The sequence below is a fragment of the Bidens hawaiensis genome, unplaced genomic scaffold (genome assembly GCF_021521415.1).
Source record: "Bidens hawaiensis isolate Kalapana, Puna unplaced genomic scaffold, B.hawaiensis_p1.1 tig00016560_1, whole genome shotgun sequence".
In the NCBI taxonomy this organism is placed as follows: Eukaryota; Viridiplantae; Streptophyta; class Magnoliopsida; order Asterales; family Asteraceae; genus Bidens; species Bidens hawaiensis.
The window spans coordinates 9,609-81,697 of record NW_027492517.1 but is presented as its reverse complement, the minus strand read 5'-3'; the positions used below and the strand labels follow the sequence as shown (position 1 = coordinate 81,697).

Here is a 72,089-nt window from a genome sequence, read left to right as displayed (position 1 = left end):
GTGAAAGATTATATTCTTTTTTCCTTTTTCATCAAATAAACAATATTCAAACATAGATTATGCCCTTTAATACGAATAACAAACATTCACGCGGTCCATGATCTTAACATTTATAAAAACCTCTCATATGTTAGCACCTTCACTCAACATATATAATATTTCCTCTAAACAAAACCGTCCATTGAAGCTGAAAACTAAGATTCAAATCCCAATGGCAAAAGAAGCCCCGCATCAGAAGTTCGAATAGCTTGAAAACTTATATTATCTTAACGTCAAGAAGATATCATCACTAGCAAACTCAAAACCTAAAAGCAAAATAGGTCATATGTTTAATTCTAACCTAAATACACGCAAACACGCAAGAAAAAACCAAACGGATCAGTAATAAATGATCAAGTTGATTACGAAAGAGTATATATACGTGAAAGATATGTTCTCTTATTTTCCTTTTTCTTCAAAGAAACAGTATTCAAACATAGATTATGCCCTTAAATACAAACAAAGAACATTCACATGGTCCATAAGCATAAAAAACTACACCTCATAGACATTATGAAACCTCTTATTGTAACATTAACAAAAACCTCTCATGTGTTAACAATTTCACTCAACTTATAAGAACAAACAACAAACATATAACCTTTCCTCTAAACAAAATCCTCCAAATATCCAATTGAGCCATTCAAAAATAAAACTAAAAAAATAAAAAATAAAAATCTTCCAAATGAAGCTGAAAACTAGGATTCAAATCCCAATGTTAATAATAGTGAGAAAACTTGAATTTAACAACAAAAACATATCATTACTAGCAAACTCAAAACCCTAGAAAACCAACTTAGGTCATACATGTTTGATTATAAGTTTCTAACCTAGATACACTCATCCGCACAATAAACCGTCAACATTATCATTGATTGCTACATGATTCAACAAATAATGTATAAGATAAATGTAACAAATTATGTATAATATTGTAATTCACTGAGATTCAAATCCTAATGGTAATGAAGCCCCAAATCAGAGGCTTTAATTGCTTAAAAAACTTTAATTTAACCCTAGCAAACTCAACACTCTAAAAACCAAATTAAGCCATAAATGTGTGATTGTAACCTAAATTAAACTCATACCCACAACAACACATCAACATTACCATCGATCTCCACACGAATTAACAAATTATATATATAGAAAACGTATATAACTGAAATCTAATGAATTGAAGGATGAAATCGAATATAATATGGATATGGGTTTTACCCGGATCTTAGCGAGAACGCCTTTCTTTTCTAGGGTTCGAGTGACAAGGGTCTTCAGGTCCATCATTTCTCTGGTGTAATCGTCCATCTTGTTGTTGTTGTTGTGTCCTCAAAGAAAATTGATTTTTAGGGTTCTGATGATGAACAAATTTCTGACTGTTTGATTTGTGATTTGAGTGTGTAAATTGTAAATGGTAAATCGTGACCCGACACTTGAAACGGGTCGGGTATATGGTTCAAACCTCAAAGGGCTGGTTGAAAATTTTCAAATTTGAAATGGGTAAAAGTAAACAAGTATTTGATCATTTCGATACGCGCTGCGTACATGTTTACACATGATAAAACCTGTTAATAAGAGACTATGTTTAATCATTTTTTAGTAACTGTGGTTTCGTCCCTGTGGCTCGTCCAAATATACATATTTAGTCCAACGGTTTCAAATTTGCGGTTTTCGTCCATGTAGTTTCATTTCACTTGCAATTAAACTCACTTCATTAACCCTGTTAAGTCTGGTCATTAAAACCGTCAACGTGCCCCTCACGTGAGGGGCAATTTTGTCCTTTTTTTCCAAATACACCATAGCCCCTCACATGAGGGGGGCTTGCGAATTACAACTAAGGTTTATTTGGGGAGAAAATGGACAAAAATGCCCCTCACGTGTGGGGACACATTGACGGGTAAACAATCAAACTTAACGAGGTTAATGAATTCGGGTTTAATTGCAAGTGAAATGAAACCACAATGACGAAAACCTCAAATTTGAAACTATTCAACTAAACCATATATTTGACCAACCACAGGGACGAAAATCACAGTTTACTCATCATTTTTTTTCTTGATACATAAAACATATAACTGTCACGTTAAAGCATTATAGCCAAATGTTAAAAAGTCGTTTCATGTTTGATAATTGTGTTAATCACGTCGTTCATAACTTGTTAACACAATAGGACACGAACTGTCAGACGTAGTAACGAGAAGTCGATCGGTATCAGTTTGATTTGATACGGTACAATCATTTGTTATGACTATGTGTGTAGCATGTCTAAATTAGCATTTTAAAAATACTATATCTACAAATATATACTTTCTAAAAAATGGTAATTTTACCCATGCGTTGAAAATAAATGAAAACTTTATGTGGGAAAAGTAAATTTATCGATTTCAAGTTGTTTAAAATTTCACGATTTTGATCAAGTTTAATATGTATATGGACTTTAATGTAAAAAAAATGTTTATGGGAGTTTTCTGAATTAAAATCAGAGCATATGCTAGTTTTTTTACAATATAATACTATTGTTATCATGTTTGAAGTTAAGAAATAAGGTTCTGAAACATGCAAACATTCATAAGGTATATGAAACTTTGACACATGGTTATCTTTTGTAATTGTGTCAACTTAAAAATGTTCTATTTTAACTAAACTCAATAGTTTTAAGTTGAATGTTTTGATGTCTTTGATGAACATTGTAACATTCATAAGGTATATGAAAGTTTGACGCACGGTTGTTTTGAAAATAAAATTTGGACCTAATTTCCGTATTTAAATTTAATGTCGAGTATTTTAAAACATGAGTGTTACATGAATGACCAAAGTACTAAAAGAAGACGAATATGGGGACAAGATTGCTATATATAAGTTTATAAAGCATTTGATGATTTGATCCAATTGTTTGTTAATGATGATATTGTTTCGCCTCCCTTTATTCTTCACCCACACAAAACACAGTACTTTTATTTCTTCCACAAGTCCGGCTATGTCGATCCGGCCCCCACCATGAACCAATAAATTTATCCTTTTCCACAGGCATCAAGTTGCAACTAAGCACACCGCATAGACTGCCTTTACTTTCTCCGAGGACATGGGTACAAATTTGTGGAGATCCAAAACATCCCGAAAGGAAAACAAAAGCGGAGGAGGAGCCTTACACCATTGGGCAACGACACTCCACATCGCTTGGGCCTTGCTACACGAAAAAAACAAGTGTTCCGCGGACTCCTACAACTCATTACAAATCGGACATAAACGGGTGCTCACAGAAATTCCCCTTCTTTCTAGAGCATCAAAAGTTGGTAAACGGCCTAAGACCGCTCTCCATGCCATAGTGCCCACCTTTTTTGGTAAATATTTACTCCATTCAAACACGAAACCCGGGTCATTATTAGAACGGGCCGAAATTAGTTTTTTAATGGACCGGGCCGAAAAATCCTCACAATCTCCCCCGAACCACACCACTCTATCTACACCATTTTCCAAATGAACTTGGAGGCATATTTGGAGCAACTGCCTCGGCTCCAACACATCCGCTTCGCAGGTCGGCGGCCTAGACCAATTCCAATTCCCACAAATGAAACCATTAGTCATGAACAACCTATCGGCCACAACGCAAGTTTTATTCTTCTCCAAGGCGAAGAGCCTAGGAAAATGAACACATAACGTACCCGACTCCAACCACCAATCAAGCCAAAACCATGTACTTCTCCCGTCTTTAACTATGTTCCGAAAACTCTTATTTAAGTCGATACCCAACGAGAGAAAAGTAGAATTTAGGCTTACTATTTGGTTCCACGGACACGGTGCATACATCTTTGCCGGGATAGCAGACCATGATCTTGATGAACTATGAATAGCCCAAACCACCTTCCACCACAAACTACCTTTCTCGTTTTTGAACCGCCACCACCACTTAGCAAGGAGTGAGACGTTAACATCTCTAAGTCTTCGTAACCCGAGACCTCCCTCTTCACTCGGAGCAGACCATGATATTGCTGTGAGTTGTTAAAAAATATTAATGAATTTATACATATTTATATTTAATTAAACTATTAGATGGTAATTAAATTTGTTTCATTCAACCACATCCTAGAAGGTAATCCACATGCAATTTAGAGTGAATGTGACACAATATATAAACCATATTATTTTGCATATTGTATATATCCGGAATGCACTACAATAGTAATTAAACGAGCTTATATTTAAACTAGATGTTGCTATATATCCGGAATGCACTACTAAAGTAAATAGTTGACCTATTTTATATATCCAAAATGCACTACAATAATAAATATTTTTAGGCTAGATGCTGGTATAAACCCGTGTTCGTTTATTAAATGAGCTTATTTTTAGTCTCGAGCTCTCAGGCTCATCTAATCTTGGCTCGATTCAAGCTTTTACCGAGCCAATCTCGAGTAGCTCAAAAGTGGCTTGTTTTATACCAGTGTTAGAATATAACGATGGAGAAGAGGAAGAGCTTAATGCGCGCATTGGGTAATCTTTCAGTTAGTTGGAGTAAAAGTGGCGGCAGTAGGGGTGGTTTATAGAAGTCATAAGTAAGACGCTTATGGCGGGAGGTATGCATCACGTCATAGGTACCTGCATGATACAGGCGATTGATGTTATTATAGCCAAAAAAAGTGAGTATTTTAGCCAGTAACAAGTCATTTGGCTGTAGATTTTGTTAATATATGAGATGACACCGGTATGTAGCTAATGAAGAACATTGGGAAAAATATAAGATTTTTAAGTATAGTTATCGAGGTATATAAAAATGGGAAATAACATAAAAAACCAACATATTTTCTGTTTTTTCTCGTTAAAGTCCCTCAACAAATTTTTGAACGTTAAAGTCCTATACATGTTAAATTTGAACAAAAAAATGACGTAACTTATAAAAAAATATGGAACTGATTTTTTTTTTTTTTGCTTCGAGTCAGATAGATAATATATGTACATACAAACACACATTACCCATTTACTCCAGCCAAAGTCACCAAGAATTTGCCGAATAAAATAGTGTTTCTTAAGTTTACTCGAGTAATAGGCTACCAACTATCCTTATTGCAGATTTCGTATGTTTTGTATCAGTTAGAGTTTTCATTTTTTTTCTTCAATCATTAGTGTTATCAACTTAAGAATATAAATTCTACAAAACCTGCACACCGCTATTGATTTTGAATTTAACAAATGATTTGTAACAGCTAATTAATGCTTTGACTATTATTCTTACCGTAATGAATGACAATATTTTTACAATCACATACATTATCATGCATTGTTTTATTATTAATTATGTTAGTATAGTTCCATAAGCGGGAAAAAAACAGTTTCATATTGTTTATAAAAGTTATGTCGTTTCTTCGTTCAAATATAACATGTACTGGGACTTTAGCAGGCAAAATTTGTTGAGGGACTTTAACGAGAAAAACAGAAAGTATGTTGGTTTTTTATGGTATTATCCCATATAAAAAAAGCGGTAAGCTTTTAGTGACATAAAAAAATGGTAGTATCCAGTGTTCAAGTATGATTCTTGAGGTATCTTGAATGTAATAGTTAAAAAGTTGAAACTGTAACTCTTGGAAAAATAGGGACCATACTTGTCAAATTGTAGTAAGCTTCAACGGTTTAACTAACCTAGGGAAATCAGTTATGTGGGAAGAAGTTGGTTTAAGGGTTTATATGAATAAATGAACTCTTCTTTTTAAACTTATAGTGTAATTTAATATTAGGGATGTTTAACTAATCATGTATGTTGGTTGGTGGGTCTATCTCGAAACAAACCCAAACACGACGCAATCTGAAAATCATGTCACACATGTAAGGTGGTGTATACACAGGTTAACACTTGTTTAACCCGAAAATACTTTATAAATTATTCCATGTTTATAATATATTTAATTTACATATTGCTTTTAATTTTCTGAATCATATATTCTCAAACTATGCAAGTTTATTTCTAGATTCTAATATAAAGATATCCAATAGTGTAGCTTATTACATAAAACATATTTTGGATTAAAAAAAGTTATAAATAGGTTTAAACAAGTCAACCTGTGAACATTTTGGGTTAACATGAACACACTACGTTTAAGTAGACGTGTTTACAAGTTAAACTCAAAACTAGAGGTGAAATAAAACTAGGTTGGGACCGGTTTTAGGCAAACTGAACCGAGCCAATTTTGGTTTAAAACCGGTTTCACCCAAATCGACTTAAACCGCCAGTTTCAAGACCGGTTCCCCTTAAGGTCTATCAAACCGTTTTTGAAACCGAACCGGTTTGAGAAAAACCGGTTTAAAAACCGAACCGACGTAACCATACAGGCCTATCTTGCTTCTAAACTGGTTTGAGTCAAACCGGTTTTGACTATCCGTTGACCAAACCAGTTTCAGTTTATAAACCGGTTTGGTTTGGGTTTAAAACCGGTTTTATACACCTCTACTCAAAACTGATCTGAATTTGTTTGGACTAAACCCAAATCCATATAAATTTTAATAGGTAAACTATCTCTGGGCCGGATAGGGATTTGGGCTTATTCAGATGTCGGTGAAAAGCAGGGGCAGACCCACATAGGTCCGATCGGGGTCTTGGGACACCAATGTTTTTTAAAAATTACTTGGAGGCGGTATATTAAATTTTGTAAGGACCCCATAAAAATTAATACTTGAAACCCATACAATTAAGGGTGAACTGGTCTAGTGGAAAGTCTTCTGTTTTTCCTTTGAGAGGTTGTAGGTTCAAGCCTCAGTTAGTTTTTCTTATATAGTCATCATCACCATGCAACATATAATATCAACATGGGTTTTGTATATTATTTTATTATTTATCTTGTGTATGTATATTATAATTAATTATTTATTTGTGTTAGAGTTGGTTTTTCACGTTTTGGTCATTTATGTAAGACTATATATGTAGCTCACGTTTATGTTTTTCGGGTATGAATAAAAATGAATTAAGTGTATGTTACAATCTAGTTTCTAATATAAATTCTTTCTACTTACTCGTTTTCAATGACACCATATTTCCGTGTTTTATTATGTTTTTCGTCTCGACCCGACCCGAATAACTACTGACCCGAAAATTTTGTAAACCGAAAAAATTAGGACCCATTGACAAAAAAATCATGGGTCCGCCACTGGTGAAAAGGGGTAGTTTGGGAATTCTGTTAAAAAGCATGGGTAAAACCCGTAAAATTGAAAAACCAAAGGCAGAAGGTTTTGTCTGACTAATTTCTAGGGGAAGAAAACAGACCACATCTGCTAAATATCAACCATAAAATGTCCGTACCGTATCCTCTTCCAACTAAAACAAAAACTAAGTTATAAAATTATTTGTTATTGAATTATTAATAGATCTTTATATATTATATATTTCTGTATGTCCAATTATAATAATTTTCTCACGCAATATAATTATGGTTCAATAAAAAGCTACGTATACTATATTATTTTTATATAAATGATGTATACACATGTATTAAATTATATCAAACATTTTCAAATTGATTTAGCTTGTAAAAGATATCTTATTAAGTTATTATTTTCTTTTGTTACAAATTCATTACACGTGAATATATTTTAGTAACTCTTCGAAGTCAAATAAAAATAAGCTAATTTAGATTAGTAAAAAAGTATTTTAAATAAACAAAATAACCAGGTTATTTTTTATCATTTACATAAATTATTTATTAGTCTCTTTCTATTCAATCTCATGGGAATTAGTAATCTAAGGTTTTTTAGACGATTTATATGCTTACAATGACCAAATGCAGTGTGCATAGTTACTTGTATAATGTATAATGTGTATGTATTACGAAGTATAACTTAATAAATATTATTTAGTTATTTTTTAATCCCAACTCAAACATAATAATTATATGTATAACGCATTAAATAAAAATTATATAAATAAAATACTCGTTTAGGTTCATGAGAATGCTCAAGTTCGTTAAGTGACGCTCGGGTTTCGTCTGTTCTATCAAAAAACATGCCTTTATGCCCGGTTCTGACTCAAGCTTATCTAAGTTCTGTTTGATTTGAGCTTTTAGCGATCTGAGGTTAAGTATCTAATAAGTGGTGTAATGCGTTTGTACAACTAGGTAAAACTAGTAACCTCCATTTTTATTTTAAAAAAATCCTATTAATAAAATCTTAATGGTTGCTTACTCAAAATCTTAACCTCATATTTTGTTTTTGCATGTAACATGATAAGAAAAAAAAAAGTTAAAGCTTTTAAGGAAATAACAATCAATACTTACTATACATACACTAAGAATAACAATTGAAAATTGAGTAGATACGTTAACAAGTGTCCTACTCATTTATCATGAAGAACATAAAAATCCTTAGCTTCCTATGGGTGCTTTCAACATCAAAAAAGTTTAAAATAGATTGGATTAGATAGTGTAACTTCAATGTTTTAAGCTTGGAAAAAATTGTGTTTTGAGGGTTGGTTGTTGCTAATCCGCGTTTTAAATATAATACAATCATTAAAAAAGAAAGTAAAAAAAAGCAGATAGTGGTTATGTTGGTAAATATGTATGTTTGGGTTTATATATTTTTCTAATTCTTACTCTCACTCTCATATGCATACATGAAAGAGTTTTAAACGTTACACATTTTTTCGAGAACATACAAAACAAGGTAAATCATAAAACTTTTAAATATAAGAAAATGACCAACATACAATTTTCATCTTTCTAAAATGAAAAACATAAAATGTACGTATAAATTTTATTCGTTTTAAAATCTACACATGCAACTTCTAAACATAGTTTGTATTAAGTAAAAGTTTAAAGTTTTTTTTCTATATACGAACGAATCGATCAACACAACATATCATATGTGCATAGATTTGATTGCCTTTTGGGTTCGTTTTTATTATATTTACGCACACATTTCCAAATGGTTTTACGAATTATAACTTGAACAAATTGAATTATTTTATTAATTACATACAAAGATTATTAACGTCGGCAATTCTCGTACTCTCCAAGGTATCATATAATTACTACCCAAAAATGCAACAAAACATGCAAAAATAATGTTATTGTCAAGATAAAATCATAAAATAAGAATCAATTTTCAATATTTTTTATTATTCTGTTTTTTATTTGAGACTCAAAACCATTTTTATATGTTAAACTTTTATAAACTTAAGTAGTCAGTCGGTTTCATTTATATAAACTTGTTCATTAGCATGCCATACATACATAGATGGAGAATGTGACGTTGTAAACATATAGTTTTCAAAGGAACATACAAAGTTACAAACAATAAAAATATTTTCATTTTCATTTTGGTCGTTGAAGATGATACCCTAATTTAGCTTTAAAAAGAATGTAAAGCTTACAAAACCACCGCGTCTCACCATATCGCCACGACCGCCGCCTCTCACTACTTCAACGAGAACCACCATTTTATTTTGTGACTGGAAATCAATGATGGGGATTGGTTTATTCCATGAAACGAAAGAGGACTAAAAATTAACTTATTGCAATAATTTAGATAAAAAGAAAATGTGAAAAAGTTTTCTTGGAAAACAACCGTGGCGATGGTGGTCACATGGAGCTGTGCTTGTCAGCGATGTGGTGAGAGGCAAGGGTCACCGGGATGTGGTGGCTGAGAGCCCGTGGTTGCCAGCGATGCTGTGGACTTGAAGAAACCATATCTTGAAGAAGATGGTAAAGCTTGCACATATTGTTTACTAACTTGTGCATCAAGTAAAAAAAAATACATAAAATACCTCTTTCAAAGCTAGTAAATTAGACCAAAATGACAAGAAAATAAAACCATATATAAGAACAAAAATACTTAGATGAAATCAATAAAAACTAAACAAACCACACACTCTTTAAAACATTGCATCGCAACCAAGATTACTTTATGCATTTAAAACTACCGACAGTAACCTACTTGTCTAGCTCCGTATTTTCTTTAAAATATTATGTCATACTGTCAGACTGGTCGCTATGGTGAGGGGCTTCGAAGCCCCTTCACCGTAACACGCCAGCGCCACGTAAGCACCGCGGACATCGAAGTCCCAACCAAAGGCGCCCCACTATGCTGCGGGGGGCTTCGAAGCCCCTTTAACACATATATACATATGTATGTATGCGTGTTTGAGAGATAGAGAGAGAGAGGGCTCCACCATCCAAGCCTCATCCGCGCCCAGCATCACAACCACCTTCATCATCGGCGCCCCATCACCAAAGGCGCCCCTTGGTGGTGTTGAGCGCTCATCGGCGCCTGCCATGTCATATGTTGGAGCCCCATACCGACTAGTCTCATAGATCTTTTTAATCTATGATTAAATTTGAGACATTAAAAATAAAGGTGTCCATGAACGAAAGGGCCCATTCACTTTAAATTAACATACTCTAGTCTTTTCGAATGGGTCCTCCTCTCACATTACAAAATAGGTAACATATTTTGACAATTTCATTACCCAATCAAGCAACATGGTTTGGTGGACTATCGATCTTATGCAACTCACCTACAAAGAATATTGTACAAGAGTGTTTCAATGAAAGAAAGAGACAATTACAAAGTGGTTGAAGAGGTAGGTCCCAGCAGAGCCCAGTTGGACCCGCAAGACTCACCTCAAAGAGGGACGTCTGCGCAGTTGAACTCGCAAGACTCCTTAGAGGGACGTCTGCGCAAAGACCAACAGGATCCACAGGACCAACCATGCTCAGAGAGATGACGTCCTTACGCGCAGTACGCAAGCTGTTCCCGCAGGAAAAGCCTCCCAATGGTGACGTACTCCGCCTGTTCCCGCAGCTGCGGATACTAGCCATCAGGGAAGGCTACCCGCACTAACAGCAAGGCTACACGCACAAGGCACTAACTCAAATAATTCAGTAATGTCACCTGAAGAGGGAATGAGCAAGCCGGGAATACTCCCGCCCAAAGCCGGGAATTCTCCCGCCCAAATGAGCCAGTCCGTACGCTACTGGAGGACCTTTTGTACTATACCTGCCAAGGTATGGACAAAAGATCTGACCAAAGCTGCGACAGCTCACTGACAACAGTACGACGAGCAGCACGCTCTAGTACTTAATGTCACTATCAGCCGCTGCCTACTCACCAACCCTTGTCGTGGCACGTACATAGCCTGCAGTTGGTGGAAAAGGAATAGTACACAGCCGGCCATGTCACTATCAGCCGCTGCCTACCCACCAACCACCAGCACGGCACGTGCGTAGCCCACAGTTGGTAGAAAAGGAATATTATACAGCCGGCTATACCTTCTTGGACACCTACCTTCGGCTATAAATACTCCAATACCTTGGAACGGTATCATCATCTTATATCTTCATATATTATCCGATATCTGCTCTAGTCATTTCTCTTAATATACACTTATATTCAAGAGCAATCTAGTCTGATTCTCACGCCGGAGGGTGGTCACAAGGAGGTACCCCCCCTTCTCAGTGACGAGCTCACGGTGTCTGTTTTGCAGGTCATCAGAAGAACAACCATCTTTGCCGGACCTAACCCTCGTGGGAAACATCTACTTAACCCCCAGATTATCCGTAATCTGCCCCGGGGTCGATTAGTGTTTCTTCATTGGCGCCATCCGTGCATAAAAGCTAGAACTTATTCTTTTTCAGTTTTTTCAAAACTTCTGGAAAGATGGTTAACGTTACTCCGGTCCCGAGGCCAGCGAGTGACCAAGAAACCCCGGTAATCACAACCCCAGCTACTGGGAGGAACACCGGCGAGTACACAAATTTTACGAACACTACCCCGGTTACTCAAGCCGGGGCAAGTGCAGTAAATTTTACGAACACTACCCCGGTTACCCAAGCCGGGGCAAGTGTAGTAAACAATCATCCCCTGAGATTCATTGATACCCAGGTGGAAAGACAACAGACGAGGCTCCCCCGCCAAACACTTGAACAAGTTAAAGCGTGGGCGGAAGCACGTCAGAAGGAATTCCAAGCTGAGTTGGACGAACGCTTACGTTCCATCCAACAGGCTGACGAATTTGGAAGCACTCGACAACAGCTCAACATGAGCAGTGAGTGCGAGTACTCGGACGATGATCGGGAGGAATCCGACACCGACGCAAACCCTCGCCATAGGGCGAAAGGGAAGCGTAAGGAAACGGACTTCCAACCGAGAAGGAATTTCGAAGAAACCTTCAAACCAAGGAACGCGGGGGGAAACCCACGTGACTTCTCCAAAACCTTTAGACCAACTGCTGCAAATGCGGGAACGTCCAAGTTTGCAAGGGACATTGCGGAAGCAATCGCCCCGATAAGTGCCAAACAGATGTCCAACATCGGCACTTATGATGGTATATCCGACCCAGACGATCATTTGAACAGATTCATAGCGGGGGCAACCGTCAGCAACTGGACGGAACCCACGTGGTGTTATATGTTCCAGATGACGCTGGTTGGAGCAGCCAGAGCGTGGTTTGACCGTCTACCGGTCCACCACATCTACGATTGGGCGGACTTCCAGCAGAAGTTCAGCCAACACTTCAGTCAACAAAGAAAGTATACCGAAGAGCAATGGACGATCCTCAACTGCATCCGAGAGGAAGATGAGTCTTTACTAGACTTCATCAAGCGCTTCAATTCAAAGAAGCTAAGTCTGGGCACTATTAGCGAAGATCTTGTTCGCGCTGCTTTCATCCAGGGCGCGAAGGACCCAGAGCTCATCCGCACCTTAACGGGTAAAGACGGCATGCCATCCACGTGGGATGCCATCATGAAAGTAGCTAAACGCTTCGCGGAAACGGAAAAGCAACTGGGTAGAGATCTTCCCCAGAGCACAAACCTCTACACCCAGAAAACAAGAGAAAACAACGTCCTCACCGTGTAACATCCCGAAATTTCCAAAATGATATTAATTATATTACTTAATAATAGAGGGAAAGTTGACTCAGGTTCGGGAAATAAATAATAGAGTAGGAGTTGGTATGAGTCGGGCTAGTGTTGGATTAATGGAGACGGGTTAAATGAGAATGGGCCTTAGGTCCATGGGATTTCAGGGATATAAATATCCCCTAAACCCAAAAATATCTTCATTTCCTTACTTTCTACACACACACTCCAAAAACACACACACCATCTACACCGCCGCCGGGCCGAGGAGAGGAACGGGCAGATCCGAGAGAGAGAGAGAGAGCGATTAGTTGTGTTAACAAGTTAAACGAGATCCAAACAAGCTCAAAAAGGTATGATTCTTGATCTTTGAAGTTTAAAGATCCAAGCTTTTTAGTGTATAAACGACCGAAAATGGTCTGGAAGCGTAGTGGGTGATATTGAACCATAGCAAGGGTGTTAAAATCGCTCAAAATGCTGGACAGAAACCGAACAGCAGCTGATCTGGGCAACTTCGCCTGCAACTAGGCAACTTCGCCTTCAAAGCGATGAACTTCACCTGCAAGCTAAGTTCACCTGATGAACTTCGCCTGCAAGATAAGTTCGCCTGATGGCAACTTCGCTGTAAAGTTAAGTTCGCCTAACTGGTAACTTCGCCTGAGGCCAAGTTCGCCTGATGACAACTTCGCCTGAAGTTAAGTTCGCCTGATGATAACTTCGCCTGAAGCCAAGTTCGCCTAAGGTTTAACTTCGCCTGAAGCTAAGTTCGCCTGAGGTTTAACTTCGCCTAAAGCCATGTTCGCCTGAGGTTTAACTTCGCCTAAAGCTAAGTTCGCCTAAGGTTTAACTTCGCCTAAAGCCAAGTTCGATTAGGAAGTAAACTAAAAATCTAATGAAAAATGTGTTAAGACAGTTAATGGAAATAAAATTTTTCCAAGCTGACCTGGCAGCTCGACCCCAGCCAGGGGCTCTGCCCCTTGGACCCTGCTAGGGGCTGCCGCCCCTAGACCCCGCTGCCAGGGGCGCTGCCCCCGGACCCCCGTTCGTTGTGGGTAGTAGTTAAGACTGGAAAGATGATATGAGTAGTGATAGTTAATTGATACGTATACTTGTTATACAGTCAGCCGTGCACAACTGAAGAAAGGGATTACGATCAACGGTGAACGTAACCGTGTTCAGGTGAGTTTCTAGCCCCATTCCTTGTTATGTTTTCGGGGCTGTGTGCATACTCGATGTGTTGTTAATACATTTATCCTAAGTGATAAGTGTATATCATATGTGATATGTGTGATAGATATGAATGATTGTTTGTCGGTACGCGAACGATCTTCGGATATTGCGCGTACTGTCAGGTTAAAAATAAAGGTACGAATATTATATATCGAAGATGTATGAATATTTCAAAAGAATACTTTTCGGGGCGTGAACGATCTTCGGATATTGCACGTAACGACAAGGGGTATGGTTGTTAAATGAATGAGGTAAAGAATGCCTAGAGTGTTCTTCTGTTATAATGTAAGTATGTGTATATAGGTACACGAATGGCATGTGAGTTCTACGTTCGACATAGTAAGTTAGGATGGCAAATCCCTCTAGCTTCTGTCGGACATAGACTCGGCTGGTGATGGCGTAGTTAAGGACTGCGAGCCTTATACGTGAAGTAGATGATATATGTAACGTAGATAAGGACTGCGAACCTTATACGTAATGTAGATAGGCGTCAACATAGGAAAGGACTGTGAACCTTATACGTGCTGATTTTGTAGCATAGGGGAGGACTGCGAACCTGGTACGTGCTATGAATTAGGTTGCAACACAGGGAAGGACTGCGAACCTTGTACGTGTTGTGGATGTATTTCAGCATAAGAAAGGACTGTGAACCTTATACGTGCTGATTTTGTAGCATAGGGGAGGACTGCGAACCTCGTACGTGCTATGAATTAGGTTGCAACATAGGGAAGGACTGCGAACCTTGTACGTGTTGTGGATGTACTATGGTATAGGGAAGGACCGCGATCCTTGTACGTACCATAAATGGTGAACATAGGTAAGGACTGCGAACTTTGTACGTGTTCACGACCTTGAGTACAGGTATAGACGGTGAACTATGAACGTACTCTCGGTAGACTGAGGTTAGTGATTGTAGATATGTATGTATGTATGGTAGCAAGTATGTATGTAGAACAGAAGGGTAACTAGTGAAGTATGGATATGTATCTACGGATATGTATGTATGTGTATGTATTGTATGGCGTTCGATTAACTAGAACTCACTCAGCGTAGCTGACTTTTAGTATGCACGCAGGTGAGCTGATTATAGAGTTAGCATGAGGATGACACACGGCATGGATTGAACGGCTGGCATCTGAAGAAAGAAGTAAAGATGTTTTAAATATAAAGTTTTGTGTTATGGTATCAAAGAAAAGATTTAATGTTTTGTAACAAATGATTGATGTTTTATATTCCGCGAAAAGTTTTAATAAACTCTGATTTGAAGAACTGTGTTTATGAGTAAATCCGACGCTAAAGTAGGGTCACCGGGAGAGGGGCCTTACACACCGCCCGACTAAACAAAAAGAGGAAGCTAGGCATTTGGCAGTCAAGGGTAAACTGACACCTCATCCAGCTCTCGCCCTCGGTTAGGCGGAAAGGATAACATGCAGTCGTCGAACCGGAACTCCAGATGGACGTCACTCACCAAAAGCGTCACCGAGATATTCGCCACCGAGAGGCTCCCATGGCCAGAGGCTCCAATTATCCGACAGCGTCCAAACGCTGATCAAAGCAAATTCTGTGACTTCCACAGGACAAGAGGCCACACCACCGAGGAATGCTTAGACTTGAAGGACATCGTCGAAGCATTTGTCAGAGATGGGAAACTCACGCACCTCGTGGCGTAATGAACGCTGAGCAGGCTAATGCGTGTAGAACCCCAGTTGGGGAAAACACGAATGAAACTGCAGCTTCAATGTTGGAGACTACATACTGCGTAAACAACGAGATTCCGAACCAGGTGAATACCGGCTCGAAAGGCTCGATGACACCCCCATCCCAAGAACATGGAAGGGAGTTCAATTACACAGGTTGCATGCAGATCAATTCCAAACTTGTAAAGAAAAGGCCCAGAGCCACTTCTAATGGAAATGATTCTCCTTATCACATTGACGCTGATGGTCTTACATTTATACTTGTGAACTTTCCACACTGATATGCCGGTATTCACCGCATAAATAAGTGTGAAAGGAAGTCGTTGCGTGTGGATGGTGGCAAAACCCGCATAAACACAAAAAACGGCAAAAATTTCTAAGAAATAAGGACAACCTTCACGCAGGTCAGTTATAGGTAAAGTTTGGTCATCCCACTAAATGAAAGTGACGGTCCTACCCGCACAATCATGATAGAGGAAACTGAACATTAACCTACTGACAACCGCGCGTTGAAAGGTTTAACTTCTTCAAAACACTGATATGCCGGTATTCGCCGCATAAATAAGTGGGGAAGTCGTTGCGTGTGGACGGCGGCAAAACCCGCATAAACACAAAAAACGGCAAACCTTCACGCAGGTCAGTTATAGGTGAAGATTGGTCATCCCACTAAATGAAAATGACGGTCCTACCCGCACAATCATGATAGAGGAAACTGAACACTAACCTATTGACAACTGCGAGTCGAACGGTTAACTTATTCAAAACACTTGGAAAATTGTTAAGTTAAACTAAAGTATGCACGAGCGAATCATATATTGTTTATGCGGCAAAGCAAGTGCCAAATTAAGCAATAATATGCATGAGCAAGTCATATAACGTTTATAAAGCAAGTCATCCAGTGAAAGTGGCGGTCCTACCCGCACAAACATTTATATTTCATAAAAAATTCAAACATTACAAGAATGGCCAGGTATCTACCCGCCTACAGAAATATAAATCTATCCTAACGGTGGGAAGGGATCTCAAGGTTCAAACTTCAGGACCACTCCCTCCAAACCCACTTGTACCCGCACCATCAGTTGGCTGTGGCGGTTCAAGGAAAGTCTTGAGAATGGTTAGCCCATCATCAGCAGCAGCAATTTCGTTCACCTTCTCCACCACCGGATGCGGGAAGGCAGCATACTGGTTAACTGCTTGGTCATATGCAGCTTCAGTGTCCACGTCATAAAGAGGGAAGTTGGAAGGCGGAATGCCCTTCTAAACAAACCCCAGACCAAGCAAGAAACCAGCCTTTTCCCCATCCTCATGGGAAGCGTTGAGGGCTGCGCTCATGGCATCGTCGTAAGATGTGTCCGTGAAGATCCGATGCACAACCTACAAAAAGAAAAAATATATCAAACTTTTCTAAGTATAAAGAAAAGCGTAAAGACGTTATGAAGCTAAGCTTACCTACGACAACGCTTCTCGTAGAAGCCATTCCTTGGTAATCAGAGCCTCCTGGAGGGCAGCTTGAGCTTGGTTACGGGTGCGTTCGGCTTCACTTTTGTTAAGGTTGGCAAGCAACACTTCCTTAGCAGCAGCCTCTTCAACGCCCTTTAGCTTACGCTCAGTATGGTCAAGCATACCCCTCTGGTCCAAGATCTCTTGAAGCTTCTTGGCGTCTTCCATGGCCAAGGCATCATGAGCCTGCTGGAGCCTCTCTAGTTTGGCTTTAAGCTCCTCATTCTCGGCGCGCAGAGGCTCAGCAACAGCTTCAGCCTTGGTGGCCCTCTCGGTCGCGTTCCGCGCAGTTTCCTTAGCCAACCGAAGCTGTTCGTTAACAGCTTGGGCAGCCTTGGAACGGGCCTCGAGACGGGCCTGAACTTCAACCTCGAGGGCCTTGAAGGCCTTTTCCTTCTCCGCAGCAACGGCGGAAAGTCTCCTATTCTTTTCCCGGATAGCCCGCGCCTGAGCCACTTCTTGGATACGCGCCGCCTTTAACTTGTCTTTTCCACGACAAAGCAACTCGACGCGCGGCTGCATCCGGGCAAGGAGAATCCGAAGCTCATTCATCAGCCTACCCTCCTGGTAGCTAGACATGGCTTCCCCCAACGCGCCACTGGGGGCTGCGTGACGCGCCCACTCGACGCAGTCCACAGCCGTCCGAAGGGTTGTTCCCCGGCGGATGTTCCACCGTGGAACATACATCTCATTGGAATCCGAAACTGCAAAAACAAAAATCAGTTAGGAAAAGATAAAAAATATATATAATAAAAAGTCCAAAATAACCCTACGCACCTGTAGGGTCGACAACAGGCCGATAGCCGCCAAACCCATCACCCGAACCTAAAGGATATCCATCCAAGAGGTCAGGCAGATGGGAAGGAGGCAGAGATTAGCTAGAAGCCCCAACCCTGAACATACCTGCTGAACCGGCCGGGGACGAGGTAGTCGCTGGTGCCGGAGGCACGGTTGAAGCCGCCGCGGTAGAGACCATCGGAGATGAACTCACTGGAGGTGAACTCACAACCGTGGCCGCCGCTGTGGAGGAGCCCGCAGAAACAATCACCACCGGCTCAGTGAAGGATGCAGTGAATATGGCACTGACAGCCGGCGGAGAGGACGTTACAGTTGGAACAGTTGCCTCAACGGGATGAGCAACTGAACCAATGCTGCAAACAGGCGCAGCTGCCTGGGTCATCGCCTCGGGTAGGTTGACCAAACCTACCATCGTGGGTCCAGAATGCCCCTTCCCGCATCACTTTGGAATGCGGTTACATCCACGCCTGCATGAAGACAAGATATTAAAAACAATGGCGGAAAGAATTGCGGGTAAGATTAATTTACACTTACGAGTTTTCTTGAGCTTGAAGGTTCTGACAGGCGGGGACGAACCCGATGGAGTCGGCCTCTTCACGCCGGTCACCGTCGTCGTACTGGTCGGATCGGAGGTGACAGCTGTCTCAACCTCCGAGACAGTTGTCTCACCACCACCAGGGTTCCCCGCCGCCTCCTCACTTTCGGTCTCCGACTCAGACCGGTTCCCCTGATCGGCAGTGGAGGCAACCTTCGCCTTGCCCCTCACGCCGGCAGCTTTCTTCTTCCTCACGAAGAAAAGACCATCTGTGGATTCCTCATCAGAAGATGACAAAATTAGAGGAATTCTAGCAGAGGTTTGAGCATTGAGAGGGCGAGGGTTAAAGAGTCCCTTACCTGGCCGCCTGGCGCTCAGAATCTCGTGGCCCGGCGGGTAGACCTCCACAAACCGATCCGCCGTTTACTCCAGGATGGGCAAATCGTGCTCGTCAAGATCACGAGTACCCAACCGAGCGGGACCACCGCTCTCCCGCGGCTGCAGAAGAGACTGCAAGTTGTTTCTTTCTGAAAATAAAAAAGAAAGAGATGGTTAGAGCAAAAACCCTAAATCAGCAAAAAGATATGAAGCATACCGTAAGGGATAGAGTTCAAACAGTATTCGAGGACGATAGGAATCTGTGGCGCCTCTGCCCCAGCATCCTTCCATACCCGGCTCATCCCAAGCATCACCATCCCAGACTCCGCAAAGCGGTAAACCGGAGTCTGGATCTGGAAGATCGTGGCGAACCATTCCGCCTCTTGGTAATTGGAGGCGTGAAGGCTAGGGAGCGCCCTCCCGTTCTTGAACGTCATCGCAATGGGGACGACGCGAGCGGAGACATAGAAAAACTCCCGCTTCCAAGAACGAAGACTGCGCTCGGTAGCGCAGATCTTCAAACCCTTGATCCGATTGACCAAGGTATACCAGCCCTGGATGCACCTCCAAGAGTAGAAGGTCATCAGGCGGTCGACGCGGGGCTCAACGCCCAGAATATGGCACACCCATTCAAAATGGCGAACCTTTGCGATCGCCATCGGGTGCACCTCCGTTAGGTGTACACCGTGTCTCTCCAAAACACGGTACACAAACTTCGTCAATGGGAACCTGAGATTCCCATAGATGAAGAATGCAACATACACCCCTATCTTGCCCTTGGGGGCATCGTACACCGTCTGGTGAGGCTCAGGAAACTCAGGCTCGAAGGGCTCGAGCATGAACTTCCTGACGATGTACTGATAAACGTCGACGGAAAGAGCACACTGGCACTCCCCAGCAGTACTCTTATCGTCCTTGTCAGACATCGGGTTCTCGATGTACACGTCGGACTCCTCGGCAATAGCCTCAGGATCACGAATGGAAGACGTGTTTCGGAGGATGGAAAGAAGAACGATTTCAGGAGAATGCTCGACAAAAGTTAGAGTATTCGCCGGAAATCGCTTAGAAGATGAAGTGAAACTCTGAATTGAGATGCATCCTCTCCTCCCTTTATATACTCATCGCAATGAATGCGATGAATTTAATGCGGGAGAGAGAGAAACGCAGGTGCAATGAAACTATGACACGTGGAAAAAGCAAGCTGGCAACAGCTGTTGACAGGACGTGCGCCGTAAACTTCGCAACCACGTGCCCACGCGCCTGAAAAAGCGTCTGGAATGACCATATACTGTCACGTTGCCATTACTTCCTGCACGTCCTGAAACTGTCAGAAGAAACCGTCGGACGACGCAACCGTCCCTTCAACAGTTGGGACTGTTCTTATCCTTTCACCAACTCTTCGAATTTCAACAAGATTCAAAAAGATTCAAAAGTAAGGACTACACCCCCTTACCTTGGCAACCAAGTAACTATAAGACAGGTGAGGGTACAATGTCAAGGCAAAACCCTTCACATACTTAGCACCTGCAGGGAATTGAAGCCAATAATACCTTGGCAACCAAGTAACTATAAGACAGGTGCGGGTACAGTGTCAAGACAAAACCCTTCACATACTTAGCACCTGCAGGGAATTGAAGCCAAGAATACCTTGGAAGTAAAGTAACTATAAGACGAGTGCGGGTACAGTGTCAAGGCAAAACCCTTCACATACTTAGCACTCGCAGGGAATCGAAACCAAGAAGGATCTTCTGGGCCATGCTTGCGGAAACGGAAATAATATACCCGCATAGCGGGAACGTTGAGAACTAGATTGTTTGAAGCTCCAAGATGGAATTAGTTGTTTAACATAATTGATCACTATGTTTAAAACTACCAAAACCTCATGGAGAATCTACACAAGTGGTACTCAACGCTCCTGACTTGCGAGGAGGTTACAGACCTACCCGCATCATACCCAAAGATCAAGCAGAAAAGTCAGGAATTTCTGCACGTGACATTAGGACTTCCGCGGGAAGAATCCCCATGGAAAACCTTAAAACTAAACCCCTTTTCAAAACCCCTTGCTTAAGTCCAAAGGTTCACCTCACTTATTAACAATTCATGAGAAGAACATTGGACTGGGGGGGACTTGAAGAGGTAGGTCCCAGCAGAGCCTAGTTGGACCCGCAAGACTCACCTCGAAGAGGGACGTCTGCGCAGTTGAACTCGCAAGACTCCTTAGAGGGACGTCTGCGCAAAGACCAACTGGATCCGCAGGACCAACCATGCTCAGAGAGATGACGTCCTTACGCGCAGTACGCAAGCTGTTCCCGCAGGAAAAGCCTCTCAATGGTGACGTACTCCGCCTGTTCCCGCAGCTGCGGATACTAGCCATCAGGGAAGGCTACCCGCACTAACAGCAAGGCTACACGCACAAGGCACTAACTCTCAAATAATTCAGTAATGTTAACTGAAGAGGGAATGAGCAAGCCGGGAATACTCCCGCCCAAAGCCGGGAATTCTCCCGCCCAAATGAGCCAGTCCGTACGCTACTGGAGGACCTTTTGTACTATACCTGCCAAGGTATAGACAAAAGATCTGACCAAAGCTGCGACAGCTCACTGACAACAGTACGACGAGCAGCACGCTCTAGTACTTAATGTCACTATCAGCCGCTGCCTACTCACCAACCCTTGTCGTGGCACGTACATAGCCTGCAGTTGGTGGAAAAGGAATAGTACACAGCCGGCCATGTCACTATCAGCCGCTGCCTACCCACCAACCACCAGCACGGCACGTGCGTAGCCCACAGTTGGTAGAAATGAATATTATACAGCCGGCTGTACCTTCTTGGACACCTACCTTCGGCTATAAATACTCCAACACCTTGGAACGGTATCATCATCTTATATCTTCATATATTATCCGATATCTGCTCTAGTCATTTCTCTTAATATACACTTATAGTCAAGAGCAATCTAGTCTGATTCTCACGCCGGAGGGTGGTCACAAGGAGGTACCCCCCTTCTCAGTGACGAGCTCACGGTGTCTGTTTTGCAGGTCATCAGAAGAACAACCATCTTTGCCGGACCTAACCCTCGTGGGAAACATCTACTTAACCCCCAGATTATCCGTAATCTGCCCCGGGGTCGATTAGTGTTTCTTCAGTGGTGTAAATGAAATGTTTATTTAATGTATGGATGTCTATCAACACAAGTAAACAACATAGAAATTTAGATCGAAACAAGTCAAATAATGTAATGGTTTGTATAAAATACATGAGAAGTAAAAAAACCGTTAAAAAACTTAGTTCACAAGATTGTTAATTTCAAACATGTAATAGATATTCTTTTTGAAAAGTTTTCCTTTTTTAAAATAACTCAATAAGAATAGTCCATGTCTTGCTTCTAACTTCATGAAAACAATTCTAAAGCTCATATGAAAAAGATGATAATTTGAACGACATGAAAAAAACAAAAACAAAAAAGGACTTCACAAAAGAAAAAGAAAATAATAATATATGAACTCCGGTCAGGGAAATATGGTTAGCTCGTACTACTCTTAACTTCTATCATTATTGACTCCAGTCACGTAAAAAAGTTTATACGGCCATCAAAACGCCGGGTTAATCAAAAAACGAAAATATACGTTATATACATATGAAATAAAATAAAAATGCTTGTTGCTTGATACAATACCCTCTCCGCCTTGCTTGAAACTTTCTCTCTTCATAGGGGTACGCGGGCGTTTGCTTTGAAAACCAAACCGCCTAGTAATGAACCTTTTGTAACTTATAAGTTATACGTAATTGTTATGTGCTTAACTAGGGTTCATGACGTTTTAAAAGAAAACTTATTTCATTTTTGGGTAATTGACTAATAAATTTGTTTCATTGTAGTTAATGTTTGACTTTCGACTTGTTTATGTTTCGGATGATGAATTCAAATTAGTTGACATTATATATCAAATCTTTATTAATAACAAGTTGATTTAAATCTAAATTTAAAACTATTACCAACAAACACCTAAACACGATATTAGTATTATAGTACCTATATAAGTGGGGGTGCAAACGAGCCGAGCCGAGCCCGAGCTTGACCAGGCTCGAGCTCGGCTCGTTTAACTTACATAGAGCTCGAGCTCGAGCTCTATTTCCAGAGCTTGAGTTCGGCTCGTGAGTAGATTTTTCAAACTCGAGCTCGGCTCGTTTACCTTTTATAATATAAAAGTTATTTATTAAATAATATAATTATTTTTATATATTTTTTCTATTATAATTTTTTGTATAAAATAATATATATTATTTACTTATTTTTATTTATTTTTATAACATGATATATACATATATATATATATATATTAATAATTATTAACTATATATTTTAAGAAATTATATAAATGACAGGCTCGTTTAGGCTCACGAGCCGGTTCGAGCTCGATAAGTGAAGCTCGGGCTCGGGCTCGTTTATTAAACGAGCTTACTTTTAGGCTTGAGCTCGGGCTCGGGCTCGATTAAGCTCGACTCGTTCGAGATTTTTAACAAGCCGATCTCGAGTAGCTCGCGAGCAGCTCGGCTTATTTGCACCCCTGTATATGAGCCGACTATGAAAATGATATTGTTACATAATTACTATTTCTCAATAGAATAGCATGTACTTCACGTGTTTAATATCATCCTTCATCGCCATATATAATCCTACAACGGCGTCGTTTCCACCAATACTCATACTCTATTAACTTTTCATCCGTACACACACACACACACACAAGCTGTGTGTTCGCGTGTCAGATAGTTTGTTACTTTGTTATAACCGTTTCAGTTTCCCTCCATTTCTCTCTCTAGATTGAATATTAATCACACAGACAGCTTGAGCTTGATCAGTTAATCCATCAAGGATTGAAGATGATGTTAGATCTAAACGTTGTTGCAGATATTAACTGTGGTTTTGAGTCTACTAATTGCTTCAGTTCCGGTGCTTCACTTTCACTTTCCTCCAGTGTAGAAGATGAACAACCTCTAGTCTCCGATGACGTTATTTCCGTATCGAATGAGAATTTGATTACGAAGCAGTTGTTTCCGGTTGCCGGTGGTTTGGAGGTGGAGGATGAGTTGAGTTATGGATTAATTACATCACGTTCGTCGATGATATCGTTTGTTACGGCGGACTGGTTGAATCTCAAGGTACCGGAATCTGTTGCTGAGATGCAGAAGAACACGGAACCGATGCTGCCAAGGAAACTATGGAAAAACCGACGTGGACCGCCGTCTAAGAGCTCACCGTACCGCGGAGTGACGTTTTATCGTCGGACCGGCCGTTGGGAAGCACATATATGGTGTGTTGTTGTTATTATTATTATCCTTGATCTACATATTCTATTTCTAATTTAGGTAGTTATTATTTCTAATTATGCTGTTTAGTGTTAACCGTATAATGTTCATAACTAGTTGTACGGTACAACATGTCAATGCACGTTTTGCTTGATCCGGATGATAAGAACAGAACTCCGTGTTCAAAATCTCTCAGAATTTGAATTCAATATGTTGTAAGGAGAGGTGCTAACGAGCCAAGCCACTCGCAAACTACCTGAGATCAGATCGATAAAAGCTTGAAACTAGCCGAGCGTAATCATATGCATAACTAATTGGACAGTACAACATATCAATGCACGTTTCGCTTGATCCGAGTGATAAGAATTTCGTGCTGAAAACGAGCGGAGGCAAGCCGAGCCTAACTAGGCTCGAGCTTGGCTCATTTTGACTTACGAGAGCTCGAGCTTGGCTCAAACTCATTATCGAGAGCTCGAGGCGGCTCGTGAGTCGTTTTCTTCTGCTCGTGTATTATTCAACAATTTTTTGTATACGTTTTTAATTATGTTATATGTTTTAAGAAAAACCTTAAACTAGCCTAAGCCGAGCTCATGTAGTACCTTAAACGAGCCAAAGCTCGGCTCGAGCTCGGGCGTGCATTGTGAAACTAATACATATAAGTCCAGAAGACGTAAAACTTAAATATACTCAACGTTTAACTAAATGAGCTTCCCATACAAGGCTCGAGCTCGGTTTATTTGAGGCTCGAGCTAGAAAAAGATCGGCTCGTTTCATGCTCGAAAAAATAGCTCGTGAGCGATTTGGCTCGTTTGCCCCCCTAGTTCTTACTAAAATTGATATTATTATGGAATATAAATTAATAGGCTGTAAGAGTTCTCAATGATCCGAATGCTTCTTATTTTGTTTGCTGATTAGAATCTAACATCTTAGCATTTATCTGTTCAGGGATTGCGGAAAACAAGTGTACATAGGTAAGCATAGTTGATATTCCAATTCTGTTCAAGTCACAACATAAATTAGTTTCAGTTTAATGTATTAGTTAATGACTTAATGCTGGTATGATTACAGGTGGATTTGACACATCCTATGCTGCAGCAAGGTGAGTGTTCCCATTTTCCAATAAGAAATTTAGTTTGGCTACACAATATTTATCTTGGTTTAGACTTATTTGCAAATTGAATTTAGAGCATATGATCTGGCTGCAATCAAGTTTCGAGGAACTGGTGCAGATATCAATTTTGATTTGAGTTACTATGAGGAAGATATGACACAGGTGGAGACAATTTAGATGGTTTATGTTGTATGGTACTTTTAAGTTTCATGATCATTATAAGGCCTAAGTTTTTCATACTGATGTAACAGATGAAGAACTTGTCAAAAGAAGAATTTATTCAAATACTGCGTCAACCCAGTAGCGGATCCTCACGTGGGACTTCAAAATACCGAGGGGTAACCCATCACAAATGTGGTAAATGGGAGGCTCGCATGGGTCAGTTACTCGGGAAAAAGTAAGCAAAAATTACTTGTTACCTTGTTGAATTCAAAATTTTAAGACATGATTAAAATGTTCAGTTGCATGTATGTTTACCTAGGATTATTTGACAATGAAGCAGAAGCTGCAAGATTATTGGAAATATCATAATATGCAAATCACCATAAACATGCCAAGTTTCTAGTGTGTATGCTGTTAAATAACCTGCAGTTTCTTCTCTGAATACAGGGCTTATGACAAAGCTGTTGTCAAATCTAATGGAGTATACATTAACTGGAAAGGAAAGGATGAAGATACTAATGGTTACAATCTTGATCTAAATTTGGATATTGGTATGACAAAGGTGTGTGTAAACTCTTGTTAATTATGTGGTAACAATTAACTGAGTTTTACATGATTCAGTTGTGATGATTATAGACTAAAAGTGTAAATTTATGATAATATTATTGCCAGGAACCAACAATAACGTTTGGAGTCTCGAACACATCATGGCAAATGCAGTCGGCAATTGGTCATAATGTCGCATTTGCCTCTACTGCAGCATCATCAGGATTCTCCTCTTACCAAGTTCAAAACCGGTCAGACCAATCTGTCAAATATTTGTCATGGGGTACAAAACTGAAGTAGACCTTTAACTCTGGTCTCTTTGATATGCTTATAGATAGATGACTGCACAAATTCTAGTATCATCGAATTCATTTTCTTAGTCATTTTTATAAAAAAAACTTGTTTGACAATATGAAACTCAAACCGAAGCCATGGCAAATGACAAGCACCCAAGATTTCATGTTTCTCATTTGAATACACAAACAGTATGGATTTAATAATTGAATGTTCATTTCATATAATCAAACCAGATAAGTTAGAAAGATGAATAATTTACATTCCAAATACCCGGATACTAATTTCTCTAACCCGAACCTCTCATTCCTCTGAAATTGTTCCTGCAAGCCTCCCACTTCACTTCTGGTGTTAACTTGAGCCCCATCAAAGTGCAGTTGCTGATACCCGTTTGTTATATGACCATTTGAAAACATGGGTTGTGAGTGCTGTTGCTGTGTGCAGCCCTGGTTCACGAGCCTGGAATTCAGATCTCCATAATAATCATTCCGTGAAGAAGGAAACCGGGGTGTGATGTGTTGTTGCATGAAGGATGTTTGGGCCGATGCAGAGGCAGATTGTTGTTGTTGCATCAAAAGCCAGAGCTTTGTCTCTTCATCAAATGAGCTTGACCTCATGTCAAAAGATGATGAATTGCCTCTTCCAACAGCCATTATTGCAGGATCGATAAGATCATCACTACTGTTGCGTAGATTCCCTATTGATGGTGTACGATAATGATTGTCTGGTAAAGAATTCTTCACATAACTTCCTGAAAATAAAGCAAACAAAGCACTATTAGTCTTTTAGTATTTAACTATTAATACAAAATATCGGTTATAACTATAGGAGAGGATAGACCCATTTTTGGGATATTTTATGGATATTATGATTATCCATAAAAGTACAAAACAGTTTGCTTTGTGATTGCAGAATAGAATTTGACATTTAACAAAGTCAAAACACTTACTTAGGGTTGCAATATAAAGAAAGAATGCAAATTTATGTATATACAAAATGTCACGTACCAGAACTAGCAGAAACAATCGGCTCCGTTCTTATGCCCGACGAAAAGCCAGGAGGGGGTTTGGGAAATCCTGGTGGTATCACGTTCTGAGCCCTAGATGCTTTCATTACAAAACAATAGTAATTTAGAAAGATATTAATGAAAATATCTATCCAACTATATACACCACATAAAAATTGTAATCATAGAACCCTAGAAATAAATTATGCTACATGGATGTGATACGCATACCTTGATATTGCGGTTTGTAGGCACGGTCCTGGTTCTCAACAGAACCTTCATTTGCAAAAGAAAATCTTGATTGATCACTCTTTTGAAAACTCCATAAAGAACCATGCCGTCCATCTTTCTTGTCAAACAATCCAGTTACCGTTTGAGGCAAAACCGAATCATCACACCCATCAAAATCCATGGATAATATATTTGATATTATACTGCTTTCAACAGCAGCAGAATTTTTGTCATCATTCACAAGACTATCATCATCAAGCCGTCTCAGTTGCTCTACTATCTCTTCATTAAAAATAGATTTAGACCCTCCATGTATTCTATCTAACTTAGCCAAATTTTCAAATATCTTCTCGTTGTATACACTGTTTAATCTAGATTCTGCATGGTTATTTACACCATAAACGTTTTGACTACTCGACTCCGTATGACACCAATGGTCACTATTCTTAATTACCTCAGCGGGTTTCAAAGAATTTTGTGAATCTAACTTAGCCAGATTTTCAAATCCTTTCTCATTGCACGCATCGTTTACCCTAGATTCTGCTTGGTTATTAACACCATAACCATTTTGACTACTCGACTCTAACTCCATATGCCACCAATGGTCACTATTCTTAATTACCTCAACGGGTTTCAAAGAATGTTGTGAATCTAATACCAAACCTGGTTGTTCTTTTGTAATGTTAGTGTCCATATGGGTTAGATCATCTTGTCCTAGAGAAAGAGGTCTAGAAGCTTCCCTAAAAGGCTCACTATATAACTTGCTGGTTGATGATTTTAATGGCACAAAATCAGAACATTCAGCCTTGTCAAGATTACTCCTATTGATGCATACAGAAGACATATCAGAACATAAGTTTAGCATCGGCTCTTCTGATACTAAACTAATATCTTTATCTGCACCTGAATTACACGGCCTTGCAACAATATCAACAAAACTTTTCACATGTTTGGTTGATTTTATTTCTTCGTCTTTGTTGTTAGAACACGACAAAATATCATCAGAAGCTACTGCAGCATGTGCTACCTCCTGAACAATAGCAAAAAAAGTTTCACAGTTGTGAACTCATGATCTAAACTATAGAAAAACAGATTACAAGAAAACAGTCACACTGTGTTTTAGGGGTGTGCATGGGTCGGTCGGGCTTGGTTTTGGATTCAAAGTTCAAACCGAACCAAAAACTAAAATTTCGGTTTTTAAGTTTTTAAAAAAAACCGTTCAAATTTCGTTTTTTAGGTTTCGGTTTCACCATTTAGGCTACAAAATTTAAGCCGAAAACTAAAATTGGCTAAAAATAATGAATTTGGGCCTACATTTATTTGTTAGTTAATAACTTTTTTATTGATATACACCTGGACTAAAATATTTGGGTACACTATGTATTAATTTATTATAATAACTTAGAATTCAAAAGAAAAAAAAAATCTATAAGTTCAGTTCGTTTTTTTGGGCTTTAGTTACCCGCAAACCGAAACCGCACCAAAATTTTGGCTTTTGTGAAGACGTAAAATCAAACCATGGGTTTTTATTTTGGTTTGGTTTCTGGTTCTTTTGGTCTGGGATCGGTTTTATTCACACCCGTACAACGTGTTTTAACATTAATCATATTTTTCAGTTGGAAAGAATAACAGAAAAAATCTTACTTCTAGGCAACAGCTAAAAGCAGGTACCTGAACGGAAGCACTGCGGCTATTTGAGTGTTCATCTACCGGGGGTGGCAACATACTACCCGAGCGTTTATGCAAATATTGAGTAGCACCAACAATTTCTTGAACTCTATTCCTGCAATTAAATTTGTTAAGAAGCTTTATTATGAGATCGTATAGAACTTTAGTCTCGATGTTTAACTAAATGCAAACATAGAATTAGTATCAATTCACAAAATAGACAACAGTGACATTAAGCTTTTAATGTGATATATAATACCTAGTATGAACTGCAGCAATTTCATCTTTGCCAAAACTATCTTCTTCTGCGCCAATAGTATGCAAATATAAACATGCAACATTGTTGCAGGGCTGACCAACAAAAAGAAAAAAAATTAGTTTTCTCAAACATTTACTGAAAAAGTGGATCTTGATGACTTTTTAGTTGACCATTTCATGCATACCGTATTCCTTAACCATGAATGACAGTACTTTGCGGTCCCAAATGATGCTCTGCAAAAGTTGAATTTTAACTGAATGATTGATAATCAAATACATATGATGCCCACCATGTCTGTAAACGAACCGAATGTTCTATGAAGCGATGGGAAGTTCGTTTATGTTCGTTCATTTAACAAAAGAACATAAACACAACTTTTTTGTTCATTTAACTAAACGAATGAACATGGACACATAGCTCGCTCGTTCATATATGTTCTTTCATTTACGTTTGTTTATTTCAGTTCGTTTATGTTCCATATTCACTCAACTTTAGTTATTAAAAAACACTAATTTGAAATCAATTTTAGTTTCATAGTTAAACCTTTATTGGATATCTTTGTTGACTTCTTAATTGTTAAAATTAATAATAATGGTACTTCAGACGCTAGTTTGAGAATACGTTTACTTTTAATAGGTCTTTGTTTATTTTAGTTTGTGTTCGATTATATTCATCTGTGTTTGTTTACGTTATTTGTGTTCATTTTTGTTTGTGAACCTTTCATTTAGAATACTAACAACGAGTATAATAGAGCACAAACACATTCATTTTCTTATGGAGAGAGCATGAACAAGAAAAATTGTTTGTTTAAGTGTCCGTGTTCGTGCTCGTGCTCGTTTGTTCAGTTAAAGTTAACACAAACAAGCCTGTTCGGGTTCGCTTGGTTCGTTTACAGGCCTACCGTCCATAAATACAAGTAAACAAGAAATAGAAGGTTATGTACTTGCCTTAAAAACCTACCATCCAGCACATAGCCATGCATGGATTGAATACACCTCACTGCTTCTTCCTCTTTCGAGTATGCAATATATCTATAAATACTTAGACACTAAGCAATATATAAAATAGCATACAATATATAGTGTGCATTAACATATACCGAAATATATCAATTTTAAAAGCTGTAAAACATACACACTACAAGTGTCGTTGGCAAACTGTTGAACAGTCCCACCCGATGTCCGAGAAAGAGAAACCTTAGTAACTTTCCCGTATTGCCCAAAATAATCTTTCCGCTGCAATAACTGCACAACAATGACCCAATAACATTACATAAACATTGGATGGTCCCATAAACAGAATTGAAATTTAAAGGTGCATACATCTTCATCGGCCAGACTAATGGGCAGCCCAATAATATACGCCATTTTTCGTTGAATAACTCGGACACTGCTAAGGTCTTTCCTTCCTTCATTCGGTTTGTGTTTAGCCTTCGGTTGCTTTTGTTTTTTACTAGAATTATTAGCAGACACCCTACACAAAGGACTGGTTTTATGAATCTTAACGTAAAACGAAGCGATTAAAATTAACAAGATTGGAAAGTATTTCAATTTTCAACCTCTGAAAATTTGATTCCAACCCTACAATTCTATTCTTATCATATGGTGTCCGGCATGCAGGACATAATCCCTCTGTTGCATCCTTTTCAGCCATGTCGATTATGTGATGCCAACACCAAACACACACCTGAAATAGTAAGAATAATAATAATGTAAATATGTAATCTGAGTTTATAAACCTAATTTCCTTCCATCTAAAATTGAATAATATTAAACCAACAAACGAATTAACAAAAAAAGAAATTGGGCTGAAAAAAAAAAACCTCATAACCACATTTGCAAGGCTTTAATTGTTGATCAGTCCAATCCATCTCTTCTGCACACAAAGGACACCTCTTCTCTTCTTCATTGCTCATGATTCCTCTGAAATCACATAATACAAAACCTCAACATATATCTTCATCTTTAATGGTTCCAAAAGTCAAAACCTGTTTGTGATTGGTTTCGGTTCGGTTAATCGGTTTCAGTGGAGAGAATTATAAACTGGTCCCGAACCAAGGGATGAGCAATAACCGGACCGTTAAACGAATTGAACCGAATTAACCGAAAAGCAGTTATCGTTATCTTTTGTACCCTCGTTAACCGAATCATTCATAATTTCATATATTTCCAGGTTTTATACCTCCATTTCATGTATTTAATACCCATTATTTCATGTATTTCTAAGGAAAAATTTTAGTCCAGTTTGATTTTAGTTATTGACCGAAATTAACCGAACCGTGCACACCCCTGCCAAAAGTTCGGTTAACCGGATTCAGTGTGCACCTCTAATCACCACATAAACTCATGAACACACATTTGCTAAAAAAAACCCTAAATTTTCCAAAACTGAAAGCATCAAACCCTATACTCACAAATCAAATCCACACACAAATGCATCTTAACACTTTGTTACAAAATTGCATTTACACCCACAAATGTTGTAAAATGTAGCAAATGAACATGCAAACAAAAACAATTTGTGTAAAAATAAAATTATAAAAAGTTACAAGAAAAGAATGAATGAAACTTACAGTAATTGGTTGGTGGTAGCAAAAGCAAGTAGATAGTGTAAGTAAAGAGTACGGCACAAAACAAATAATTGAAAGAAAACCACAGGATTCTTCACACGAACCTTTTTTTTCTCAGGATGTGGAATTGTGGATTTATTTATTTGTATATATTATTTTATCCTATGTTTATCAGGCTATCATCTCCTATTATTATCCTACGTAAAATATTGACACGGGACCCGGATAGATTTTATTTTATTATTTTTTTATCAATGAATAAAATTCCAACTACTCAGGGTAACTATGTGACAAAAGGCGATCGCGTACGGTATCGGATGGCCCAAACTCATCATCTCTTATTTAAGGAAAATCGTAGTCTGAAGGCCCACTGCGTTAAAATCTGGCTAGAATCGGAGTCAAACTTGATACCTTGCGGCATTTAGTCAAAATCTCCACTTCCCTTCATATATCAGTTGAGCTAAAGTTCATTGGTCAGGTCATGGATGAATAGATTTTGATTTCTAAATTGTTCGATTGTTCTATACTGTATTATAATGCAACGCACATATGCATTTTAAAATAATACAATATTTATTGTTAATGATATAGCATTTATTGCACGTGTTTTAGAGCTTAGGAGGGCAAAATAGTCTTTTATGCATATATTAACGCTTTTGTATCCTCATTTTTACCTAACTTTTGACTATGTTAAGACAATTTACACTTTTGTTGTATCATCTTAGCCATGTATTTCTTTTAATTTTGTTTTTAAACCAATCATCCCCACAACTTTTAAGCGACTCTTAACTTTTTTCATATGCTAATATTTTTAAAAATTACACCATAAAGATGAATATTTTATTATCTTTAATTTGTATATAATATTGCTATAGTTTTCTTTAATTAATAAATTTACATGTTATGTGATTATTAGTGCATATTTGTTATAAAATAACTCTAAACATTGTTAATTTCATATTTAAATATAAAACATGTCATAATACTTTTTGTATGACAACTTGACAATACACTATATTAATCGCTCTCAACAATCTAATCCTTTATTATCAGCGTGTAATTGGGATTCTCCAAACAAACTCTAGAAACTCACTATTTGGATCGTCCAAAGCGATAACAATTGGCTTCATCCGAACGAAGTTGATGATTGGAGACGATTGTGGTTCGAGGAAATTGGAGATTGCGAATGGTCAATCTCATGACTTGATTTCATCTTAAAACGATCCTACTAGAACCAGATGGCTTCATAGCTTAAGATAAATTTGTATAAATAACTTCTTAATAAAACATGAATGGATTTTTGAAAATCATTTCATTTTTTTCCAAAACTACAAAAGAATACAACATAAGTGTATCTATTGGGTGCAATAATAATCCAATAACAAATGGCTTTTAAAAAGAAGAAAAACTCCTAGTTTAGTTTGAAGGTATACCATTTGGTTTTCTTCAAAAACAACTTATAGAATATACGCAAGGGCATCCTTTTGTAGGTTGTCTAGAACGCAAGGAATCTAGAGTTAGAAACATGAATCTATTCTAATAGTTAATGAAACGTGGTGTCTCAAATTTTGAAACACGCTTGTTAACTCTTTATAAAACGCTTTAATGACTTTAATACCAGACTCCATTATTTAAAAGATTGTACTAAAGTAAATGTATAACTAGCTCATTTAATAGAGACACATGTCTTTTAGAAGAGAGGTCTCAGATTTAAACCTAAACAGTGAAATAATTTAGATTTATTAGTGTATATTATAGTAAAAGAAATTTTTTGTTAAAAAAAGATCGTACTTAAGATACTTATATATATTAGAAAATGAAAAAATATAGGAAGTGGAGGAATTTTCCATGTGTGTGTTGTGGTGGGGGTGTGGGGGGGAGGGTTCTATTTTATTAAAGGAAGCTAGGCTCCTTGTTATCTTGTTAAAACGATTTACAAAATTTAATTTTATGTGAAGTCGGTAAAAGTTAAATTATGAGGTGAAACTTTATTAACACCTTATGGGCTATTTGACTAATATGAAAGTTAAGAGGGTGTTAAAATCAAACATAGATTCCTAAATAAGTAAAAACTTAAAAGGTTGACCAAGTTAACAAAACTCTATATCAAAGATATTTCAATATGTTGTTTTTCTTATGATATGAGTTAAAATAACTTCAATATCCCATATGCCATTACACAATACATGCATGTTTTTCTGATACACAACTTCCAATCAGACATTTTATGGTTGGAAGACTGAGTGTTGTGAAGGCTTCATCCATCTCAGCTTTTAACTAGTTGCCAAATCACAATACAATGCCGGAGCCAAACCGGCCGCCTTCCTCTCGCCATTCTCTAAACGCCCAAGAGGGCTCAAGAAGGTGGGGTTCAACCCATTTCAGCAAAACACATTTTTCTTTTGTGTTTTTTAGTATCTAATTAAAATTATAACGTGTTTGTTAAATGATGAATTATTAAAGCTCACTATCTACATGATAGTGACGTGACACTTTAACTAGCCAAACCTGAACACATAGTCTAACTGAGAGTGAAAAAGTGATGTATGATGTGTACTTAAGTATTCAAAGTATAAATAGATATGAACCATACAGTGACATAACTACAAGTGCAACCATGGAGTCACATAACTTTTTTTGATTTTATGTATAAAAAATCCTAAAGAAATAAACTGGTAAGGGAATTGAGGGATGTATTGTTTAAAGCTGTCTAAGAGAGACACTAAAAGTGGACCATTGCAGTTGACATTCATGGGAGGCAGCCTGCTCCACACATTCTATAAATGCACTTGCATCATTACATTGCTTAAAGCTTGCACAAGAACACCATCATCCAACATTTAATTTAATGATATTTATGTTATTGTATGATAGCAAAGACTCTATTGGTACATCTTGGGTGACAATAGTTTATAGCTAGCCAAACAAACAAACTTAAAAACATAAATAGAAGAATTTGGTTTTCTTTAATCTGGATTTTATAGTTCTTTCTTTTATAATTTGTTTTAAATGTATCATAAAATGTTGCAAATCAGTCCCATCTTAGGGAAGTATTGCATATTTGCATAGATACTTTAGGGTAATTTTCTAAATTAGATTTGTACGCACAACACATCTACCTTTTGCGATCATTTCATTTGGTCGCTATGTTTACGACTATTTCTGCCGGTTGCAAGCTTCATTAATTGTTACTTTTTTTAGTGAATCTACTGCAGATGGAAATTTTTTTTAAAGAACCTTTTTAAAATTTAATAAAAATGATTTGTGATAATATGATTATTATTTTTCAAATGTATTTTGAATATCATTGATTCATAATAAGAAAACAAGAAAGATAATAATATTAATAATAATATATGGAAACCCGAACACAAGTTGAAAACAAAAGAAATAATATGACAGAGAAGTGGAGAAGGTTAAAAAGAAAAAAACAAAGCAGGAATCCAGTAAAAGTTAGGAAAAGCATAAAGACATTGTTGGCCAATATTCTTTTTATATGCATTTCCATTGATCGATTGCCACTCGATACTTCATTATTTCAAACTCTTTCTTTGCGTGTATCCCACATATACTTCCTACCATAAAATAAGGTTATTGAGAAATGAGATGGTTTTTTAAATAAATGACGCATTGATCAGCCGAACCTTTTTTTAATAGCGTTTGAAACTATTTCCAATACCCGTATTTACTGAAAAGGGATGTCAATCATCGCTTTACTGAGAAGGGATGTCAATCATCATGCATGATGATTTGAGAAGGCCAATTGTAATTATTTGAACATGAACAACCCGTGAAATTTAAGAGCATTATATTAAATATCGACTAGTTAAACATCTAAATTATCTTTGAAGCTGTCGCTAGGTAGTAAACATTACGACGATAGTGACTTTGAAATTCAGTTAAGAAGTTGAAGGTCGGTAGTGGCTGAGGAACTTTGGTAGTTGTTGTCTGTTACAGAATTAACGTTTTAGGCATCAAAATTAACTGTCGTTGGAACAGTCGTAGCGTTTCACATCTTCCTTTGTGTAGATTCATCATTCAACACCTATATAAGGGAAGCACTTGAACTAACTCAATATTGTTTTTCATATTTTGAAACTCACATATCAAAATCTCTCATCATCACAAAAGCATAAGTTCTTAACACAACTGGATAATAACTAGAGCGCAACTATATATTAAAACCCGACTGTTAAGAAAGCCAGACAAAAACCGAACAAAGTACATCATGATTATAGGGGTTTTAAACCTATATTACATGTTATAATTCTATTTTCAAACCACATGAACGAAAAGTGAACAACATAATAACAAAAATAAGGTTGTTCAAAGAGTCGCTATAACTTGACTAAAATAAAGTCATTTTTGAACCGCCAAAGGACCCAACACCCTGTCATGATAATCGCTTTCGCAAACACCTTCTTTGCCCTAGGCAAGATATCGCCTCCAACCATGAGCATATACACTCCAACTTCAAAGAACTCGGATATTAAAGATCCAACCATCTAAAAAAAAGAACCTCAAGTATGAGCAGCAACCTGACACTCTCCAAACAAATGATCCCTAGATTCCACTTTACAAGAGCATGTAGGAAACAAAATACTAGTATTACCCAACATTATTGCTTAAGTTTCCTTCATCTGTTGTTGAAAGACGATCCAAAAGTAAATGTCACACACTCACACCATAATGCTAGTTTTTCTCGGTACATATTTATTCCAATGCGTTTCCTTATAGACTACAAAGAACCGATCCAAAATGCGTGTCACTCAAATTCCATTCCAAGAATTTTGATCATCCGATATGAAAAAACAAATTATCCTTCACAATACCAACCCCTCGAAACAACTTCAAGTCCATCAAATCCTCTGTCGCCATATGAAAACCTTCCATAACTAATATAAACAAGAAAGGACACAATGAGTTTTCCTACCTTAATCCTCCCTCCAACCGAAACTCAATAGATGGGCTACAATTACATGCATATATACATTTACCTAGAACGAAGATCTAGCATACGACAAACAAGCACGAATCCAAGCAATCCGTTATCTAGTATATTGCAATGATGAAACTCTAGCTATATATGTTGTTGAACAACAACTAGCTAGAATGATCGACTTAATCTACACATGAGGAAGTACCAAAATCATTGTATTTTATATAATCATGAAAGTCTAGGCCTCTAGCCAAATATATCTTTAAAATATTGTCCAGTCACATGTCGCACATATAAGATTTTAACATGTTTGGTTCGATTATTTTAGCATTTCAAGTTAATTAATAAATATATAAGTTGCTCGTGCACCTCAAAATAGGAAACCCCCAAAATAAGCATCAAGTTCGATCACAAGAAAACATCTTTTAATATATTTTATATACAATCATCAAATTATTTTAATATATTTATCACACATACATTAAAGTGTATGCAAAGGTCTATATAAGAGCTTTACCACGTACAGTTTGGCATTTCTAATTCCTTTCTACATTAAAGCACGCCCTCTAGAAACACACTATTCCCTACCCTAACATTCTCACAATTATGGCTATTGATTCGGTTTTAGGTTCCGTTTGTTACAACGATATTGAACAAGATGATGAAGAATACATAGACATGGAAGTAAGTGCGTACAAAAATCTTTTATGTCCCTCAAATTCAAATGAGTTCGAGTTCCAGATGTTTTCCAGCTCATCAGACAGAGAGTTAACCACAACTTCTCCGGCTGATGAGCTTTTTTACAATGGAAAACTACTTCCTCTTCATCTCCCACCGCGCTTACAAATGGTTGAAAAGATCCTCCAAGATAAAAACAAGGATACTTTTGATGACTTCTTCAGCACCCCGTTAGACACGAGCACGTACGCTACCCCTATCTCAAACACCCCATTCGGGTCATGCAATGTGTCGCCTTCGGGTTCGTGTCAGGTTAGTAGGGAACTCTATCCAGAAGATTACTTTCTTGATAACACAACCGAAAACCCTAAAAAGTCTTGGACTAAAAAGCTTAGCCTGACTAAACAATCTTCTCTCGGGTCGAAACTAAAAGCTTCTAGGGATTACCTCAAGTCTTTCTTCGGTAAATCAGGCGGTTCAGATGATTCTAGAAGCAAGTTTCCAAGAACTAGTGGAAAGAAGAAAGAAAAACATGATAGTAACAATGGTGGTCATCGTCACAGAAGATCATTTTCTGGTGTGATGATAAAGAGATTTTCACCAGCCGGGCCTTCATCGTCTTCGAATGCAAGTACTTCCAACATATCTACCGAGTTACAGGTTCAGCATAGAAGAATCAACACGAGTTCGGAGATAGAAAACCAGATACAAAGTGCAATTGCTCATTGCAAAAGGTCACATTCAAGAAATAAGACCATAAGTGACATGGGCTTTTGTTCTTTAGCAACTTCAAGAATTGTATGTGATGATCAAGAAAGACAAGTACTTTGTAGGGGTTGATGGAAAGCAAGAAATATTAATGTTATTAGTTTGAAATTTGGTGTCTTGTACTTTACAATATGTGGACTATGAACCAAATTACAATGAGAATATGATAAGCTAGTATTGTCTTATTGGCTATTCTATGTTATATTTTGATTAACAACTTCTTTCCATTAATGCACTAGGCTAAATTACTTCAAAATAAGCAAAAATATTATCAAAGGTGGTTGGTGTAAATGCCAAAAGTGATTTAGATTATAACTTTAAATCTTTAAAACGAAATGATGAATGGTTATGTGAATTAATGTACCTTTAAGCATTAGTTAATTTCCGACTTTTTGTAGTATTGTCTCTATCATAAAACCATATCATATTTATATATTAAAATTAGGGACAGACAGTAATCAAAGTCATTGATGCAAAGATGGATCTTTTGATTCAAGTGCATTTCTACTTACAAGTCAATAAAAGTTATGAAAGCAAAGAAACAACAAAGACCAGGAAAGTGAAATCATGACTCTGACCAAAATACTATTTATGCTGATATGGTTACTGTAGGGGTATGGTACTAAACCCGGTTTTACGACCCTAAATTTATTATGTTTGGCTTATTTTATTATATGGACTAATACAATGTTATTGGGCTGAGGGGGTTTTGTGGAGGTAACCCTAACTGGGCTAGGCCCATTAGGGTATCATGATGGTGGCCATGAGGCTCCCTATATAAGGAGGTCTCCACCTCCTTATCAAGGGTGGGTTGTTCTCAATAAGAGCCACCACCATAACCATTTTTGTGTCTGTAAACAAGACATCCTTGAGATTTCTTAGCAGTCACCTCCACACCCTCAAAAACCATTGCAGATCTTAAGCTACCGGAGAAGAAGATCGAGTCGTGGTTCGTTCATCTCGAAGACCGGGGAACATCGTCATGGATCAGGTCAGATTCATTTCATGTTTCTACATTGGCGCCATCCGTGAGACGGCAACGAGCTACCCTTCGATTTTCGTCTCGGTTCTCGGATCTGTTCATCCGTTATTCAGATCTGTTCATCCATTTTCTCCCAAGAAAAATCTAGATCTGGAAGTTTACAGAAAGATGCTTCAAGATTTGTTCTATTAAAGCTCAAAAAGATCCATAGATCTAAAAGATGCTTCCAGATCTGTGTTTCTGGAGTGACGCAGATCTGCGTTCACACGCAATGGGTGCAGGATCCAGATCTGATTTTTCAGTGTTCAATGCTGGAATAAGTTCTAGATCTATGGCCACAAAGCAAAAAATTGGGAGCAAAAAGGAATGCACAGAAGAATAACAGGCTGTGTACATCGGTGCTCCTCCATCACCACTAGAGCAACTAAAGTTAACAGTCGGAAAAACTCCGCCACCGCGGAAACCACCATGTGGGTTTTGCGCAGAAGACTGCCACCATGCATGCTCGCCAGCGGGTCACCATTCCACCGACATGCGTGAGCGCCCGCGAAAACCACCGCGGAAACCACCATGTGGGTTTTTCGCAAAAGACTGCCACCGTGCATGTTCGCCAGCGGGTCACCATTCCGCCGCCATGCACGCGCGCCCGCGGATCCTCACTTCGCAGCCATACATGCGCGCCCGCGGAAACCACCATGTGAGTTCGAAAGACGACTCCATGCTCTTGGTTTTACGTAGAAGACTCCAACGCCATGCATGTGCGCGCAACCCTCTACCATGCTTGTGCGCAACTCGCCGCCATGCATGCGCACGCAACTCTCCTCCATGCATGCGCGCCCGCGAGTCACCACTCCGCCGCCTTGCATGCGCACTGCCAAGGATCAAGCTTCGCCACCATGCATGCACGCCCGCGAGTCACGATTCCGCTGACGTGCATGTGTGAGCCTGATTTTGATTTTTGCATACATGTTTCACACTTCCCTTTATTAATTTGAGCAATATGACAACATTATATTGACATCAAACTAAAAATAAAACGAAGTAAAACATACATGCGCGAGCTTCAAGCTCAGACGCGTTGACAAGTTTTAACTCTAAAACGTCAGGGCCTTAGCCAATAATATGAGCCTTAGCTCAAATTACTCATAGCATCCATCCCACGTATTGCGCAGCTGGACCATAAAATACCTAAGCACAACTAAGGCAAAGCACATGCCAAAGCATAGTTGTTGAGGTTTCAGGTCGGGGCCGCGCATGGGATTATAATGGATATAGGCAGAGTAACACATACTGACACGTAAAGGCTAAAAAACTCATTCATAATTCCCTATAATAAATGCACGATAACGTCGCGCAAAAGAGGAATAATGAAATGCCAAGGCACGTGTCAGCATATTCAAAATATCGCAAAATAACTTGAAATATGACAACTGTTAAGGAGTAAGTAAAAATAATTTCCTTACAACCTTGTTTAAATTTCAATGTGTAAGCATACCTTATATTCAACAAGCACACGCATGCGCCATCACGCATGCGCCACCGCGGTTCGATATACCACCATCACGCATACGCCACCATGGTTCGATATACCGCCATCACGCATGCGCCACCATGGTTCGATGTACCGCCATCACGCATGCGCCACCGCGATTCAATACATCGCCACCACGCATGCGCCACCGCGGTTCAGTACATCGCCACCACGCATGCGCCACCGCGGTTCAGTACATCGCCATGAAGCAGCAGCGCGTCGCCGCGGATCACGATGCACCGTCACGGGTCAATACTCCGCCACCATACATGCGCACAGTCGCGGATTAACATTCCGTCAACATTCATTCGCGCCACGACAAGTGAACCTCGCCACCGCGTAAGGTCATTGCGACACCATGCGTACACACCACCGTGGATAACCATCTGGCCGCCATGGTGCATCCCACCATGCATGAGTGCCACCGCTATAAAGCAGCAGCGCGCCATCACACATGCGCGCTGGCGCCGAGCACCGCACCACCGCGATCCAACACCAACCAACCATGTGCATTGACGATTCGTTTTTAACCAAAGGGATGGAATTTCGCGCAACGCGCGTACAAGAAAAGAGAGAAAAAACAAGCCTTATTGAAAAAGCAAACTATTAAGTCTAATATCTATCTTACCTCGCTCGCGCGAGACAAGACACACATTAGACTGGGGGGCTTTAAGGGGTATGCACCCGCCTTAACATTGAGCGGGGTGGGTCAACCCACAAGATATAGACGAGGCTTAAAATCAGGATGTCATGAAGACACAGCCAAAACCTATGCGTGTGGCGCATATCACAAATGCTCACGCATCACATATGCTCGCGCATATCACATATGCTCACGCATCACATATGCTCGCGCATATCACATATGCTCACGCATCACATATGCGTGAGCATCCTCACGCATCACATGTGCTCACGCATATCATATGCTCAAGCATCACGTATGCTCACACATATCACATCTGCGCATGGCGCATGTCACATGCTCACGCATATCACATCTGCGCGTGAGAATAAAGAAAAGACCTTGCGCAGGCCGCGCGCAAGCGACACAACAAATGAGAATAGTCTGATCCAAATCAGGATAAGGACAACCATGATTGTGCTCATCAGACAACCTTCCAGAATGTATCTTTTAAGGAATAAAGAATATGCTGATGTTGACAGCTGCCAATGAAGGGTGGACAACTCAGCAATGCCCATGTGCCACCACGTGATGACACATGGGTCAGGTGAAATACCTTGGTCAGAGAATAATCAATGAAAAAGCACCAGGTGTCCTAAGTACACGTGGTGCGAAGCAATAGGAGGAGGCCAAAAAGGCCCTAATTGGGTCTGTGCCCAATCATTAGAAACCCTAATACTATAAATAACACACCACCTCCATGCATGCGCGCACTGCAGATCAACACTCCGATTAGACCAACACTGATCACTAAAGAACGCATACATCTTCGCAGCGCAACTTTTTAAATCAACAAACTGGAGCGGAGGTCTTATTCTGCTCCGACAAGTATAACAAGGAAACCTCCCTCAATCAGAAAAGATGCTCGTGTCAGAGACGTGGAATACTTGTAGCCAAATACCAGAACACTAACAATAGCACATGCTTGGTTACAAATTCCTCAAGTTCGGCTACGAGTCGCACAAGCACCTATGACATCATTATTATTCTGGCCGTTTGTGCCCCCATTATTATTTTGGAGACAAGCCGGGATAGTCATCCTGCGCAGAAGAGGCCCTTGTGGGCCAGTCATTATCATCATATTATAGCTCGTAAGTCGCCTCGCGCGCAAGCTTAATTATTTTTATAGCTCGTAAGTCGCCTCGCGCGCAAGCTTAATTATTTTTATAGCTCGTAAGTCGCCTCGCGCGCAAGCTTTATTATTTTACAGCTCGTAAGCCGCAACTCGCGCATGCTTCATTATTTTACAGCTCGTAAGCCGCAACTCGCGCATGCTTCATTATTTTTATAGCTCGTAAGTCGCCTCGCGCGCAAGCTTTGTTATTTTTATAGCTCGTAAGCTGCCTCGCGCGCAAGTTACATTACATTATTATCGAGACGCGCACTTTATCTTTTATCAGGCCCCGCGCCACTATTGTTATGATGCGTGCTATATCTTATTCATGCCAGTACACCATCATTATCATAAGGATCATAACATGTCACCATCATGGAGAAAACCTCTCAAAACTCAAAGACAATAAAGACAAGGCCGAAGAAAAGGGAAAAAACCGCCTCATGTCCTAACACACCTTATAAAGTCCAACGCTCCACCTAAACGCTTGCACGCCTAGGAGCAACACTGGACTTGGGGGGCTTGTAGGGGTATGGTACTAAACCCGGTTTTACGACCCTAAATTTATTATGTTTGGCTTATTTTATTATATGGACTAATACAATGTTATTGGGCTGAGGGGGTTTTGTGGAGGTAACCCTAACTGGGCTAGGCCCATTAGGGTATCATGATGGTGGCCATGAGGCTCCCTATATAAGGAGGTCTCCACCTCCTTATCAAGGGTGGGTTGCTCTCAATAAGAGTCACCACCATAATCATTTTTGTGTCTGTAAACAAGAGATCCTTGAGATTTCTTAGCAGTCACCTCCACACCCCCAAAAACCATTGCAGATCTTAAGCTACCGGAGAAGAAGATCGAGTCGTGGTTCGTTCATCTCGAAGACCGGGGAACATCGTCATGGATCAGGTCAGATTCATTTCATGTTTCTACAGTTACCACCTACATTAACTTATTTATTTGAAAATAAAAATGTGCAAGATCACTACAAATTACGAATTCAGTGACGGGATGAGAGCGTCAACTCGAAGGGTCGATCGTTACTATTGACTAAAACTAGCAACTCGCATTTTTCATTAATAAAAACCCGGCCTCAATGAACCCTCTAGGCTTTAACTCCCTTGATTATGGCCTGCCAATGTTAACTAACAGATAAGCTTGTATCATATATACTTATTTAGTTATCTAGTTTTATCGAAAATAGTTATCTAGTTTTATCGAAAATCATGCAGATATTAAGGTTTAAGTTCTGTACTTCTAGTTTGTTTTAAATTAATCATGATAAAACATATACATAATATATGCATGTACGCCTTTTGATAACATTTGAAAGACACCTGATAAGATTAACAAATAATATAGAAATATAAAAGAAACATTCACTTTAAAGCAGAAAAATATGGAAGACAAAAACCCTTATAATTATGCTTTAATGTTAATAGTTTAATCAATACGTGGCCCAAAATCTTAAATTAAGTTAAGATGTCATCCACCAACACTTGTTTTGCTTAATGCTATAAACTAAGGTTCAACTTTTCACATGTATTCTTAAAATATATATGTACATAGTATATTTTCTGTTTTTAAAAACGAAAATAATTAGAGGCTAGATAAAAACAGATTTTGAACTTGATTAACGAGTGGGCCAAGTCGGGCGAGAGTTCATAACAAGTTGAGCTCATATTCAACTAGAGTCAGCTCGTGACTTGATGACCTTACTCGTTTGTTTTGGATTTTAATAATTTTATGTTTGGAATTTTATTCGAGTGATTCAACTTCACGAGTCAAGTAGTTCGAGCTAAAATCATTTCATGCTAAATTACATGTACACTTTTACGGAACTAATTACAAACGAGTTGTAAGTCATAAGCTACTTGAAACAACCCTACTCCCAAATATAGAAACTCCTACTTGGTGATCGGATCAATCATTGTTATGGTTAATTAATAAAACTTGTACGGATCAAGATAACATTTAATTGGGACAATAATATATATGTTTCTTAAACTTTATTGATCCCAAAGTCAGACTATTATTATTAATTTTTAGTTTGGAGAAGAGTTTGTAGTTCATGCTGTTTTAAAAAGTACCACGTTTTTATACAAATTATTATTTCTGTTAGAATTTAGTGATTTGTCCTTACACAAACAAGAGAGTAATTCGTTTTTTGTTTAAATAGCATGTGTGTATGTATATCCAAGCATGGATATGCTAATTTAGGGTGATTTATAAGAAGCCATTAGTTCTTATCCAAGGAAAAAATTCAATATTTTTTGTTGAAATTGAAAATAAATAATCTAAAACTTTTGTGTATTGCTCGATAATAATCTCACCTTTAAAAATCACTACAACCAGTCCAATCTTCCAACTGTTTTTGTCTCATTAATGGACATCCGCTAAAAAACACTTAACGTCATTAAGTTTTTTCCAAGTTTCAAACCGATGTTTTAAGGTTTTTTATCGGAAGAAGAATACAAGTCGACTGATGTAAAACTTATCTCGTTGGATACCCAAAAGGTTAATAAACCACGCGAAAAACCATCCACGTGGACCGGTTAAACTGATGAGCTGCGGGAGCGAACAGCGTTCAATGACGAATCCTGGACTTTTTTACCAGCATCATACTTTTTACAGTCTTTGACAATGTTTTAAGAAACGGATTGGACAGTTGACTAATTAAAGCGAGACTGCTTACCTTGCCAATTCGAATACATGCAAACGATCAAAACATGAATAAGCAAACTGCTTAAAAGAAAACCGATCATATATTAAAGATCTAAATTTATGAGTGAACCCATATCAGAATACAAAACCATCCCAACTCTTTGAAATCATTCGCGGGTCAACTAGTTCTCCATGGCGATTGACCAAACCAAACGACAGTGTACTCTGACCTCATAATACCTGGCCGATTGTTGACTACTATAAACCTACCTATAAACATTATACAAAATGACTATAATATACATCATCATATGGCATAAATTGGTTCAACTTCCGAGTTAGACAACTCAGAATTATGATGCCACGAGTTCGAACCACTTTGCGCAATCTTCTTCACCCTCTTTCTCTTTGATCGAGTTTTCTTCGACTTACACACGTAATAAGTCATGGTTCCAAGAACAGCCGCCATAATAATACCCCCCACAACTGTCACTAAAACGGCAGCCCATTTATACTTTCTACCAACTACTATATAAGACGAAGCCATAAATGCGACAGATGTGCACACAGAAGCTAACCACATTAACTTATTAATCACCTCAACCACCCGTCTTTCGGCTTTAGTCTCACCTCTAACCAGGGTTATCTGAACCACCACAACCGCTAAGGACGTGAAAAGTGCAACCGCGTTGAATATGAAGAACACTTTAAACGAAGCGTGGTCAACCACCACCGCCATACCATCGTTATTATCACCACCAGGGACGGTGAAGATGGCAGCAAATGCAACTGTTGCAAACAGTACTGCCACAACAGTAACTGAATTTGTGGCGTTGTTGATCCCCTCACGATGGAGCTTTCTGAGCTCTTTAGCAATTCCATCCACGTTTTTTCTCGTTTTTCTAGTTTGCACCAGTTGGTCGTGGACATCGTTTTTAATCTGAGTCACTGTGTTTCTTAACTCGTCTCTTGGCTGGTTCAACTCGTTTGCACGAACCGCACCACAACGAGTAAGGCACTCGATTATGTCTGAAGAATCTTCAGATAATGGAAGCCCTTCGGCTATGTCGAGAGCTGTTTTGTGATCTCGGGTCAAAGCATTCACGTTAGCACTCGTATCGGGGAGGCTAAGCAACGCATTTACTATCTGCAAAAACAATTAAAAAACAATGCACATAAGTAAGCAACAATGCACATAAGTAAGCTTGTAAACGAATCGAGCAAACACAAACAAAGCATGATTGTGTTCATTCATTTAACTTTAACAGAAAAACGATCGAACACGAACAATTAAACGAACAGGGTTTTTGTGTTCGTTTGTTAAAAAAATGAACATGTTCGTGTTCGTTTATGTTCGTTCGTTAACAGTATAAACAAACAGTTCACGAACGTAAACAAACGAACATAACTGAACATAGATTAACGAACATAACTGAGCTAATACCAGATAAAAGTAATGTGAAGAACTAAAATTTGGGGCTAAAAGGTTATAAAAATTAGACTAAGTTGCAACGGGACTAAAAATTTTAAATGAGTATACTAAAAAACATAAACGAACAAACTTAAACAAACAAAAACTAATGGACATAAATGAGCATAAACAAATTTAATTAAATGGATGTTCATGAACATAAATGAACGAACAAGACATGTGTTCATGTTTGTTCGTTTAACTACATCAACAAAAATCTTTTGTTCATGTTCGTGCACTTATTAAATAACGTTCATAACAAACTTCCACCCCACGGTTAGTTCGTTTACGGCCTACATTTACGGGCCTACACAGTACACATAAACACTTACCTCGGCTCGTTTTTTCCTTGTAGCAACATGCAATGCAGTGAAACCCGACTTATCGGGCAGCATAACGATAGCAGCATCAGCTTCAAGTAGCAATTTCACAACTTCACTGCTAACACCTTTTACAGCCATATGTAACGCGGTTTGACCTTTTTTGTCAGTCTTTCTAGCCAACATTGGATCTTTTTCAAGTAAAGCTTTCACGATCTCAACATGTCCGGACCGCGCTGCAAAATGCAATGCGTTTTTCCCATTGGATTTTGTAATATCCAACAAACTACTGTCTGTTGATAACAACTCTTTAACAACTGAAGTGTGCCCTTTCGTAGCTGCTGTTATGAGAGGCGTTGCGTTTCTTTGTGATTTTGTTTGGCAGAGTGATGGATCATGGTCAAGTAGCAGTTGAACAACAGCTGCAATTGTGAAGGATTCACTTTAACACGTAATAACATTTACAAACTCTATGAACTACCAAAACTGATAATGAAATGAAGTTGAATAACCTTACCATCATGTCCTTGGCTAGCAGCAATATGTAACGTGTCAAACTCTGAACGGCTTTTTCTTGTGATTGTTTCTTTATCCGCGTATTTCAGCAACTCCTTTACGACCTCAAGATGCCCTTTATCAGCAGCAGTGTATAGCGCGGTTTCACCTAACTCATTCACTTCATTAACCACAGACGCACGGATCTCTGCAACTTCCGCATCAAAATCAGCCCCACTTAAAGTTCCCACCATTTGTGAATCAATGTCATCAAGGATTTGCTTCACAGCCGCCAAATCACCACGTTGGGCTGCTAGATGGAGCTCGGTATCATTATGTCTACCTGTTACTTGCTTGACATACTTTTTCTTCCCAGCCTGATCCATCCGCTTCCCGGAATTTGAAAGTACTAAAGCCGGAGGCGTTGCAGAGGACGGAGAAGGCGATGGTGATGGCTCGCCATGAGAGCTAGGGTTTTGATTGTGCTTTATTAAAGGCATAGGTACGTCTCCTGTTAAAGAATAATCATTCAGAGCAGTGTTGTAAAAATCGCGATTAGTCACCAATTAATCGCTAATCGGTATGCTACATATTCAGTTTCACCTAATCGGACCAACATATCGGTAGACGTTCAAAGCCGGTCCAAATCATTCAAAATCGGTCAAAACTGGTGAAAGTTGGTCAAATTTCAGTAAAAATCTTTTAAGTATTTGAAAAACTGTACTTATTAATCCAATGATTCCAATCCGAATAATAACTTTGAAAAATTATAAATAAAAATTTGAAAAAAATTGTGTGTGTACAATTTTGAAAAATTACATATATAATTCCAATCCACTCAATCCCGATTAATCCCTATTAATCGCTAGTCGGTGCCCGGCTGGCGAGTTAACGAGTTTTATAAGTTATAACACTTATTTAGAGATAGCACAATAAAAGAAAAAAAATTGCCGAAATTTTAACAATTTAACAACTAAGGTTTTCCTATCAGCAAAATCAAAATCAATTTAGTCAGGAAATTTGCAAGCAATATATCTGATCATCATGAAACTTACCCATTATCACTTACTAACTGCTACAATTGATTTTGCAAATATTTAGGGATGAACATTTTTTACCAAACACAATCAGTACCGGTACCGGTAGTGGATGATTTTTCATCCTATTGGTATCTTTTTAGTGACAGATCCGTACTAAACCGACAAAATCCGTACCGTGTCCAGTATATAGTTTCACTTGGTACTTTTGGGTACTGTAGATAACAACATATAAACATAAAAACCCTAATAATAATAATAATCTGCTGCTAGTACATAATCTTCAAATTGATTGATTTATTATACCTAAAAAAAGGGGGAAAATTGGGAATCTGGAGATAAGCTATGTGAGATTATTACAACTTAAAAATGAATAAATTAAATAAGATGTATGTATGTAAATTAACCTTCATGGATGGGTGATGAGTCCATGGAAGAAAAGGTGCTGAAGGAAGTGATTGGATTGGTAAACTAATGGGTAAATAAAGTATGGATGGAATCTGAGTTGTGTTGTGTTATGGGTAAATAAAGTATGGATGGAATCTGTGTTGTGTTGTGTTGTGTTGTGTGACAGGAATGAATGAATGAATGTTGCAGAAGAAGACAATTAAAGGAAGGTGGCAAGAAATTTCCCAAGTCCACTCCCACTTGACTAAAATCAATACCTTCTTACTCCTTCAACTTCTATTCATCTTACAATTATCCCCCCCACTCTTTATTTTTTATTATTATTATTATTATTATTATTATTAGTATGTTTATGCTTCATCATTTCTACTAAGTGGGTTACGTGTTCTTTGTTTTTCAAATGTAAAATGTCTGCAGTTTACGTACCATATTTGCATACATTTTGTAGAAAATGAGGTGAACTAAACCTTTACATTTTGCAGGAAGAAGCCTGTTTATTTTTTAACGTATGTGGACTGCTAAAATGAATTGATGGTAGCGGGTGGTGGGGGTGCTAGATAGTGGTAGTGGGTGGTGGTGGATGGTGGCTGGTGAGCTTTGGTGGTGGTAGGTGACAGTGGTGGACATTGGGTGTTGGTAGGCGGTGGTGTTTAACCCTTTACAAACCTTAAAAGTGGATGGGTCAAGTCTGCACCAAGAAGAGTTCGCGCATACGTTTTTTAATGAAACATTTTCAAAAAAAAAAACAAACACTATGCAGATAACATTGTCTGCGCGGCGCAGACAAAAGAGCCTTCGCATACCTTTTTTAGAAAAACAAACACCATCATAGATTTTTCCGCTCCTTTAACGGAATTTTTGTTTGGCAGATGTTTGAGTCTAATCAAATGGCCTACCGAATTACTCCGCTCCTTTAACGGATACTAGGATGGAATTTTCAAAGATCTACATAACCTTCCCAATTATAAGAGTCTTTTCCATACTTATGCGACAATCCTTCTAACGGTTTCCATCATTGAATTAGGCTTTTCGTACCTGTCTCAACATTGTTTTCTTAAGGTAATGCTTCTCTTGCTAATCCCATTTTTTAATTACTTGAAAATCTATCTATGTAAAATCCTGTATACATTTTTAATTGGTTAGATGTGGGAAATGGAATGTAAGAGGTTTTAAAAAATAAAAACTGAATTTAGAAAACGGTGTTTTTCTTTCTTTTGTTTTAACTTTAAATCAAAGGAATGAAGATGAGGAATGGATAAAGAACAAAAATATTTAACATGTGATTTATATTGACTTTTATTTCAGTAAATGTCATTGCTTAGTAACCTTTCACCAGGTTACTTTGTATAAATACTACTAGAATTTCGTTAGGAATATTACAAAGTTAGAAATACAATAAATCGATGTTTGATCAACTATACATATAAATCTAGAGAATTTTCGGACTACTTATTTTTGGTGCGATAACTTTCTTTTTCTAAATCGTTGGATATGACCGAACAATCCATGCAGAGTTTTTATGGTGGGTTCTATGTAGAAGATCTTGTTCAATAGCTTCAACTCATTTGTTTCGTTTTTTTAAGTTGAATCGTTGTTTTACACAAAAAGTAAACATTCATGCTTGGAAGACATAAAGACTCTCGAACCTTGTTACTTTATCTTAAAGAAACATTGACGTGACTCCGATGATTTGTAGATTATGTGAAAACAATAAAAATCTAGTGATCATCTTCTCACATCTTGTTACTTTGCCACATTTATATGACGATATGTCAGTAATTTGTGTTATATTCCTTTCATCTATGCTTTTACGATACATGACCTTCTTCAAGTTCATGATACTAGTAATTTGGGGCTTCACAAAAACAAGGTCTTAAAGGGGATTTTTTACAGCGTGCTGGTACATTTAGAAGACTAGAAATGAGGTCATTTTCTCTTATAAGTCGGCTTCCCTTTTAAAGATTGTTGATGATATCAAATAGTTGGGTTTTTGTTGGACTAAAAATTGTGAAAAGATTAGTTTAATTTTCAGTTGTATTTTATGCGTTTGTGTGTTTGGTTTTCTAGTTTCTTGCAAGTTTTTTTTATTGAAATTTGCAATTTCAAAAAAAAAAAAGAAAGAAAATAGGAAAAACTCATAAATAGCTACATACAACCACACCATCTTGAATAAATCTTCATTAATTGGTTTGCATTGTTCAAGATTTTGATGATGCACAATTTTAATCAACCTAGAAAATGTTCAAGTTAATAGATAAACATGAAACATATGTGTAATCACAAACTTCATTATGTCGTGTCCGACCTTACCTTTTGATAGTATAGGTTTCGAAGTATTTAACGTCCGGGCCATCTCTCTTAATGGTGTAACTCACTTTCAGCTTAAAAGATTTTGATGGTACTCTTGAAATGTTAATCGAATTGTCTAGAAAAAACATCAAGAACGCGTATGCAATTTTACATTGTGAAACATGTACTAGAAATAGACCAAGGACTTTCATTTTACAGGTAGAGAACCATCATAATGCTTCGTTGAAGCCCTTTGGATTCATCCATGCCAAAAATCATATTAGTTTAAATGTGTGTGCTCTATGCCAAAACTCGACGCCAAAAGTCATATAGTAGTTTAATGGGTAGAGATACTGTACGCTAATGCCTTAACGTATGATAGGTACGCAAGATGCTCAAAGGTACTAAACGCTCAAAACACGCTCAACCAAACCCTAAACGCTCAGCCAAAAACCTAAAACGCTCAAAAAACGGTTTTCGTTAAAAAGTGAAAAATTGATCGATTAACCATCCAAAACTGTTTTTCTCGGTGAACCAATGATTAATTGGATATGTATTGACGATTCCAAGATGTTTGAATGTGATTTCATTGATCGTTTTCGTGAAAAAATAAATACACATACCCATTATACGTTAAGATATTATTATATTGGACAGTAATATAATTTGATAACATTAGAAGCATCAATGTTCACCGTCTCGATTCTTCTATTTTAGTTTGTCATTGAAAAACAGCTTGAGGGCTACGTCTTATAATATATTAATTTCTTAAGATTAAGATATTTTCCCTTTAACTAACAATTTTACATCTGGTCTTTTCTAGAATGATTTGTTAATGTCTTTCCTAAATGACCAATGATATAAAACACTAGAATTACAAGAATATTAACAACATAAAAAGAACAAAGATGAGAAAGACCTTTGGGCCCTCACATTATTCTCTTCCCACACATCACTTTATTTTTAAACATAATGGCATCTACATCTCATTTATCTTCTTATAGTCACCTAGACTGACTTTTTAATAAATAAAAGTTCACTTTCTATTTATATAAAAAGGTAAAAATTTTAAATTCCACAATAATCCGACTCAAATAATGAAATTGGCATTTTATTCTAGTAACTAGTTGCAATCAACCCTTGCGTTGCGACGGGAATCAGTCAGTATTGGTTAGTTGCGACGGCATCATCGCTTCTTTTTAACCAAAACAAGTTAAGTCGTAATTTTTTTAACAATTTTCGAAGATGACCGTGCGTAAACGTTCTAAAATAAATTGAGCCTAAAGTATGGTCCTAAATTGCATCTTTATAGTTATTAAATTAAATACATGAAAAGTTTTATGTATTCACTTATATATGTATTATAAATGTCTTGTAAAGTATAAATCTCTTATATTTGATTTTTTTTACAATATAAAGTTGATATGCCTGTGGTAGTATATAGAAGGAATATAGCCTGTGGTTGTTTTCAATTTCGGCCCCACAATCACAAACGCGTTATATTATTTGAGCAGGTTTATTATTATTTTTTGAGAAATCTGCAATTTGCCTCCGTGGGTTATATCGTCGCTGGATGGGTTAACCACTGAAAAAGATTTTACGAATGTTGCGCCACTATGTTTCTCCAGCGGGTTTTTCTGACTCCTGTCGTCAGTTGACCGTTGATATTATAGTAATAATACAAACAAATTAAAGGTAATTTAGTAATCTTTTCTAATAAATAATAATAATAATAATAATAATAAGAGAAGCATCAGATCATCATCACCAATAATATCTTTACTTAATACTATTCACCCATATTATTATTATTATTATATATTACTATTATTATTATATTAACATAGATAAAAAGAAGCAGCTCATCACAGTAGATCATCATCATCATCATCAGCTCACCTTCATCGCCATCAACCTTAAACATACTTGATCCTCAAACACTAGATTTCATCACTTAAATCCTCAAATCTCTCAAATCCCACCACCAATCGTTTCAATAATTCAACCACCGCACCCATAAATCATTCCGATCAAAACCACTAACCTCCGGCACCACGCCGCCTCCATGGATTTCGGCCATCACGTTTTTCCGGCCATCACGCCGCCGCCACGGCAACCACCGCCGCCATGGATTCCGGCCACGACGATCAGTTCATTTCCCGGCAACATATCCAATATATTCATTGAGTTTAAACCTTCATATTATTGTTAGTATAATAAATGACGTTCGATTTAGCCTTAATTTTAACATATGATGTGGCGGCAGTGGCTGTATGTTTTGATTTTTGGGTTAGATAATTGGTGAAGATAGGTTGGTTTGGATGAAGATGAAGATTGTCTAAAATGTAAACTTAGGAACCCTAATTATAATTGGGGAAGATGACGTGATAAAAGTGATAATATATAGTTTATGTTGTATAGTTATACCAAACATTAACTTAGTTCAACTGGTAGTTTTGGTGGTTTGTTAAACCGGAGGTCTCGGGTTCGAATCCCGGCATTTACATGGTTTTGGATAATTATTTTTAAAATGAATTAAAGGCTTAGGGGTAAAAACGTAATTTCAACATTTTTTAACAGGTCAACGCTTAGTCAACTGATGGAAGGGCACAGACTGACCCGCCCAATTTTCACAGTGGCCCAAAGTTCGCAAAATCTTTTTCAGTGGTTAACCCATCCAGCGATGATATAAACCAGGGAGGCAAATTGTAGATTTCTCTTATTTTCTTAAGGCCCCATTATCGGTTCACATGGTTCTTAAATATGTTTTTATAATATATTTACAAACTAGTTTAAGGCCCGTGTATTACACGGGTAATTGTTAAAAAATTTAAACTTTGGTCATTAAGTGAAATACAGTCAACAAATTGATCATTGTTAATACATTTACAATTAAATTAAAATTTCAGAAATTACATAACTAAGATTACACAAATATGTTACAAATATGTAAAAACTTTCTTTTACACTACATTTGTGATTGTATTAGAATGTATACATTGTTTATCAAAAATCAAAATTTTTAGTCTATGTCTACTTGTAACTATTAATAAAGTAACATATGGGTATGCTTATAACTCTTGATATAACTATATATAGTTGTCCGTGTGACAAAAAAAGGTTCTCTAAGTACATACCAACTCTAGATAAATAATAATATATATCCATGATACTAATAAAAAAGATATTCATACACATAAAATATCATAGCTTTTAATCAGTTAATATGATGTCATTTGAGAACATCTTCTCATGTTTATAAAAAAACATAATTATCCCAAAAACCATATGTCTGAACTTTGATGATATAATTATCCTTAGAATCTTTACAATTTGAAATTGATTGATTATGATAAATTTTTTGTCATTAATATTTTGTGTATGACAAATATTTAATTTACTTTATATTTTACAATTAAAAATTGTATAATCAATCAACATAAAAACCGAAAATTTAAATATAACAAAATGATTTGTTTATTTCATATTAATGTAATTGCCAGGAAAATGAAAAATACATACTAACATTAAAACCATGTTTAAATAATAGTGATTACTCGGAGTTAAAAGAATATTAGAAGATTTAAAGTTGCATAAAATGAATGTAGTGATTCTTATTTATAATCGCTGAAAGTAGGGCTGCCATTTTTACCCATAACATTAAACTCAACCCAAGAAAACCTGTACTTGAACCCAAATTAACCTGACCCGAGAAACTCGAACCCAAGAAAATACTAACCCGAACCTGAACCGAAGTAATTCGGGTTGGTTCTTAGGTATGAATTCTAGGTTTCGGATCAACCCGAAAACTTTTAGTTTTAAAATAATATGTATTTTTAGATATTAAATGCTAAGCCTTATCCGCTGACATTATCAGAATTTAGTCCAAGTCGATTGTTCCATTCCACATATTATAAATCGAATGTTTATTATTTATTCTTTTGAATATAAACCATAATAAACACTTTAATTAATACTTCAAAATTTACTAATCGTCTCTTGTCAATCCATATGGAGAATACTTATTATATGTAGTAATGAATTTAGTTGGACTAAACCTATAAGTTTAATGTCATATATTGAAATAACTTAAAAGATAAGGACTATATATGAAAATTAATTGAAAAAAAGGTGAAAAGGGCTATGGTATTGACTATTTCCAAACCTCCTATTTGACCTTGGTTCACCCTTAATCATCGAGAACTTCTGAAAGAACTCTTTAGCTAAAGAGTAAGTCCTACGATATACAAGTCTTAAAATTTATAACAAAAATATGATATGATTTGTTCTCAATAGTCTTAATAAATATTTTAAAAATGATGGCCATTCGCCCACTAATCGTAGCAAATATTTATAAAAACATTTACTTAGCCTCCCATAATTAGTTGCGCCAAACTCGCAGCCATTTCATCGAGCACAACTTTTTTACATGCCTTTATGCATAAGTAGAGATGGTCAAAAAAACCGGTTGGGGAACCGGTTTACCGGTTTAAACCGGAAACCGGTTTTTACGAAAACCGGTTTTTTAAAAACCGTTTTGACCGGTTTACAAACCGCCGGTTCGTATTTCGGTTACAAGTTTTAGATCCAAAACCGGTTAACGAACCGGTTAATGAAAAAACCGGTTTTTTTTAATAACCGGTTATGGAAAAACCGGTTAACCGGTTTATTAAAAAACCGGTTTTTGACCGTTGTGGAAAAACCGGTTAACCGGTTTCTCCATAACCGGTTAACCGGTTAAAAACCGGTTTTTGAACGTTGTATAACGGCTTTATGGCCGTTTTTTTTTTTTTGACCGTTTTTTTTTTACCATTTTACCCCCACAAACATCTATATATAGTTTAGGTTGGGTATTGGTTAGATCACACTCGATTATACAACTCCAAACGCTCTAAACGTTTATTTCATACGCGATTATTTTGTTATCTCACGCTCAATTATACCACATTACCACTCCATACGCTCTTATTTCGTAGTCGATTATCATGGCCTCCCACAGTGCTGCTTCATCCGTCAACATGGGTGCCTCGAACACGGGAGAAACGGTCGTTCGGGTCATCCCCACGAAACGAAACCATGATGTTTGGCAACATTTCGACCTATGCGAAATGTCTAACGGTAGCCAAAAAGCTCGATGCAAACATTGTTTGAAGTTTTATGGCAAAGATGCAAACTCCACTTTAAAAGCGCATGTACAAAGGCCCTTTTGCAAGGCCTTGAAGGACGAATCGGGAAGTAGTTCGCAGCCGGAGATGACGAATCAAGGAGCGGTGTTTACGTACGACGTTGAAGCGGTACGTCAAAAGTTTTCAAACTTTGCGATTCAACAAACACTTCCTTTCAACCACTTCGACAACCCTCAATTCACGGAGATGATGCAAAACTATGTTCAACCACGCTACCAACACGTAAGTCGTTCGACCCTTAGAAGAGATTGTCTTAAAGCATGGAAAAACGCTAAATCCGAACTAATTTCATACTTTTCAAACTTACAAACTGGTGTAAACTTAACAACGGATGTGTAGTCGGTACCTCATGGTTCGCCCGACTCATACATTTGTGTGACGGCTCATTGGGTTGACCCCGAGTCGTGGAAAATAATGAAACGAACCGTTGCGTTTCAATTGTTTGATTACCCGCACACGGGTAGAAATATTTTTCAAATCTTGGATAAAGTCATTCGACAATACAAGATTGAACATAAAATCTTTTCAATTTCGTTTGATAACGCGTCCAACAATACGGTCGCGGTTGGCCATTTAAAATTAAAGTATAAACCTATTTGTGATGGAGCGTTTTTTCATAGCCGATGCATTGCACATATTATCAACTTGGCCGTGCAAGATGGGTTAAACGTGATCGAAACGCAAAGAAACAATTTTAAAAGAATGTTACGAGATGTTTTTAGCAACAATAAAACATTTTCAAGATACAAAAAATTTTGTATAGAAGCTAATTGTCAATGGTTGGGGCCAAATTGGGATTGTCCAACAAGATGGAACTCGACTTGTAATATGTTTGAGAAAGCCATCCAACAAAAAGAATCATTAATTGCGTTTCATCAAATTTTGTCAAGTAGGGGTAAATGTGCACCGTACGATCCTAGAAACTAGTTATTGATTGAAATCGTTACGGAGGTCCTTCAAATTTTTAAATCTTGCACAACTAGTTTATCCGGGGTTTACTATCCAACAAGCCCCATTGCTTTACCAAAAATTGCTGTCATGTGCACAAAGTTGAGTGAACTTCATTGTAGGGGTGCACCTTATTTTGATATGGGTGTAAAAATGAAAGAAAAATTTAGAAAATATTTTCAAGAACTACCCGCTGTTTTGACATGTGCTGCTGCGTTAAACCCTTGCATCAATGTTGGTGGTGTTGAAGCTTTAATAGAAAAAATTTGTGATGAGCTAGAGTTAAACGACGATCAAAACCCTTATTATAGCCAAACTTTAAAGAATGCTTTCAACACCACCTTGTCAAACATGTATGATGTCTACCTTACAAAATACGGGTCGTCTTCCCAAATTCATGACTCGTTAAGAGCTGTTGCCCAATCCCAATCCCAAACCGACCTTGAAATGGGGATGTACTACATGATTTGGGAAGACGCCGGTAAACGTCAAAAGGTAAACACCCCAAGCAGTGAACTTGGAAGGTATGGTGGTACCAACTTTGTGAAACACATGACTCCGGATGAATTTAGAAGTCTTGATTTGCTGGCTTGGTGGAGAGGTAAGGAGGATGAGTTTCCGATCCTCGCCGCCATGGCCAAAGATTTACTAACGGTCCAAGCTTCCACGGTAGCTTCGGAGTCTGCTTTTTCTGTTTCTGGCAGGGTTATATCGATTAGGAGGACTCGACTCACTGCACCAGCTATAGAGATGTCGATTTGCTACAAGGATTACTTGGACTCTTTAGATAGGGCACAACATCAACGCTCACTCGAGGGGGAAATGGAGTATGAAGCGGGCTTGTATGAAGATGAGGTCAATGAAGGACACACTCAACCAATGACCGATGAAGAAGCCGCGTACGACGATTACCTAAGAAATAGCTCGGGATCGGGTAGCGAAGAAAATTAGTTAAAGAAACAGCAAACATGGAGGCAAATCATGAGTAAGAAACAGCAAGTTGTTCATGTAATCGTGTCTAAGCATTCTTTAATGTTTGTATTTTTGAGTTACGAATATGCGATAACGATTTAATGTTTGTATTTTTAATGTAAAAACTATAAATGAAAGTTATGTGTTTTTAATCTTTGGTTTGTTGAAAACACATTCACCAACACACACTCATACTCATCTTCCAAGCAAAGAACCCTAACAACGAAAGTAAAGAATGGCTTCGGTCAGTCCGTTTTGCCTTGTAGTTACCGGTTTGCTTTGTAGTTACCGGTTTGTTTATACTGTGAAAAAATAATGGTTATTAAAAAAAAAAAAAAAAAAAAACGGTTATCCTAAAAACCGGTTATTAAAAAACCGGTTAATAAAAAAACCGGTTTATTAACCGGTTCTAACCGGTTTCTAAACCGGTCCTAACCGGTTAGAGCGGTTAGGGTTGTGACAGAAAAAAACCGGTTATTAACCGGTCCGGTTATTAACCGGTCCGGTTATTAACCGAACCGGTTCTTTTCCGGGCCAAAAAAACCGGTCCGGTTAATAACCGAACCGGTTTTTTAAAAAAAACCGGTTTGTGCACCTCTATGCATAAGTACTATTTGATTCTAAGAGCATGGAATTAATTGTGAATACATTTTAGAAGTTACACATCTACCATGTTAGGAATCAAGCGGATCAACCAACACACGAATTAACACACAAAACACAAGATAAGAGTAAGACCACAACTATTATACGTGGTTTGGAATTGATGTGAATTTTATGTCCATTGTTGCATCAAGGTATTTATTAAGTTGCAACAAGGTATTTATTAAGTACATTAAAAAGATAACGATAGGTGGCATGACATGTGTATATACAGAGATATAACTAGGCCAAGTAACTTGGGGTCCGAGAAACGAAAACAGGCCTTTCATCTCTAATAGAAAATGGCATCCCAGTCATAATTACGATGTTAACCCGTAATTAAGCCTAATAAGCAAAGAACTTCAAACTCAACATACCAAAGTACCAAACCTATACTAATGTTAGGAATTTCAGAAAAATAATACTTTCATCATGTTCAACCAGTCCCTTCCTGTTGCTATAAAGCTCCACCCTTGAACGGGTTTAGTGGCATAAATAGAATTGACATACTTAACTTGACATTTTGTAGATCCATCTTTGAGGGCAGTGTCGTATTTGTGTCGGGTCTAGGGGGTGTCCGAGATACCCTTCAACTTTCTTGGTGAAGTGTAATTTTATGTGTTATATACCACAAAACTGACCGACCACTGCTTGAGGGGCAGTGTCAAGAGGAAATAAATGTGGTGGTTCGGTCCACGCGGCTTGGACCAATGTTTTTCATTAGGTCCAAACTCATTTTCAGAAGCTTTTGAATTTTACTGCTAGGTAATAAAGAAGGGTATACTTTTCCCATTGTATCAAGTTTCACAAGTATTCTATCTTGGTCGGCGAGAATTTCTATAAGGACTCTCTTCTAGTAAAATCTTACAGTTTATAGATTTTTAAATTTGTATGTATTAATACGGATTTATTTAAACAAACTGATAATAATACTTTTACACATTAGTCCGATATTGATTGTTTGAAAACTAACTGTCTAGACCATGCCCATCATATGGATTACATCCTCAGGTCTAACAAAATCCATAGCCTCATCATTGATCCATCCAAACTTCTCCAAGAATGGGTTGATCGTTGTTTCCGGAGGATAACTTTCAATTATATCTTTCCAGGCATTTGCTCGATCCATGTCCCTGGTGACCTCCCAAACACAATTGTTGCTTTTGAAACCCGCACCCAAACTGATCATCAATATTCTATCACCTTTCTTCAGTCTCTTCTTTGCCTCCATGTACCCTAAAACATACCACAACCCTCCAGACGACGTGTTGCCAAAACGATGCAATGCCATTCGAGCAGGTTCAAGATCATATTCATTCAGCCCCAAACTCGCACCCACTTTATCTATCACAGCTCTTCCACCCGGGTGTACGCACACGTGTTCTATTCCAGTTTTGAGGTTAATTTTTGAACGACTTTTTTGCATTGCGTAACGAATTATCTCCCAAAATGGAAGCACTTTCGGTAGAAGCACTTGTAAGTTCTTAGTTAAAGCTCGAGCTGCAACTTTCGGGAGCAATTTGCTAAGATGAAATCCTTCATATCCTGCATCATCTTCTAGCTGCATGCAGCAGTTGTAGGCCTCATCATCGGAACCAAGATGGGTTCGGACCAAACACTTAAGCTTTAACATAGCTTGATTCTTGCGAGCGTTATCGTTGGTTAAAAGTATTGAGCAGCCTCCTATACGAAAAATGCAGTTAGACAACATCATAGACCTTTCCCTCCCACAATACCAGTCACCTGCATTGGCAAACCAGATTTTAATAACTAGAGGGTCAAACAAAGAGATTTATATGGAAAAATAATGAAAACATTCATTTTTACTAAGAAAATTAACAAAATAGCATTTAGTAGTTTAAAATTTCTAATCAATCACAGGGTGACAAGAGTCTTTGGCAAACAGATTTTAATCTAGCGCAACAGGTTAGATTCTTTGGCGCCATAACGTTTTATTTATCATTTTCGCGCAATAAATTTGCTAACATAAATACTTTATTGATTTCGAAACTCATTTTTACTTTGTTTTCCAAAAACATGTATAAAATTGATACGGAGTATTTTTTAAGTTAAAAAATCGGGTGTCGGATTTTAAAAATCTAAGGGATTGACATAAGAATTGCGGTACATATATGTAGACATAGATTAAGAGCAAAAATCAAAATAATGGGGTTGGTTGACCCCACACCCTATATAGTAGGGCCGTCCATGCAAGATATCAATGCTTCTATTTAAAAGTTAGGACGATCATAGCTTAATGAGTTCGATACAACACCGGTACTAAACCGGTAATGCACCAAAATACCAGAACTGACAAGTGAAAAACTAAACCGAATACCGTACCGATTATGTCTGTTTGGTACCGATCAGTATCAACATTAATAGAAATACCAAAACCAAAGGATACTGAAACCAAAAACGTGAAAAACAAATACCAGTACCGATACAAATGGTGTTCCATAGGTATCGGTCTGATATGATACCGATACTTGACAAAAATTGCTCATCCATAGACTAGAGGGGCCGTCACGAGACCCTGGACCCTCCTATAGTTCTGCCCTAGTTACCTGCCATTGATTCTGTGCTCACAACAATGGCTAGTCTATTCTTCTGAATCTTGAACAAGTGTTGAACCAAATCGATAGCCACTAGACTCGCGCTACACCCCATTCCTGTTAGATTAAACGCCTGAATATCCTCCCGCATGTTGTAATGATTAATGATTCTAGATGTTAAAGAAGGAACAGCTGAGAGTAAAGATACAGTCACCACAAGTATATCAACTTGAGATGGCGAGATTTTCGACCGAGAGAATATATTATCAAGTGTATCGCAGAATACTGCTTCGATCTGTGATAGTGCATCCGAAAGTTTAGGATGTTCTTCATCTTGGCCCAAGATGATGTTCCTTGGACCGTATGTTTCTTCCCCAAGTCCCGAGTTAACCATGGTTCGCACCAGGAACCTGTAATCTTCAATGAGAAGGTTCTTGTTGCGTGAAACGATCTTGGCGCACTCTTGGGTGCTTAGCTGTGTTTCCTTGGTTCCCTTGTAGCATTCGTAGTCGATCATGTAGCATGTTGCGCCCCGCCTGAATAACAATTTTGCTAGTGAAAAGCCAATGCATGAGACTGTAAACAAAAGCACAAGTGTTGTGAATAAGTCCATTGCGGTTTTGAAAACAGGTAGCTAGGAGGATTTGAAGTACTCTAGCTATTTTTGGTACATGCACTTACATGCCGCCTCAAATGAGCCACTCTGAGGATTCATCAATAGTGCCGGGCCAAGCTAGGACTTGAGCCCCCCCCAAAAAAGGCCTCAATTTAAGAATTTTACTTGTTTATATATAGTGAGAAACATATACTAATAATTTGCAATCACTAAAACTTCCCGTGACACACTTTGGTCCAGTGGTTATGTACTTGTTTTTAACTTCAAAAATTGAAGCTTCCTATTTTCTCACCTGGATTCGTCTCCCTAAAGTTGTATTTTTGATTTTGTTGATTTCTATGGCCATTTCTTATTTACTTTGTTTCAATTTTTCCCAGGTATATAACCTGAACTTGTTTCATTGATTCATTTCAATTTGTATGATATATAAATCACATTATTTTTCTAAATTAAAAATTTAAATTTTATAATTTTATATACAAAACATGATAATCCCTCTACAAATTTTAAAAATATATATTTATAACTCTGTCTCCCTAACCCTCGACAAAGGCCACAAAATTTTCTTTTTTTAGATCACTAAAATGGTTGGACTGCCACTGTATAGTAGATGGAAGAAAGCTATCGTTGTATTCAAATTCAGTCCCATGACCAACTATTGGTGTTTAGGTGAAAAATATTCGAAGGTTAATTTTCTACAATTGATATAAAAACAGACTATGTTTGTCGTGTCACTTACGGTGTTTTTATTATTTTTATAAATTTGAACATATGGTGGGAGACTGAAAGTCTTCTTATAATATAAGTAATCTGCTTAAAATTAATAAAAGCAAAAACAAAAGAAGCTTGTTTTTAGGCTTCAACACGCACATAATCGGTTGCTTAATGTAACTTTTGTGGTAACTTCGTTGTGAGACTAAACTAATTATGTACCTAGATATTGGTACAAAAACTTAGCTACACTTGACAATATATTGACATTTACAAAACATTAGCAAGTCCCAGCAAACATGATACAATTACTGGTTGCTAACAAACTATAACTAAAATAAATAAAAATGAAAAAGAACCATTCATAATGGGCTATAATTTGATTCAAAATCCCTTATTCTTGCAAAATGCAGTGTTAATTGGATGACTTGATCATAATCTTAACATCCGTACTACCAGATTTGAAACTCCAGTAAAAGAAAAGGAACTAATTCAAAACAACTGTGGCTGATCCGACAAGCCATCTTCACCAGAATGAAAGTTAGCACACTTACACCTGATAATCATTTCTATAATATAGATTATAATTGCATAAACACATGAGACATGACGATTGACGAAGATTATAAGGTAAAATTAACCAGAAATAGAGTAATCAAAAGCAGGTTTAATGCCTTGGGAATTGATCCCACATAGGGGGAGGATATGGAAAAGAAGCACGGATTGAGTGTATTAATTGACAGGTTGGGGCGATTGTAGAGGTATCTTCGCGCTTGTGGCAATGACGCAGCTAATGAGGTAATAACTGAGGCGCGTCAATTGCTGGTTGAAAACTAATTCCAAACCCCCTCCTTGGTCTTGGTCACCCTCGACCATCGCGAATTTCTGGAAGGACTCTATTCAATGAGTAAAGTCCTATAATATTCTATGTAACTTGAATTTTTGAAAATATTGTTCTCATATAGATTTCTGTATTTTTTTTAGATTTTTTTACTTTCTGACCAAAATCAATTCGAACTTATATATATTTGTTTGAGAAAAAGCTAGCTACAAGCTTTTACATTTGAATTTACAAGTTTAATACTTGAACTTCTATCAACTTTTGTTAATTTATATAATAGTTACACATTCAACCCTTATTCAAAACTAACTACCCAACGACTTTTTTAAAGGGCGTAATTTTTTCACACGTTAATAATTTTATTTTTTTAAACAAATTACATCATAAAAACAAGCATTTTATTCTCTTTAATTTGAGTATGATATTGTTATACTACTTTAACTTTAAAAAATTAACATACTACGTGATTATCGGTTATGATCGGTAACAGTCAGGTGAGCGCGAGTCATGTGTAAGACCAAATTAGGAGTCGAGTCAGATGAACTTGAGTCATGTGTAAGACCAAATTAGGGTCAGAACGAGTCGATACAAAAAGGGTTAAATTAGTTCGGTTCGTGTCGGTACGTTTTTGAGTCGAAAAGGGTCAGGTCAGAACATGTTTCAGATTAGAACAGTGCATGTTTAGAGAGGGGTTCATATCAAAATAGGTTGGTTTAAAAATTACTGTTTCTTGATTTTCACCATCAGTTACACGCTTACATGGTCAGCCTTGTCCTTGGATTACCCTTAATTGTTCCTCATGGTCAGCCTTGTCCTTGGAGTAGACCAGGATATCGTCAATAAACACAATCACAAACTTGTCGAGGTACGCCTTGCATACTCGATTCATGAGATCCATAAATACGGCTGGTGCGTTGGTTAGTCCAAAAGGCATAACCGAAAACTCGTAGTGACCATACCGTGTTCTAAAAGCCGTCTTTGAAATATCTTCTTCGCGCACTCTTAGTTGATGGTAACCAGATCGCAGATCGATCTTCGAGTAATAACTCGATCCTTGGAGCTGGTCAAACAGATCATCAATTCGGGGTAAAGGATAACGGTTCTTGACCGTCACCTTGTTCAACTCCAGGTAGTCGATGCACATGCGGAAAGTCCCGTCTTTCTTTCGGACAAATAAGACAGGGGCTCCCCATGGTGATGAGCTAGGTCGGATAAAACCCTTATCCAACAAATCTTGTAACTGAGTGGACAGCTCCTGAAGCTCCGCCGGTGCGAGCCGATACGGGGCTCGTGCTATGGGTGCTGCACCGGGGGTCAATTCGATTTGGAATTCGACTTGTCGTATAGGAGGGAGTCCAGGCAAATCCTCCGGGAAAACTTCCGGAAAATCTCGCACAATCGGTATCTCTTCAATTCGCTTCTCCTCCGCGGGTTTCTCAACAATCTGCGCCAAAATTGCCGGATGACCCTTTCGTAGATACTTCTGCGCCTTCATGAGGGTAATGACGCCGGTGGTCATGCCATTTCTCTCGCCCCGGATCGAAATGATCTCACCGGAAGGGGTAGTAATGTGGACTATCTTGTCGTGACACATAATCTCCGCTCGGTTCTCGGATAACCAGTCCATGCCGACCACGACATCGAAACTACTAAGCGTAAAAGGAATAAGGTCGATATCAAAGACATGACCTGCCAGTTTTAACTAACGTCCCGCAAGTACATGAGTCGTTACTATAGTCTTACCGTCAGCTAATTCAACAGGAAACTTAGCATCTAGCGGGGTTGGAGTTAGGTCTAAGAGTTGACTAAAGGCTTTCGACACAAAACTCCTATCAGCTCCAGTGTCAAACAATACAGAAGCAAAACAATCGTTCACAGGAAACTTACCAGTCACCACGTACGGATCATTGCGGGCTTGACCCGACCCAATAACAAAAGCTCTTCCTTTACCATTGTTTCCACCACCACTGCCACTTCCATTACCTCCATTGTTGTCGTTCTGTTTCAGCTTGGGACAATCTTTCCTGAAATGACCTTCCTGCCCACATTCTAAACATCCCTTCGTCGTCATAGGTGGTTTAGGAGCACCCTTTGCCGCAAGGTCTCCTCTACACTCCTTTGCCTGGTGACCCATCTTTCCGCATCTCAGACACTTGACACGGTCACACGGGCCAGCATGATGATAGTTACACCTGTTGCACTTCGGGTACTTCCCAGCATAGCCGCTCGAACCCTGCCCGCTACTGTTGTTATTGTTATTGTGACCCTGATTGTTGAAGCTCCGGGTGAATTCGGGCTTTCGGTAGTGTTGCTGCTGTGGGGGGTTCGAGGATGAGGATCTGGTGTTGTCAAACTTTCTCTTTCCGCTGCTCGGGTTGTTGCTGTTGTTGTCAGCACTCGGGTTGTTACGGGCTTTAGTGGTTGAACCCCTAGGTGGTAGCGCACCTTGGGTCACTGCTTGATCCGTTAGTTTGTGAGCTAACCGAATCGCTTGTTAAAGCGTGGCTGGTCTGGAAGACGTCACCATGCCCTGAATCTGCGGTGCTAACCCATCAATATACATTTCAATCCTCTTACTCGGCGGGTCTACCATCCGTGGACACATCACAGCCAACTCGTGAGAACGGGTGGTGTAGGCTTCGATTTCTGAACCCACCATCTTCAATGACCAAAACTCGGATTCCAACTTTGCAATCTCCTCCCTAGGACAGTACTCTTCTCGCATCATGTTTTTGAACTCCTCCCAGTTCATCACGTTAGCCAGTTCTAATCCAAGGATCTGCACGTTTGAATTCCACCATGTGAGGGCAGAATCTTCAAGTGTTCCGGCAGCAAATTTGACCCTACTGGCAGGGGGACAATTACACATCTCAAACGCCGACTCGGCCTTCTCAGCCCAACGAAGGAAGCCTATAGCTCCCTCGGTGCCCTTAAACATACTCGGCTTGCAGTCAAGGTAATTCTTGAAGGTACACGTTCCAATTGGACCTCCAGCTTGGTTCTGGACATGTGCGGCTAAAGCGGCCGCCGCGTAGTCATTCAGCAGAGTTTGGAGTTCTGCTGCAGTCAGGTTGATGTTACCACGTCCGTGTCCAGCGTTTCTTTCTGCCATTTCCTAGAATCACAGCATAAAATGTTAAACATGAATTTTTCTTTCATATGAAACACACCATACATGTAATAAAAGATAGGTAAGAAAGAAATAAAAGGAATAAACATCACATCACAACCATATATTAATCCAAATAATAATTCATGATTAAAACCATTGTATTCGCTACAAAGTATTTAAAACCAATCCTTAAAATCATAGAAAAATAATAGTTTGGATGGAGACAACCCCTCCATCTAGGTGTTATCATCCTTAGATGTCATCGTCTGAGGACACCTCTGAGTGTGCCTCCTCCTCTGCCGGTTCTTCCTCCGGTTCTTCTGCAGGTTCCTCCTCGGGATCTTCCTCGGGATCCTCCTCAGGCTCCTCTTCGGGATCTTCTTCGGGTTCCTCTTCAGGCTCTGCCTCAGGCTCTGCCTCGGGTTCGGCTGCGTTCTGAGCAATTTGCATTTGTAAGACATCGCAGCGCTCTAAAGCTATCTCGTTTCGGGTCCTTGCTACTTGGAGTTGCTCTTGCAAGTCTATCATCTCGGCTTGCATCTTTCTCATAATCTTCATCTGTTGATCACTAGCCTCTTGCATTTCCTTCATTGCTACTGTCATGCGGGAAATTTCCTCTTTAGTTTCGGTTCCATCTTTTAACAGTCCGGAAACGTTCGCTCTCGTATAGCGCATGTAACCAACATCGCGCTCCAAACAAGAAACAACAGCTGCGAGCACACGCTCTACAGGTTCGGTTATGGGTGGTAAGGTGTTGGGATAAGCAGGATGGTTCGGGTGGGGTAGCGGGGGAACTTGTTCGCGATTGACCATACGTCTGATCATATTAGGGTACTAATCCCAGCTAACTTCGTTTTCGTACATGCCTCCGGATAAGCGATACCTCTTCGGTGCGGGAGCTTCGAGTTCCGGGACTACACGGGGTGGCGACGAGGTAGGTAACTGCGGTTCTTTCCCGTGAGCATGAGTCATCGGATCGGATGATGATGATGATGGCGGCGTCGACATTCCTACAGGTAAGCCGTGTATGCGCGCGTATGAGTGAAAGGGGTAAAGAGATAAGATAACAAAGACTACACAAATCTATGCAGTGCGTATCATTATAACTAATGGGTCGTCGCGGTTATAGTCTAGTATGCATGCAATTTCTAGTTCGCTATAACCAATGGCTCTGATACCAATCTGTCACACCCTCAAATTCCACTAACGGAGTTTTACCGTCAGAGGGTGTGAACTAACAGGATCGGAATCATCAGTTATAATCAAACCATAAAAACGTTTAAATGAAATTAAGTGCGGAAGCGTAAAAACCAAAAGACAAAAGTTGCGTCACGCAGGACGACTTAAAAACCCAAGTAATAATAGTTAAAACATGTTTGCACATCAGAATGTTCAAAAACCATGCATGATCCTATACCGCGCGCCCGCCTCGGCTACCTAAGAATAACATACTAAAAGTGTCAACACAAGGTTGGTGATTTCACAAGTTTAAATAAAATAAAGCGTTTAGCGTTTGCGTGCAGCGTTTTGCGTTTAGCGTTTTGCGTTTAGCGTTTTGCGTTCAGCGTTTTGCGTTACCAGATAGTGTTAAATCAATTATATATCGATAGGTAGCTAGCCTATACAACAAGTATTACTAAGTGTTCGACACCGAAGCTGACTGTTTATCAAGTGCCTTGTCACCAGGTCATCCAGACCATGGTACGTGTTAGCCAAAATTACACCCGCTCGACCTCCAGTCGAGTTTAGCGTTGGGTGGGGTTTGTCAAACCCAGTAGTACTACTCAACAGTGACTCGCTATTCCAAATATTAACCGGTTCGATGTGTAGGACTTCAAATGTTTCGTTTGCCACTTAGCCTTTACAAGTGATATATAATTTACTAACAAAATCTTAAATGCGTTTATCGGAGTATGTTATCTCCCCCAAGTGAAAAGCGTTTAAAACAGTTTAAAGGGGTAAGTGAAACTCACTGTTTGCGAAGAATTCCCAAAATAAATCACCAAGTGATGCGCGTCACAGAAAACTCTCTCTAGCGTTCTAAAATAACAAGGAGATTTTCTAAGTATCGGAACTAATATCGAGTCTCTAGACCAGGCACATAATTCCTAATCACAAGATACGTTTCGTGTTTTTTTGTGAATCGTGTGTGACTTAACGAGTACATTTGTGATACGATATGCGTGTGAGCAATTATTTACGTGTCATGTATTAATAATGTACATCACTAGCAATTACTCCCCGTAAGGGCAATTTGGTCACACATAACAATTAACTAGCAATTATTCTCCGCAGGGGCAATTTGGTCAAAACACGACAACTATTTAGCAAGTATTCCCCGCAGGGGCAAATTGGTCAAAACATAACAATTAACTAGCAATTATCTTGTTTCATGCATTTTCACAAAATTCAGCAGCTAGTTTCACCGAGACAGAAATTCTACTTGAAAGATTGTACTATTCCACCGATCATAGCATCTCAATTAATTTACCAAAAATCATCACTAAAGCATGCATGTGTTAGGTTTCCAGAACATATTTTATTTTATTTTTATTCCACATAGATTTCTCATAATGATCAAAACACTACAGCAGGCTCATAACAGTCAAATTCATGCGCAACAGAATGTTATTTGAAATTCCCGTTAAATGAAAAATCCAACAAATGCAAGACCACTTGGGTTAGGTTCCTAACTCAATAAGTCAACTTCCAGAGGTGGAACCAACCCAATTTGTCTCGTAGTTCATGAGATATAACATTTACAAAACAACCTAACAGCAGGTCTAACAACTCAGCTTTGCACAACGTTTTTGTAAAATCATAAAGGTTAACTTTTACACGTCCAAAAATTGCAAATTTATATTCTTTAGAAACTAGACTCAACCTAGTTTACTGTAGTATCAATAATCTCAACCAATTTTCACATTTACACCCCGATACAGTCAATTGAACATCAATAGCACAATCTGTCCAGAAACTGTTTGCAACAAAACTCAACATATTAACCATCTATAGACTATAATCCGTTCATATAACACTCTAGACACCATAATCACTATCCATGCACATCAATTACACCATACATACATGGTTAGGGTTTTATTTGATCTCAAAATCAAGACACAACAATTAACATGTAACAATATCAATTATAGTTATCAAATCATCATTAATACATCATCAAATCAAACAAAGATCATATGAACACAATATATGAAATTTCCAGATTTTAGGATTTATAATTAACCCATTCAAACTCAAAATTAAGCATGTAAAATACATAGGATAGTTGTTTATACCTTCCTAGCACCTTAATCTTCGATTAAACTTGAAAGATCTTGTGTATATGTGTGTGTGTGTGATTGATGGCAGCCAAGAACAAGGGGGGGGGGGGGCTGGCCGATCGGTTTTGAGAGAGAAAGAGAGGCTAGGGTTTTAGCTTAATATTATTTAATAACAATCATGTTACATCTAGGTCCCTCCACTTTCAAATGTTACTTTTCTAGCTTAATTATCTAGTTCTAGCACATTGAGTTAACGTTTATAACAATGTTATCACATAACACATAAGTCTAACACATAATTATCACATAATTATTGTTTTGACGTTTTTCGTTTATTCACCAATCGTTTGCGTCAACTCGTTTGCGTTTCGGTGCAAATCCTGAAAGACTACACATGTAGTAAGTGTCAAGCGTCATTTAAACCCTAGTTTAAATGTAACGAGATGTGCGTTATAGATCCAGTGATCTTAAGTTTGAATTGACGGAGTTTGAGTTAACGGAGTTAACCTGAAATTGACGATTGTCATACCAATCCATTCTTCACATTTGTGAGCGGGTCTCCATTTTTTAGAGATTATTAAAAGTGGTTCTGAGAGGATCGAGAGCAGTCATGGTTAAATTTGGAGAAACACATTGTTCACCTCTATAATTTTTTAATGTTTTTAAAAGTGGTTGTGATAGCAAATGTTACTGCTCATGGTTAAATTTGAAGAAACACACTGTTTACCTTTATAATTTTTTAATGTTTTTGAAAATGATTCTGAGTGAAAAAGAGAAAAAATGTAATGATAAAAGTATAAAAAATATTATTTAATAAAAGATGAGAGGAAAAGATAATATCTTTTATGTATTTATAAAAACAGAGATGAAGATTGGACTGTCCTACAAGGACAGAGTCAAAATAGAAACCGAATAAGGCAAATATGCACTCAATATTTGGCATTTTATATTTCTGGAATCCAATGGTACCCACATTAAATTAATCAACGTTTTCATTATTTTATATTATTTTTAAGCAACAACCCAAACGTTAGTCATTCAAAGTCCCAAGGAAAAATAGAACAAACGTCACAATTAACCTAAAAGGGCTATGAAAACACAATACGCCAACTAATGATAAGCCAAAAAAGTCATATATTACACTATATGTTTATGTTTCTTTTTATTGCGTAATAAAAATACCCATAAAGTTTTCTATTAACATACATAAAATGTGAGGAGAGTTGTTTGATCTTGTCACGCTTTTGTTCATCTATTGAGTGTTACATATTTAAAACGGATAAACAAAGTGCATAAAATAGCAGAAAAGAAAGGAAGTAGTTTTGATTTAATATATGACCGGCTCAAACAATTTAGGGGTTAAACAAACTTTAAATAAAAGTTATGATTAAAGTCAAGTATTACTAATAATTAATTTTTTACTATATTTTATATTAGTCTTTTATATAAAACTATTTTTTGGACCCCCGCGTTGCGGGGGCTGAAAATGCAAGTGTTAGAAAAGGAAAAATAAACTTGCCATGAACACTCATATTGAAAATGCACGTTTTAGAAGGGGAATTATAAACTCGCCACAAACACTCATATTGCTATTGTAACGCGTGGTTATTGTTCTAACTGTATGATATATAACATAGTATTTAGAAAGTCATATTATTTAGAAAAAGATGATGATCCAC

General features: G+C 38.1%; 4 protein-coding genes, 1 non-coding gene and 2 pseudogenes across 5 annotated transcripts in view; 3 read left to right on the top strand and 4 right to left on the bottom strand.

The window, feature by feature from the left end:
* LOC143551668 (protein TONNEAU 1a-like) overlaps positions 1–1,447 on the bottom strand; it is a 3,363-nt gene extending 1,916 nt beyond the window's left edge. The window contains exon 1 of the mRNA XM_077042058.1: positions 1,258–1,447. Within this exon, the coding sequence (XP_076898173.1) occupies positions 1,258–1,344 (87 nt within the window). The 5' untranslated portion in view covers positions 1,345–1,447. The remainder of the gene's footprint in view (positions 1–1,257) is intronic.
* Positions 1,448–23,892: 22,445 nt separating this feature from the next.
* Positions 23,893–26,509, top strand: LOC143551686 (ethylene-responsive transcription factor RAP2-7-like). Its single transcript, XM_077042068.1, has 7 exons — positions 23,893–24,323; positions 25,264–25,289; positions 25,387–25,417; positions 25,504–25,591; positions 25,681–25,826; positions 26,039–26,153; positions 26,264–26,509. Exons 1-7 carry the CDS (start codon positions 23,893–23,895, stop codon positions 26,435–26,437), a joined length of 1,011 nt encoding a protein of 336 aa, XP_076898183.1. The 3' UTR covers positions 26,438–26,509.
* A 961-nt stretch (positions 26,510–27,470) lies between these two features.
* LOC143551690 (uncharacterized) lies at positions 27,471–32,269 on the bottom strand. The gene is made up of 12 exons (XM_077042071.1): positions 32,168–32,269; positions 31,418–31,517; positions 31,154–31,281; positions 30,918–31,068; positions 30,730–30,839; positions 30,543–30,626; positions 29,780–29,828; positions 29,596–29,687; positions 29,340–29,451; positions 28,291–28,698; positions 27,650–28,122; positions 27,471–27,537 (listed from the first exon to the last, which is right to left on the bottom strand). Exons 2-12 carry the CDS (start codon positions 31,508–31,510, stop codon positions 27,531–27,533), a joined length of 1,707 nt encoding a protein of 568 aa, XP_076898186.1. The 5' UTR covers positions 31,511–31,517; positions 32,168–32,269; the 3' UTR covers positions 27,471–27,530.
* Positions 32,270–37,340: 5,071 nt separating this feature from the next.
* Positions 37,341–38,866, top strand: LOC143551667 (putative membrane-associated kinase regulator 4 pseudogene; annotated as a pseudogene).
* Positions 38,867–45,628: 6,762 nt separating this feature from the next.
* Positions 45,629–48,391, bottom strand: LOC143551688 (ankyrin repeat-containing protein ITN1-like). Its single transcript, XM_077042069.1, has 3 exons — positions 47,832–48,391; positions 47,327–47,736; positions 45,629–46,670 (listed from the first exon to the last, which is right to left on the bottom strand). Exons 1-3 carry the CDS (start codon positions 48,307–48,309, stop codon positions 45,831–45,833), a joined length of 1,728 nt encoding a protein of 575 aa, XP_076898184.1. The 5' UTR covers positions 48,310–48,391; the 3' UTR covers positions 45,629–45,830.
* Positions 48,392–60,267: 11,876 nt separating this feature from the next.
* Positions 60,268–62,468, bottom strand: LOC143551684 (3-ketoacyl-CoA synthase 19 pseudogene; annotated as a pseudogene).
* A 1,468-nt stretch (positions 62,469–63,936) lies between these two features.
* On the top strand, positions 63,937–64,088 carry LOC143551704 (U4 spliceosomal RNA). The gene has a single exon (XR_013138544.1). It is a non-coding gene; the product is annotated as a U4 spliceosomal RNA (small nuclear RNA).
* The last annotated feature ends 8,001 nt before the right edge of the window (positions 64,089–72,089 follow it).

Excerpts from the sequence above, each read along its gene's own strand:
- LOC143551686 (XM_077042068.1), top strand. The coding sequence starts at position 23,893 with ATGATGTTAGATCTAAACGTTGTTGCAGATATTAACTGTGGTTTTGAG. Across the intron at positions 25,592-25,680 it reads ATGAGGAAGATATGACACAG|ATGAAGAACTTGTCAAAAGA; the intron begins GTGGAGACAATT and ends CTGATGTAACAG. Across the intron at positions 26,154-26,263 it reads TGGATATTGGTATGACAAAG|GAACCAACAATAACGTTTGG; the intron begins GTGTGTGTAAAC and ends TATTATTGCCAG.
- LOC143551690 (XM_077042071.1), bottom strand. The coding sequence starts at position 31,510 with ATGAGCAATGAAGAAGAGAAGAGGTGTCCTTTGTGTGCAGAAGAGATG. Across the intron at positions 31,282-31,417 it reads CTTGCAAATGTGGTTATGAG|GTGTGTGTTTGGTGTTGGCA; the intron begins GTTTTTTTTTTT and ends TTACTATTTCAG. Across the intron at positions 29,452-29,595 it reads ATTGCTGCAGTTCATACTAG|GAATAGAGTTCAAGAAATTG; the intron begins GTATTATATATC and ends ATTTAATTGCAG.
- LOC143551688 (XM_077042069.1), bottom strand. The coding sequence starts at position 48,309 with ATGCCTTTAATAAAGCACAATCAAAACCCTAGCTCTCATGGCGAGCCA. Across the intron at positions 47,737-47,831 it reads TGCTAGCCAAGGACATGATG|CTGTTGTTCAACTGCTACTT; the intron begins GTAAGGTTATTC and ends TCACAATTGCAG. Across the intron at positions 46,671-47,326 it reads CAAGGAAAAAACGAGCCGAG|ATAGTAAATGCGTTGCTTAG; the intron begins GTAAGTGTTTAT and ends TTGTTTTTGCAG.